This window comes from Chionomys nivalis, chromosome 9, assembly GCF_950005125.1.
Source record: "Chionomys nivalis chromosome 9, mChiNiv1.1, whole genome shotgun sequence".
Classification (NCBI taxonomy): Eukaryota; Metazoa; Chordata; class Mammalia; order Rodentia; family Cricetidae; genus Chionomys; species Chionomys nivalis.
The window spans coordinates 23344052-23411839 of record NC_080094.1 but is presented as its reverse complement, the minus strand read 5'-3'; the positions used below and the strand labels follow the sequence as shown (position 1 = coordinate 23411839).

The 67788-nt window shown below is 46.9% G+C and overlaps 1 protein-coding gene across 1 annotated transcript; it reads left to right on the top strand.

Annotated features, from left to right (window-relative positions):
• The first annotated feature begins 15178 nt into the window (after window positions 1–15178).
• On the top strand, window positions 15179–55393 carry Chmp4b (charged multivesicular body protein 4B). Its single transcript, XM_057780916.1, has 5 exons — window positions 15179–15527; window positions 51131–51308; window positions 52806–52920; window positions 54141–54267; window positions 55153–55393. Exons 1-5 carry the CDS (start codon window positions 15338–15340, stop codon window positions 55215–55217), a joined length of 675 nt encoding a protein of 224 aa, XP_057636899.1. The 5' UTR covers window positions 15179–15337; the 3' UTR covers window positions 55218–55393.
• The last annotated feature ends 12395 nt before the right edge of the window (window positions 55394–67788 follow it).

Genomic DNA, 67788 nt, shown 5'->3' with positions numbered 1-67788 from the left:
GAGAGCTCTGGTGGAAAGACAAGGGAAGGCAATGAGGGAAGTATGTGTGAAGTCTGGGCTGGAGAACGGCCAGGGTGACCGGATATTGGGAGGAGTACATGGAAGGTGACAGCTGTCTTCATACTATGGACACTGCTCATGTCACACTGCCGCAGTCATCAGGTGTGTGCTACTGCTTCCCTGAGTTTAGAGTTGAGGAAGCAGAGGCACAGAGAGGCACAGCCCCTTGCCCAAGCTCACACAGCCTGCAAGTGGCAGAGCGGAGAGTGAAGCTTTGCTTCCTCATGCTCCCAGCCATCTGTTGAGCTATGAGCTGGTGATGAGAGAGCTTGGGTAGACGGAATTTGGCTTTTATTCTCTATCTATCAGAGGAGTCCTGAGAGGTAGAGAGCCTGTTTTTAGACTGGAGCGGGATCATTCAGGGAAATGTTGACACACCTGCGTTCACACTCAGCTAGAGCTCTGTTCCCAGCAGCACTCGCGTGTTCACGTGTTTTCCATAAATCACTCACTTGCCATAGGCTTGCCATTGTTTGAAGCACTCAAGTTAGGCACTGAATCCAGTTTGGCAGCTGCGATAAGGCAGTGGGGGCTTCAGGGGTTACCAGGCCAAAGCCACGGAGCAGGTAAGTGGCAGAGACAGATCACAGAATAAGGCAGATTTGACATGGGACTGTGTGAGGGAAAGTGGACACCACTGGAGTTGGTTGACACATGTATTCCTAGGTTAGCAGGTGGAGACTGAGCCCCGGAGGAAAGAAAGCCCTTCATCAGGGGTCACAGAGAAGTGGTAGCGGAGGATCCAAAGCACCTTGAAGAGCCCCCAGGTTGTTGGACAATGTAGTGTTAAGAGGCTGAGCATCCGGGACCCGCCCTAATGGAGAAAGAACACAAACTGGAGTCAGGTAGGGTATGCTTGAATCCCAGCACCGTGCTTTCTAGACCATGGTGAATGCTTCTGAATCTCAACTTTAATTGGATTAGTTTATGGTTTCAGAGGCTTAGTTTATTATCACCATGGTAGGAGATGGCAGTGTGCAGACAGACATGGTGCTGGAGAAGGAGTTTGAGAGTTCTGTCTTGATCAGCAGGCAGCAGAAGCGACAGTGACACTGGGTGTAGCTTGAGCACATGAGACCTCAAAACCCGCCCCATAGTGACACACTTCCTCCAAGGCCACACCTCCTAATAGTGCCACTCTCTCTGGGCCAAGCATTCAATCGCGAGTCTGTGTGGGGTATTCCCATCCAAACCACCACAGTATGCTACCTGATGAGGTGTTGTGCCCAGATTTCCACCCGTAGGTTTCCACCAGAAACCAGAGAAGTCCAGACTGCAATAAGTCAGGTTTATTTTAGTGTAATATGGGCTAGCCCGAGACTCATCTCCACACTCAATGCAGCGAGGCAGGGAGGAGCTCGAATCCCTCTGTGGGGTCAGCTTTTTAAAGGCAAAAACGACAAGCCCTTCAGGACCATCAGGGGGCTCGGCACGGGTGCAAGGTCCTTGCTCTTTCCCATCCTGTTATGTCAGCTTGTTCTTTGTTTTCAGAGCAAGGTCACCATATCCCTGAGTCAGGACATCTCCACCAGGTGGCCAGGCATCCTTGTGCTTTGGAATTTCCCGAGTGGGGGTGGGCATGCTATCTTTTCTAGGAACATGAAGCTAGTCTGGGGTTTTGATTTTAAAACACCCTGCTAGGAAATTCCTTCTCATTCCTTTAAGAATAAGGGATGAGGGTCTCACGGAGGCTGATGCTGTAATTCAGGGGGATAAAATAGGTAAACTGGAGAACAAAGATTGGTAACTGCTGGGTGGAATCCAGTTAACAGACAGGCATTCACCATGTTAGAAAAAAGAAAAAAGCAGACATTCTCAAATAGTGGTACTGAGGCTGGAGGTACAGCTGTATAGTAGAACATTTGTCTCACACAAATAGAGTCCTGCGTTCAATCCTCACCACTGCCAAAGAAAGTAAATAAAGGTAAATAAATGAATAAAGACCAGAGGGGTGGTGATGTACACATCTGGAGGCTGAGGCAGAAGTATCACAAGTTCAAGGTCAAACTTGAACTACTGCTGAGTAAGTTCAAATTCTGCCTGAGCTGCCGTGGCAAGACCACGTTTCAAACAGGCTTGATGTGAATGGCACATGCACACTCATGCACGTACACTCAGTTAAAAAAGAGAGGAAGAACCACTACGAGGCTTGACTGGTAGTAGAACAGTGCTGAACTAATGAGATGGGTTTATACAAATTTTCCCTTCTTCAGTTGCAATTAAAAATGCAATTTTCTCCGGGTGGTGGTGGCACATGCCTTTAATCCCAGCACTCAGGAGGCATAGGCAGGAGGATCTCTGTGAGTTCAAGGCCAGCCTGGTCTACAAGAGCTAGTTCCAGGACAATTAGGACTGCTACATAGAGAAACCCTGTCTCGAAAAAAAAATGCAATTTTCTTTCTTTCTTAGACTTATTTATTATGTATATAGCATTCTGCCGGCATGTATGCCTGCACACCAGAAGAGGGCACCAGATTTCATCACAGATGGTTGTGAGCCACCATGTGGTTGCTGGGAATTGAACTCAGAACCTCTGGAAGAGCAGCCAGTACTCTTAACCTCTGAGCCATCTCTCCAGCCCCCAAGGGGTCTGTCTCTTAAAGGGACAGGGTACCCAGGTGACAGACTAGGCCAGCAGATCATAACATTCCCATTTCTTTCTTATAATAAAATGGTGGGAAGTTAGGCACAACAGGTTAAAGGAACTGGGATGGCGGATTCTCAAGACTGCTTCCTGCTTATTTGTGGGTGTCATCTTTGGGGAGAACCTGAGAAAGCTGTGTACTGGTCACATCCTGAGGAAGCTGGTTGCTTTACTCCTGCCCAGGATTTGTGGTATGGAACTGTCCCGTGTCTCTTCGGGACTCAAATGCTATGGTAAAAATAAAACAGTGCCATTCCCTAAGTAGCTGCAGTGGGCCACGAGACCACAGTGGGTGGGGGGCCATGAAGGCAGCCAGTCCCAGGCTACTAGGCATGCCATTCAGAGAAAGTGGGTATTTATTTAGTGGATTATAGAGGGGAAAGGGAAAGAGGAGAAAGGGGAAGAGCAGAGAGAGAGAAACAGAGAGAGAAAGAAAAACAGAGGGAGAGAGAGAGGAGGAGGAAGAGGAGAAGTGGGGAGAAGGGAGAGAGGTAGAAACTGCCTCTTCAGGAGAGAAGCAGAAAGGAAGGGACTCAGGCTGGAAGCCAAAGGAAGATCTGTTGCCTCAGCACACGGGGTAGGGAGTGGACAGGCTTGTCTCTTAAAGGGATAGAACAGACCGTTACACTTACTTTCCTAAAACATTAAAAAAAAAAAAAAAAAAAGCTGGGGTGTTGGTGGTGCACACCTTTAATGCCAGCACTCGGGAGGCAGAGGCAGGTAAATGAATTCGAGGCCAGCCTGCTCTACAAGAGCTAGTTCCAGGACAGGCTCCAAAGCTACAGAGAAAAAAAAAGAAAAGAAAAGAAAAAAAAAAAGAAAAAGAAACATACAAAATATATAAATCTCAGCATTTGAGAAGCAGTGTATGTACTAATCTCTGTGAGTTTGAGGCCAGTCTCATCTGTAAAACAAGTTCCAGGACTGTTAACACAGATAAACCCTGTCTCAAAAAGCAAAACAAAATAAGAACAACAAAAACATATATATATATATATATATATATATATATATATATATATATATATATTGCGTTTGAGACGCAGTGCATCTACTCATCTCTGTGAGTTTGAAGCCACCCGAGTCTACATAATGAGTTCTAGGTCAGCCAGGGCCACACAGTAGGATTTATTTTTATTGTTAATGTGCCCATGTATGAGTGTACACGTGGGTGTGTGTATGCCAGGTGTGTGGAGAGGTCAGAGGACGTCTTTGGGGAGTCAATCACTTCCACTGCTTAGGACTCAGGGATGGATTTAGGATGGCAAGAGTATCAGCCAGCACATTTCCTACTGAGCAATCTTGACAGTCCCAAGTATCTTTATGTTTCAATTCATTTCTTTCTTTTCTCTTTTTCTGCCTCTCCTTTTCTCCTACCCTCCCCTCCTCCTGCCTGGAACATCTGGAACTCAGAGTCATTCAGGTCCACTTGAACTGCCAGCAATGCAGCTGACTTGGCTTCCCCAGGGGAAGACTGTAGTTTTGAGCCACCACACCCTGGTAGCCTCAGTTTCAGTTTCTTTCTTCCTTCTTCTCTGTGTAGCAGCTCTGGCTCTCACTCACTTTGTAGACTCACAGAGACCCACCTGCCCTGTCTCCTGCCACCATGCCCAGCTAGCCTGTTTCTTTAGCAGCAAATTTAGAGGATGGACTTGAGCATCTACTTAGTGCCAATCTTTGTGCTTTGTACCTCATTTACGTGGCATTGAGTTTAGTTCCGCCAAGATTTTTATTTTGGAGCTGGAGAGACAGCTCAGTGGTTAAGAGCACTTGCTCTTGTTGAGAACTTCAGTTTGGTTCTCAGCACCCACACCCATCACAACTATTTCTGACTTTAGTTCTAGAGGATCCACATGGTGCACATGCACACATAGGCCAACACTTATGCACATAACCTCCTTTTAAATATAAGACTTTTGTTGCTGTTGTTTTGAGACAGAGTCTCTCTATATGGCCCTGGCTATCCTGGAATTTCCTATGTAGACCAGCCTGGACTCAAATTCACAGAGATCTCTGCCTCCCAAGTGGTGAGATTAAAGGCATAGTGCCACCATGCCCAGCTAAAATTATCTTATTTATAATATATATATTATTCAGTTTTATTTATGTGTCTGTGTGTGTGCCATGCATGTATTGGTGCTCTTGGAGGCCAGAAGAGGGACTCAGATCCCCTGGAACTGAAGTTACTGGTAACCGTGAGCCACCTTACATGGGTGCTGGGATCTGAACTCAGGTCCTTGTGCTTGCATAGCAAGCATTAAATCAGCAGAACCATCTCTTCCTCCTTTTGTTTATTTGAGAAAGGGTCTCCTAGATGTTCAAGATGTAGCATAAGCTAGCCTTGACCTTGCTATGTAGCTTCAGATAACCTTGAACCTCATCTTACTGCCTCTACTTTCTAAGTGCTGTGCATTTCTTTGAGGTTTGTTGTCCTCATTAGAAACAAAAGCTCTATGACGATTAGTGGGTTGGCCTAAAAGCCTCAGTTGGGATGCGAAACTTGGGACAGGAAAGTTGACTTGCCTGTGGGATGTCACTAGGCACCCCTTCTCCCCCCAAAAAACAGCAAACTTCTGAATAACATACCAACCTCCGTTATTATTTATCACTTCAAGTGTGCAGAAAAATTCATGTTAATTCACCAATCAGGAATAAGATCACTACCACAGTTTAAAGCCACATTTGAAGCAAGCTTTAATTAAATATTGGCAGGTGGATGGGCTCTGGCCAGGTCCACACCTAGATTTCTGGGAAATGGTCCCAAGTCACCAGTTTAAGAAGGAAAACCCATAACTCATTTCATTTCCCATCAGGTCCAATCAGGGGCAAGCATACTTCCTGACATATTTCCTGCCTGTGAACCTCCTGTCCACATGCAATCAAACACTTCTGGTGCAAATGGGTGAAACATGATGTGGGATTCCCCTCTGTATGCTATGTATACTATTGGTGAATAAAGAAACTGCCTGAGCCTGTTGATACGGCAGAATTTAGGTGGGTGGGGAAAACTAAATGGAATGTTGGGAGAAAGGATGCAAAGTCAGAGAGAAGCCATGGAGCCACCAGATATAGACGCTGGGAACTTTACCTGGTAAGCCACAGCCATGTCACAATATACAGATTAATAGAAATGGGTTAAATTAATATAAGAGTTAGCTAGAGCTAATGGGCCAAGCAGTGATTTAACTAATACAGTTTCTGTGTGATTATTTCGGGTCTAAGCTAGCCGGGTGGCCAGGAACCAAACAAGTGGCCCCCTCCTTCCAACACAAATTTGCTTAGGGGAGTGAAAATATGTGACTTGTGATCTCCCATAAACAATGGCCTCCAGCATTTCAGGAACTATCTGTTCTTGGGCAAAGGGCTTGCAGATCAGAGACATTTTTGTTTCAAGGATCTCTTAGGCATAGTAATTAAAACTTAAAAAGTAACTTTGGCTTTCACACTGACCTGCAGATGGAATCTTCCATTCCCAAAGTTCCCTTTCCCACCTAATAAAACCCCCAAGCCTCCACTGCTGCAGAGACCACTAGGAGTTTACTATCAGCTGTTTCAGCTAAAGAACAATTCTGTGTAGAGGTTTGTACTGAGTCTTTCTCTGTCTCACCATTCAACTCCCAAATAATGACACGGAGACTTACTAAGTATGATGTTATGATTTTTTAAAAATGCTGCAAGATCCTCGGCGGCAGTAGGTAGCAGAAATGCTGTAGGTCCCCAAATGGTGGTAGCAGGCAATGTGGTGGCAGGCAACAGGCCCTGGGAGCAGCCAGTCCCAGGCAGAGATGGCTGCCAGTCCCTGAGTGGTGGCTGGTCCGAGGCAGGGAGACACATGGTGGGCAGGCAGGAGACAGGGCCATGGATAGACACATTATACAGAATAGAATTGGATATTTATTAGTTAAATTATAAAATGGGAAAGAGGGAGAAGCGGGGAGAGAAGGAGAAGAGGACAGAGTGAGAGAGAAAGGAGAAGGGGGAGAGGGAAAAGGGACTACAAGAGAAGCCAAGATGGTGGGGGGGGCTACAGGGAGTGGGCGTGGCTTGTCTCTTAAAGTGACGGAACAATCATAACATATGAAAGCTTGGCCTTCGCTTAGGCTTATCCCACTAGCTCTTATAACTTAAATTAACCCATTTATATTAATCTACATTTTGCCTCGTGACTTTTTACCTTTCTTTCATTTGGTATGTCTGACTCACTCCATGTCTCATTAGCATCTGACACTCACCTAGATTCATCTCCTACTTCCTTTCTCTCTGCCCAGAAGTACTGCCTATACCTCCTGCCTAACTATTGGCTGTTCAGCTCTTTATTACACCAACCACAGCAATACACCTTCACATGGTGTACAAATATCCCACACCAGAGGTCAGTCTCTGATTCCATGCCACCTCTATCAATCCCATTCTAACAAAGGCAAAGACTTTTGCTCATAGACATATATATATATATATATATATATATATATATGTATACACACACACACACACACACATACTGTGCCTAAAACTACCCAGGAATTCTTCAATCAACATATTGGAATGGACAGCACACTATAAAAGAACCTGACGCAGGGCTGGAGAGACGGCTCAGAGGTTAAGAGCACAGGCTCTGTTCTTCCTGAGTTCAATTTCCAGCACCCATATGGTGGCTCACAACCATTTATAATGAGATCTGGTGCCCTCTTCTGATGTGCAGGTGTACATGGAGGCAGAACATTGTATACATAATAAATAAATCAATCTAAAAAAAAATAAGAACATGATGCAAGTTGCATCCTCTCCTCTCACCACAGGCATCTAAGAATAACTTTCCCCAGGTAGATTCTGCTTTGTGGGCTTAGCCGCAGTCTGAGAGAGGACATTTCAATGGTCTGAAGGTTGAGCAGAGACAATCTGGGAAAATGACTGAAGCAACAGCTTGCAAGTCTCGGTTGACTGAGCAGGTCCCTAGGAAAACAGGTTGGACCAGTTCTGCTCCCACACCCCCATGCCCCACCCTGCAGGGAAGAAGGGAGGCCTCCAGCGCAGGAACTCCCAACCCCCACAACTTCAGGTCTGTCCTCCTCCACGTTCCCTGGACAGCTGGAAATCACAGACGCTGGCAGGGTCTGCACGCAGGGTTAAGGGTCTGACATTCTCTCAGGATATCTGGGGCACATTTAAGAGCCCCCGTCCTGAGACAAGTGACCAAAGACCAAAGGTCTTGTCCCTGTAGAGTCACAACACGTACACTGTGCTCGGGAGGAAAGGGCCCTTACAAGGTCTCCCGGGGCAAGGATCCCCATCATCCCTACCTCTGTCCTTCCATTAACTCAGCAAATGCTGTTCAGTTTTTCAGCCCAAGAAGCCTCTCTGCTGATGCAATAATCCAAATCAGAGCAAACCAAACCAAATTAGAAGAATCCCAGGTTTAAAGGATGCCAGTGCTCCTCCTGGGTGACCCTCTAGGAAAACGCGGAGAGGGGAAAAGGAGAACTGAGGAGACCACGTGTTTGTTCTCTGGGGGCCAGTTTAAATAGCCTGTGGGAGTGGTCTTGACCCTCCCTGGGGAGGAGTCACTATTTGGCAGCCTTTCCCAGAGGTGGAGTCTGGATTGAGGCATCTCCCAGGGGAGGGGGCTTGAAGTGGAGCTTTCCACCCAGCATTCCAAAGTGGATGCCAGGAGCTGAGGTGAAGCCCCACCCAAACGTCTCAGATTTTTTTGGATAAGGATGTTAGGGCTGAGGTGATGCTTCCAACCAAACAAATACTTTCCTAGCTTTGAAGATAGCATCACGAACACCATGATTTGTATGATCCTTTGTGGAGATAAAAGATGAACACAGTAAATACAACAATTATGTGGTTTGTTGTTAAGCAGAAAAGAATAAAAGGGGAAGTGTGGAGTGAGGGAGTGAGTGCTTGCAGGAAGAGGGCAGAGCAGGGAGGATCGGCCAGCATTATCAGAGATGCTTAAAAAGACTTTGGTGCTCTCTCTCCCTCTGTGTGTGTGAGAGAGAGTTTGAGTCTCTAGTGCAGCCTGGCCTACATAGATATAACCATACATATAAATGACTTTTTATTATGTGTCTCTATGTGCCTGTGGAGGACAAAAGAGGGCCTCACATCACTGGGAATCATAGGTGGTTGTGTACCTCTGGTCATGGGTTTTGGGAACCAGACTCTGGTCCTTCGCAAGAACAGCAAGGGTTCTTTCTAACCACTGGGCCACCTCTCTAGACCTTTTTAGGATTGTTTTGTTCTATTGAGGATTCATCTAGGACTTGTACATGTGAGGCATTCATTCTTCCAATGAGCTACACCCCAACCTAAAAAGCTGTCTGGTTTTGAGATGTAGTCTCACATAATCCAGGCTGACCTTGAACTCAATTATATAGATAAGACTCAATCTTTAATCCCAGCACTCGGGAGGCAGAGGCAGGCAGATCTCTGTGAGTTCAAGATCAGCCTGGTCTACAGAGCTAGTTCCAGGACAGGCTCCAAAGCCACAGAGAAACCCTGTCTCGAAAAACCAAAAAAAAAAAAAAAAAAAAAAAAAAAAAAAAAGACTCAAGACTGGGTTTGAATGCTGGATCCTCGTGCCTCTACCTCCTGAGTGCTAGGATTAGAGATATATATCACCTTGCTTAGTTTTTATTTTGTTTATCTTTTTAGGCTTCCTTTGGTTACCACCTAAAGAATGAAAGGGGTAAGGATGAAGAGGGGACAGCCCATGGGGAGGGGTACTAGCTTCCTGTTGCTGCTATAACAAATGACTATAAACACAGTGGCTCACAGCAATATAACTTTTTTGTATAGTTTAAGAGGTCAGAAGTCTGATACGTCTATTGCTAAGGTCAAAGCTGTGTTTATTCCAAGGGCTTTAGGGGAAAACAAATCTATCCATTGACTTTTCTGTGTTAGAAAAAAAACTACATTTGTGTATGTGTGTGTGTGTGTGTGTGTGAGAGAGAGAGAGAGAGAGAGAGGGAGAGAGAGAGAGAGAGAGAGAGAGAGAGAGAGATCTCAGGTCTTGGCAGCAAGTTCCTTTTCCTATTGAGCCACCCCACCAGTGCTTTTCTGGGATTCTAAAGTCTGTGTTTCTTGGCTTGGCCTTTCTTTACTTTCAAAGCCAGAAGGAGCATCTTGTATTTCGGTCTTTCTTCATGTAATTACATCATGTCCAACTGGATAATCCAGAATATTCTCTTCCTCTCAAAGAACTTTTTTTTTCTGAGAGTATGTATACATTTATTGAACTTGAGAATGAGAGCATAGAATACATCCACAGGACAGGAGTGGACTCAAGCAGGCTGCTTAAGAACTCCGTTTGAATCCATAGGTCATCATTAAAAAGGGAGAATTTATTAAAAGGGCGGACCAATCTTCTAGTAATTATAGGGAATGATTTCCTATGTTTGCTGGAAGAGTTTCTATAACCTCAAGATGGTCCCCAAAGTCCAAGAGCTGGCCTTTCTTGGTTGTTGGGCTCTGGAGCTGAGTCACTGTACTTCACAGTCATTCCTTTGTGGTCTTCTTCCTGCACTGCTCCCTGAGACACATGATTTGGAGAGTATCAAACTGTTATGGGAGGCTGAAGGGCAGGAGCTGTCATCTTTGGTAACTGCTTCCAGGTGGTGAGCTCTCTAGTCCCTGTGACCCTGTAGGGTACACTATGGTGGGCTCTCTAGTCCCTGTGACCCTGTAGGGTACACTATGGTGGGCTCTCTAGTCCCTGTGACCCTGTAGGGTACACTATGGTGGGCTCTTAGTCCCTGTGACCCTGTAGGGTACACTATGGTGGGCTCTCTAGTCCCTGTGACCCTGTAGGGTACACTATGGTGGGCTCTCTAGTCCCTGTGACCCTGTAGGGTACACTATGGTGGGCTCTCTAGTCCCTGTGACCCTGTAGGGTACACTATGGTGGGCTCTCTAGTCCCTGTGACCCTGTAGGGTACACTATGGTGGGCTCTCTAGTCCCTGTGACCCTGTAGGGTACACTATGGTGGGCTCTCTAGTCCCTGTGACCCTGTAGGGTACACTATGGTGGGCTCTCTAGTCCCTGTGACCCTGTAGGGTACACTATGGTGGGCTCTCTAGTCTCTGTGACCCTGTAGGGTACACTATGGTGGACTCTCTAGTCCCTGTGACCCTGTAGGGTACACTATGGTGGGCTCTCTAGTCCCTGTGACCCTGTAGGGTACACTATCATGGGCACCAAAGACTACACTACATTTTTAAGGACTCATCACTATTTTGAGTTCTTACATGTCTTTTATGTGAATTAGGATAAGCATTTTATCACATTGTTCACATGCAGAAGGCTTGGTGCTGGTTTAAGTTCTTTCATGCATTTGAAGAAAACAGGGATAAAGGAATGAGGTGTTGTTGACATTTATAGGGGTTTTCCCCAGCATGAATGGACTGACGCTTCTTATAGGAACTCTGCCGGCTGAAGGATCTGTCACACTGCACACACTCATACAGTTTCTCTCCAGTATGTCTTCTTTCATGTAATCGAAGGTAAGAGTGATGCCTAAAAGTTTTACCACATTCTTTACATTCATAGGGTTTCTCTCCAGTATGTCTTCTTTCATGAAATTAAGGTAACTCTGATGTGTAAATGCTTCACCACAATGTTTACATTCATAGGGTTTTTCTCCCGTGAGTTCTTTCATGTAACTGTATGGAAGAAGGGTATCTAAAAGCTTTCTCACACAGCTTACACTCAAAGGGCTTTTCACCTGTGTGCGCTCTTTCATGCATTTAAAGTAAAGAGGGGTAAAGGAAGGATTTACCACACTCTTTATACAATTATAAAATGTTTCTCCATGCATTATTTTATGTCTATGATAGGAACTCTGAGACTTGAAAACTATATCACACTGTTTACATTCATAGTGTTTTTCTCCAGTGTGAACTTTTTCATGTAATTGCAGGTGAGTAAGTCTGCTAAAGGCTGTACCAGTCTTTACATTCATAAAGTTTTCCTCCAGTGTGAATTCTTTCATGTGACTGAAGGGCATGGAGACATCTAAAGGCCGTACTACACTGTTGACACTTAGATGGTCTTTCTTCAATATGAATTTTCTGATGTCTTTGAAGAGAATTGGAAGAACTCAAAGTTTTATCTCACTGGTTACATTCATAACATTTCCGTACAGTCTGACTTCCTTCACACTCCTTGTAGTCATAATCTCCAGTATAAGTTAGTGATATAGTCCATAGGATTTTAAACACACCTCACACTCAGGTCCACTCGAAGTCTGGGTTTCCGTGTATCCTTCAATACTTGTAAGAAAATTGGAGTCCTGTGGCTTCTGTTCACCGTTTTCATGTTCGTACTGTGTATACTCAGAATGAGATATGAGTGCCAATGGCAGTGAAGTTCCTGCAGGTCTCCAGCATCGCACCTCCATAGAGACAATTCTGGCAAGGATCCAGCAAATCCCACTCTTCCTGGGTGAAGTTCACAGCCAGATCCTCAAAGCTCACCAGATCCTGATCCGGCCTACAGAGTCCAATATAATGGCAGTCTCTGTGACAGAGAGGCTCGATCCACACAGACTAGAAGCCTCAAGAGCTTCAGTCTGGTACCTAAGGCCCGGAGCACACCTGAACAGCTTCTGGTCTTCAATCCACACCGGCAAATCCAAAAAGCTGGGTTCCAATGTCAGTGAAGGATGGTGTTGTAAATCAGCACTAAAATGACCTTGGCAGGTTGGAACCAAGGGAACCCATGCAAGGTGAGAAACAGACATGCCTTGCAGCAGCCCTGACCTGGAGAGTGAGAAACAGACAGAGAGCCCTCACCTGGAGGGTTTCTTTATTGGGTGGGGAAGTGACAGAGAGGAGAGAGAAAAGGAGCGCGGGGGGGGGGGGGGGGATACAGAGATGCCGAAGATAGAGTCAGAGAGACAGAAAGAGAGAGACAGAGAGAGGGACAAAGAGGGGGGAGGGAGGAGGGACAGAGGGAAATGGCAGGGGCTGGGAAGAGGGAAGGAGAGAGAAGAAAAGGAAGAAGAGAGAAAAAAGGTAGGGTTCCACCTTTTAAAGGGAGAGGCACTGTGCCTGCACACAGAGACCACACTGCAAGCCAGGGTACTGCCTGCATACTAGGCATGCGTGCAGGGGGAAGCACTCGGTCTCCAAGGGGTGGGAATGCTAACAGATAGGGCATAGGTATCTTTGGAAAGCCATTGTGTGGGGGCTCCAGGGGGGCTGCTATAGTCCAAGCAAGAGATGACAGTGACCTGAACTGGAGTGACAGCAGTGAAGAGAGTGACAAATGCTGGGGTCCTGGCTAAACTCTGAGGGTTGAGCCAGCAGGCTGGTCTAAGGCGATGGACATGTGTTAATTCCACAGATCAAGAATAAGAGCTCTCTCTACCACAGTTTAAAGCCAGATCTGAAGCAAGCTTTAGTTAAATGCTGGCCAGATGGTTGGACTCTGGCCAGTTCCATACCTAGGTTCCTAAGAAATGGTCCATGTTAGTTTGCAGCCAATAAGGTCCAGTCAGGGGCAAGCATACATCCTGATGTATTTCCTGCCTGTGAACCTCCCGCCCACATGTGATTAAGCACATCTGGTGCAGATGGGAGCAAACATGTGGCTTGTTATGTCCCATAACACTATTTCAGGAATTATCTGTCCTTGAGCAACAGGCTTGCAGATCAGAGACATTTTCTTTCATGGATCTCATAGGCATAGTAATTTAAACATAAAATGTAACTTTGGCTCTCAAACATGGGCCTTCCTTCCGTCTACCTTGGACTTGGAAGCAGCCCCTCTCCTCATTGAGAGAGAGTGGGTGTCTCTCGGTAAAGGTCCAGGGGTTGATGACAAGTCATCACTGGGGCCTGTATGTACCCTCCAATGTGTTGTCACTTGGCTTACCCAGACTCGCTGAACCCACCACTGTCTCAAGAAGCGGCACATCTCCTCACGCCCCTCAGCTTGGGTCTATCTTATCCCCATTGCTGAATTTGCACAGATTTCACTATGTAGCCCCGTATGACCTAGAACTGGGTATGTAGACCAGGCTGGCCTCAAACTCACAGAGATCCACCTGTCTCTGCCTCCTGAGTGCAGGGATTGAAGATGTAAGAAGCATTATTTTAGGTGTAAAAGAAAAAGATTTGTAGGAACGGAGGATTTAGGTCAGTGGGAAAGTTCTTTCTCAGGACAGGAAGGGTCCTGGGTTCAATCCCTAGCACTGGAAAAGGGGGAGGGGATATCCCGCATGGCATGGTGGTTCGTGTCTCTAATTCCAGCACTTGAGAGAGTTTGGGGCCTAACTTCTTTCATTCAAGGTAACACATGTTGTGCTTATTGTTTTTACGTATCTTCAACACTTTTTTGTTTTTGTTTTGTTTTGAAGACAGGGATTTTTCTGTGTAGCCCTGGCTGTCCTGGAACTCATAGAGATCTGTTTGCCTCTGCTTCCCAAGTGCTAGGATTAAGGATGTGCACCGCCACCACCGCCTGACTGGTTTTAACATTTGTTTGTTTTATTTTGCTATAGTTTTCTGAGACAGAGTTTTTATAGCAGCCCTGGGACCAGCCGCTAGGCAGCTCAGGGTTCAGAGGGAAGCCATACCACTGGCGAAGCTAAGACCTTTCTATCTGAGACAGTTAATAAAAAGACGCTCCCACATTCTCTGAGGTTTTTCTTCATTCATCGGCCTCTTCTGATGGACTCTGGGCTGTTTTTGGCTGCCCCAGGGAACAGCGCTGTTTTACTATTCCCATAACACCTGAGACAATTTCACATTTACAGTTGTGGAAAGGAAGAAGTACCTGCTCAAGCGAGTATTCAAGGCTGACTTGAAGTTTTGGAGTTGAATCCACTGTCAAGGTGGCTAGGGTCATAGGTTTTGGAAAGCCTGTGAGGTGAATGAAGGGTTGAAAGACCGCCCACCCAAATAAAGAACTAACTGGACTGGTAAATTAGTTAGTTGGTCAGTTTCCAGATCTTCATTCACTTACCTATAAAATAGGAATAGCAGGCACAGACCTTTAATTCCAGAACTCCAAGAGCAGAGACAAGATCAAGATTCAAGGCTAGCTTCCGCTATGTTAGGAGTTCAAGGCCAGCTTAGGCTACGTGTGAAAACCTGACTCCAAAACAGGAACAGCATTACCTACCATAAACTGCTTATGAGAATCAAATGTGATCATGTGCTTTGGGGGCTGGGAATGAAGCCTAGGCCTCTACCACTACGAAACTCTCCTTTTGTAATAGCTGTTTCTCTCCCTGTTCTTCCGCCTCTACGAAACACATGCCAAGGAGACTACGTTTTCCAGCATGCCACCTCGTCCTTTGACCTCGGCGAGACTAAAAAGGTGCGCCGTCGTACGCCACGAGCCGGAAGACTCGGACTCCCGGCATGCAGCGCACGGTGCTCCCTTAGACTTGAGGGGCTGCGGGCGCGTGATGTTCTGGGAGCTGTAGTCAGCGGCGCGTTGCCCTGACGCCAGCCCGGCCCGGGCGTGGGGGCCTGTGGGAGGTTGCGCGGCCGGGCCCAGCTGCGGGGCGGAGGTGGAGGCGAGGCCTGCGGCTGCGGGGAGCGGCGGGGCCGGGAGCGGGCGCCGGAGCTGAGCCGAGCCGGAGCAGGCGCCGGAGGCCGGCGCTGCGAGCAGCAACCATGTCGGTCTTGGGGAAGCTGTTCGGGGCTGGAGGGGGTAAGGGGAGCAAGGGCGGCCCGACCCCCCAGGAGGCCATCCAGCGGCTTCGGGACACGGAGGAGATGCTTAGCAAGAAGCAGGAGTTCCTAGAGAAGAAGATCGAACAGGAGCTGACGGCTGCCAAGAAGCACGGCACCAAAAACAAGCGCGGTGAGGCGGCCCCGACCCCATCCGACTCTCCACTGCCTCTGCTAAGGCTCCCCGGGCCCGGACTCCACTTTGTCTGACTCGTTTCGGGGAGGGGGGGCTGTCTCCTTCAACCCTGGAACTCTTCGGCTAGACTGCTTTTGGTGCCTCTCCCGGGCAGGGACCCCTTTCCACCAGACTCCTGTGTCTCCTTGAGCCGGCTCTCTTCCCCCATCGGGCTCCTTCAAACTCTTCCCTACCGTATCAGGCCTCTCCTGACCCAGATCTCACAGCACGTTAACTCCGTGCTCAGTCTGTTCCACTGTCTTACTGTGTTCTCTCTCCGGCCTCACCCCCACCCTGGTTCATTTCGTTTCCGCACCCTATCATTTATGTGTCTCGGTCCACCTCTGCCCTCCTCCGAGCCCTGGAGTCTGGTCTGGAGTCTGAGCTAGCTGCCTTTGGCCTCTGACTCAGGAGCCTTCTTGAAAAGCCTCCTTTTTGGAGAGAAAAGAGGATTGGGGAGTGAGGAGACCCTCTGGTACCCACTCTGTTCACTTGTTGAGTGAAGCTGGACAAGTTTGAGACCTCATTTTCCGCAGCACTAGGTAGGATCTGGCCTCTGTGAGGCCCAAGATGTCGCTACCCAGTGGTTCTCTTTTGCTTTCCTCATACCCAGGCCTTTTCGGAGCTTCCGCATTGTAAGCCTGACCCTTGTGACTCACCACTACTTTCCTGCCCCTCCTGAATCAGAAAGAAGGCGGATTCTGCCTCAATTGGCCCAGTTCAGCCCTGTTGTGATTGCTACTTTCTTCCTGTTGTGAGTCTGTCTAGAAAAGTGCCTTGTGGTTCTCTCACGGAAATGAATGTGAGAACGCTTTAGTGACGGTAAAGAATGTCAAAACGTTCCGCTTTTTTCTTGGGGTGTGTGTGGGGGTGTGTTTCAAGATAGGGTTTCTCTGTTAACAGCACTCGCTTTGTGGATCAGGCTAGTCTCGAACTCACCGAGGTTCACCTGCCTGAGCTCTGGTTAAAGAAAGGCATGTGTCACCACTGCCAGGCAGATGCTCTTGTTTTTTTTTTTTGTTTGTTTGTTTTTTTTTTTTTTTTTTTTTTTTTTGGTCACAGCAGTGTGACCATGAATCATAGCGTGGCAGTTCTTCCTTTGAAGGTGGGCCAAAGGTGAGAGGGTGTTTAGGAGTCATACAGCAAGTGTTTAACCTAAAAAGTTTTCAGGGAAGTTTGTTCTGGGATTGGGAACTAGTGGGTTTGTCCTTCCGGAAGGATATCTAATACCTAGCACATAGTAGGGGCTTAACTAACATTGTGAACATCTGCTTGATATTTTCTCATGATATGATTGATGGTCTGTCCTGAGGATGCTCCTCACTGATAGCAACCATTCTGGAACTTCTGAGCACCCAGTGCATCCAGTCAGATTCATAGAGGGAAACCAAAAAGCCCCCACTTTAAAGAGAGAGACTGGTTGTGCCCTTCCCTGTAGGCCTGTAACCCAGCATCTGGGAGGCAGAGGCAGGAGGGTCAAGGTCGTCCTTGTTTATGGAGCAGTTTGATGACCAGCCTGGCCGCCCAGAGAGACCCTGTCTCTAAAAGAGATAGCTAGACTGGGCTAGACACTAAGGGAAGAAAGTAACCCTTTTGGAGATGTCAGTGGTGAGCATTCAACAAGAAAAAGTTGGTTCACAGTGAGCGGGAAGGGTGCTGTTTGGGTAGGATGGTCTTTAGAAAGTTATAGTTGGAACCGAGTTTTTTTGAAGGAACCACCTTTGGGGAACTTTTTCCTGCTGGGAGGACAGCACAGGGATGGCTGGAAAGTTGGCAAGATTTAAGAAATTGAAAGATCTTTGTCTCTGGAACATAGTGATTGAGGGAAGACTGGAGTAAATAAAAGGTGGGGATGGGCCTTGAATGGCTGACAGAGTTTGGATTCTGAGTGGATGGAAAGCTTTTGAAGGGTGTTATTCTGAAGCAAGTCCTAATCATTGGTAAGAGTGTTAAGCATCTGGCTGCTCTCTCTCTCTTGGGGGGTGTGCAGTCCATCTGTGGACTGGACACCAGTTGTAGTTGTGGAGACGGAGCCAGGGCTGTGCTCCTTGATCAGTTCTTTTCTCTGACAACTCTCCCTTAATCAGGGTCCTCTTTCCACGGTGGTAATTAGTCCTGGTTTTTGCCAGTCTGCATGTTTGAGAGCTGGCCTCTGCACAGTGGAGTAGAGGATCCATGTTTGAGAGCTGGCCTCTGTACAGTGGAGTGGAGGATGCATGTTTGAGAGCTGGCCTCTGTACAGTGGAGTGGAGGATGCATGTTTGAGAGCTGGCTTCTGCACAGTGGAGTGGAGGATGCATGTTTGAGAGCTGGCCTCTGCACAGTGGAGTGGAGGATGCATGTTTGAGAGCTGGCCTCTGCACAGTGGAGTGGAGGATGCATGTTTGAGAGCTGGCCTCTGCACAGTGGAGTGGAGGATGCATGTTTGAGAGCTGGCCTCTGCACAGTGGAGTGGAGGATGCATGTTTGAGAGCTGGCCTCTGCACAGTGGAGTGGAGGATGCATGTTTGAGAGCTGGCCTCTGCACAGTGGAGTGGAGGATGCATGTTTGAGAGCTGGCTTCTGCACAGTGGAGTGGAGGAGAGTGTCCGTGTGCATCCCCCCCATCCCACAGGATGCCGAGCACAGCAGCTGCCATATGGTAAGAGATCAATAGCTCAGAGCTCCTGGTCGAGGGCTAGCTTAGTTTCTGCAGTTGTAGAGGTGACTGAATGGGCTCTCAGGATGCTTGTAGAGAGAAAGCAGACACGTGGAAAGCGACCTCAGCCGTAATAACTTTGTTCAAAGTGGTGTCTGTCTCTTTGAGTTTGCCTGTGAGGGTACAGGCTTCTCTTTTTATTGTCCTAAGGTCTCATAGTTGTGTGTTCTTGTCCTAGGACCTAACCCACTTCCTCAGATGCTGCTGTGGGTTTTACTACCACCACATGTGTGCCATTTATTTACTGACCCAGGACTGCGTTTGGACTCTGAGCAGCAGAGCTGAGAAAACACGGCCTGTCTTCCTGGGAGAATCCAGGATTGGAAATGTGGGGCTGGGCAGGGCCAGGAGTAATTCTAGAAGTCAGTGGTGAAGTGTGTCTAAAGGATTGAGGTTATAGGAGGTGGGGGAGGTTCTTGTCTGGAGGGAGCGAAGGGAGGAGGAGGCTTTGTGGAGGAAGGAGAATGAGGTGGGTCACCAAGGGTTTAGTGTGTTGAGGAGCAGCAAGAATGCCTCCCAGCAGGAGTCTGAGATAGGACACTATAGCATGAATTCGAATTGTTCTTAATAATAAAAACCCAGAGTCAGATATAGGGGTTGATGCTGAAAGTTCAGAGAAGCAGAGTGGCCAGACACTAGTTCTTACCTCTACCAATGCTCAGACCAAAGGGGCCATCCTGTCTTTATGACTCCTCACACTGCATGCTTGCTCAGATTGAGTGCCTCAGACTGCATTGAGCTCCTGTCTCCTCCTGCTTTATATTCCTCTCTCTGCCCAGCCATATTCCTTTCTGTCTCCACCTCCCTCATGCTGGGATTAAAGGTGTGTGACTCCCAAGTGCTGGGATTAAAGGTGTGAGCCACCACTGCCTGGCTCTGTTTCTCTTGGATCGATTGTCTTCTGTCTCTTGAGTACTGGGATTAAAGGTGTGTGCTACCACTTCATGGCCTCTATGGCTAACTAGTGGCTCGCCTCTGCACTCTGATCTCCAGGCAAGTTTTATTTGTTAGATTACAAACAAAATGTCACTGCAGGATACGCTGTATGTAATCTTGGAGAGTGGCTTCTAGCCTTTGGACCTTGCCTTGGATATGTAGAGAAGCCGTTGGTGCTTCTTTATAGTAGAAGATCTTATCCATTTGGGTTTTGAAAGGACATTCTGAGCAGCAGCATAAACAGAGGTATGTAAACTGACCAGGGAGGAACTGAGGCAGGAGTAAGGTATAAGATTAGGAGGCAGAGTGCCTTTAATCCCAGCACTTGGGAGGCAGAGGCAGGCAGATCTCTGTGAGTTCGAGACCAGCCTGGTCTACAAGAGCTAGTTCCAGGACAACTAGGGCTACATAGAGAAACCCTGTCTAGAAAAAAAAAACAAAAACAAAAAAGGGGGTGCTGGTAAAAGAAGGGAAGAACAGGAAGAAACAAGAGGAGAGACTGAGACATGATCATCTTTCTTGGAGAACTAACAAAGTGCTACCTACGCAGGTGCCCAGGAAGTTTGGGAGGTTCTTGTTGGTAGGCCTCAACTTGAGGCTGGTTTTTGTTATAAACCATATAAATCTGATCAGTGGTAACTATCAGATAAGTGCCTTCTATCCTGTTCTTTCATACATCTTAGGTGATCCTCACCTTAGCCAGGTAGGAGTATTTCACAAGTGAAGATAAACTTAGGTCTCCTGGATGGCAGGGTCTGTGTCTTGGTCAGGTCTGTATTCTTAGTACTGAGCAGGGGAACTAGGACCAGAGAACATGAGAATGAATATATGACCAAAGGAAGGGAAAAGGAACTGGGAAAAACATGCGACCCGAATTTTGTTCTTATCTATGGAGCCACTGCCTGGGATCCAGTGCAAAAAATGAGTTCTCTCTCCAGCCCCTTTACCTTAGAATGAAACTGTTATTGTTGCCATGATCATTCCTATTATTATTATGTGGGGGCACTCAGGGCACAGCAGACGTGAGTGGTTAGCAGACAACCTTCAGGAACTGGTTTTCTGACTCTACTTCTGTGGCTCAAACTCAGCAATCAGACTTGTATAGCTAGCACCATCTGAGCCATCTTGCCAGCTCCTTGTTTTAATATTTTTTTAAGTGGAGTGTGGGCAATGAGGGGATGGGACTTGCTGTGTATAGCCCAGGCTACCCTTGAACTTGTGACTCTTTGCCTCAGCCTCCTTAGTGCAGGAATTCTGAGTTACGGGTGTTTATCATCGCATCTTTATTTTTTTAGTGTCTCTTTGTGTAGGACAGTTTGATGGAGTTGGTTCTCTCCTTCCACCATGTGGTTAGGGTTGGGGTAAACCCAGGTAGTCATGTTTCTAGGCCAGTGCCCTTTTACCTGTTGAGCCGACTTAGTGCCCCAGTTTCCTGTCTTTTTCTGGCGTGGCGGCTAATTAAGGACACATCTACTTTAGGTAGTTCAGATCTTCTCTTCTTATTTTAATCAAGACGAAAGGAGCTTGTCGGAAGGACCTATTTTAGTCACACAGTTGTGTAAGATTATGCGATGGAGACTGGTGGTCACATCCTGTGTTGGTACATTTGTATAGATACATGGAAGCAAGTCAATCCATAGACTGTTAGGTTCTGCTGAGAATGTTGGACCAATGTAAAGGCCAGGATCTTACGGGAAACACATCTTCATTAAGTTCTGCTCATTGCTGACATCAGGGTAGCATCCTCATGTTTAATAAAGTCACTAATTCATTAGCATATGGAAAGGTGTCTTACTAAATCACATGGATAGTGAATGTGGCCTTTTGGTTCTTGATATCATCTGAAAACCATAGTATCTTAATAGGGTGTGTGCCAACTGGACTGTCTATCCCAGAGACCCTTGGATGGAAAACTTGAAACTCACCCAGGAACTAAGCAGTGGGAATTTCCCTTGATGACATTTTAGCTTCTTGTTTTAGGACATAGTTTTATTTCTTTTTTAAGACAGATGGAGTATCAGAGAGGCCCTATGTGTTTGACTGTTCAAACATACTGCTGTCTTTGATTCAAATGAAAATATCTTTTTTTGGTAAGAAGATTACATGCTCATGTGTGCATGTTTGTGTGTGAACATTTATATATGTGGAGGCCAGAGGTCAACCTTGAGTGTCATTCCTCAGGAGTTACCTGTCTTGTTTTATGAGACAGGGTCTTCCACTTGGACCTGGCTGGCTGGCCTGTCAACCTCAAGGGTCTTCTCTTTCCACCTCTGCAGTGATGGAGTTACATATATACATCACCCTTCCCAGCTTCCCCTGGCTGCGTGATTTCCCCAGCCTGTGTGTGTGTGTGTGTGTGTGTGTGTGTGTGTGTGTGTGAGAGAGAGAGAGAGAGAGAGAGAGAGAGAGAGAGAGAGAGAGAGAGAGATGAGTGGGGGGCATCCTTGTCTATCTCTGCCTCCTGAGTAGTGCTGGTACTAAAAGTGTGTGCCACCATGAATTGTTTTACAAGAGAAAGAGAACTATAATGGTCTCCACCTGTGATCCCAGCACTTGGGTGGAGTGAGACTTTTGTTTCTTTGTTTTTTGTTTCTTACAAACAGGGTTTCTCTGTAGACCAGGCTGGCTTTGAACTCACAGAGATCCACCTTCCTGGCATGAGCCACCATCACCTGGCGAGACTCTGCTTTAAAAAAAAAAAAAAAAAAAAAAAAAAGGAGTAGAACTGAGACAGAATGTTCAGAAACAACTTTAGTGCCGTGTGTGTGTCCAGGTCTTTGATCCCCACACTCAGACTGAAACAGGATTTCCATGAGTTTGAAGCCAGCCCGGACTACAGAGCCAGTTCCAGGCAGCCTGGATTAAACCAACAGATGCTTTAGATGAGTCATTGAGGATGGATGATTATATAGGTTAGTCATTGAGGTTGGATGATCATATACGTTAGTCATTGAGGATGGATGGATGATTATATTTGGAAGGAAAATCTGAGCACAGCAAGAAGCTGTCTTAACTGGATATGGCACTGGCCAGCATCTAAGGCAGTGGGCTCAAGTCAGCAGGCCTTTATTGTGCTCCTTCTAGGAGGAGGTCCACGCAGTGGTACAGGTGGACAGTTCCATTTCCATGCAGCTTTCCCTCCTGTTATCAGTGCCTTGAAGCTTACTCACCCTGAATCCCATCTCCCTTTGTGAGAGGAATGCTGTGACTTCCTTTACAGGCTCTGCAGGAGACAAGCCAGCACGTATGCAGTACTGAGCAGGGCTAGCACATGGAGGGGTATGTTTCCTTCCTTGGTTTTCCACTCACAGTCATGAGCCCTTCAGTCTTCGGTAAGGACTCTGCCTTCTCCCTCCTGTGGGTATTCCTAACTCAGCAAGGACAGGGCACACAAGTGACAGTGATGAAGCGTCAGAGAGGTGACTCTTCCCTGGACTTGACTGCTTCGTTTTATCCTGGGCCCAGGTTCCCTTTGAGAGAGAGAGAGAGAGAGAGAGAGAGAGAGAGAGAGAGCGCACGATTAACTCCCATTGACCTGCCCCAGCCCCCTCCTGACAGCATTTGCATTAGGACCTCTGGCCTGTGTTATAGTTTAGTCTGTCCTAGACAGCTCTGCCTGTGAGATTACTTTCCTACCTAGGCTGAGAGCTGTCTTCCTGAAGGCTTAAGTTGGATCAGTTAGGATGGTCCCCTGTGGGGAAGCAGCCTGGGCTGAAGTCGGAGCTTGGGGTCTAATACCAGACAACTGTGGACTGGAAAACGGACAGGTTTGGCATCGTCCTGCTGCAGAGGACAGATCTGAACTCGCCAAGTCTGCACTTCTCTAAGACAGACAGATGTTTCTGTTTCTTCTGTTACCCTTTGTGGATGTTCACCATTCAATGGTGGGTGCTGAATACTCAGAATATTCTGGCATGGGTCTGAACAACATAGCTCAGAACGTTCAGGGTCCTGCCATTTGCTTAGGGATTTAGTACAAACTCTTGAGCCAGGTAATTCCCCTATCACCAAGCCAGATCTTCTTCTCCTCAAAAAACAGTTGTATTTGTGTGTGTGGGGGGGCCCGCCCGCGTTTGTGTGCCAGCTCGCGCGCATGCTGAGCATATGTTGTATCATTGAACTAAATCCCTAACTTCCTTTCAGCCCTTTAAGGAGTCTTAGCTGAAGGTTAAATGATTGAAATTAACATGAGTACCTGACTGGCTTGATTCTCCCATAGCTGGTATTTCTAGATTTACCTCCTCCCTCTTCCTTATAGGGCAAAGGAAAGCTGTACATCTGGTTGGTTGTGATGTTTAGATCAAAAGATTAGTGATATGGTTAGTGGAAAAGGTGCTAGGTTTGCAGTCAAAAGACCTAAGTTCACAGTCTGCCTCTGCCTCTTGGTACTCTGGAATCTATCTTTATTTATTTATTCATTCATTCATTTATTCATTTATTTATGGGTTTTTGAGACAGTTTCTCTGTAGCTTTGGAGCCTGTCCTGGAACTAGCTCTTATAGACCAGGCTGGTCTTGAACTCAACAGAGGTCCGCCTGCCTCTGCCTCCCGAGTGCTGGGATTAAAGGTGTGCGCCACCACTGCCTGGTTTGATACTCTGGAATCTTGCCCAAGTTTCCATATTTTTATGGAATACAGTATTTGCTATACATTCTCGGTGTTTGATGTGACCTGTGATAACATCTGGGGGGATTGTTAGAAATGAATACACAACAGGGTGGTGGAGGTGCATGCATTTAATCCCAGCATTTAGGAGACAGAGGCAGGCGGATCACTGTGAGTTGAGGCCAGCCTGGTCTACAGAATGAGTTCCAGGACAGCTAGGACTGTTGTACAGAGGAACCCTGTCTTGAAAAAGAAAAAAAATTGCAGACATAGAGGCCACATCTTGACTACCTAAGCAGAACTGTTATGGAATTCCTATGTAGTTTGTATGTTCCTTGAAGTTTGAGGCGTGTGCATGTGTGCATGTGTACACACACATGTACATCTACCACGATGCTTGTGTAGAGGTCAGAGGACAACTTTTGGGAGTCATTTTTCCCTCTGCGTTGAGGCTCGATCTCCCTTGTTCTGTGCTGCCCTGGGTTCTTGCATACTGCAGGCTGGCAGGCTTGTGAGCTTCTGCTTATTGTGTTGTCTCTGGGTGCTCCGGGATTACAGATGTTTGCTACCACATCTGGCTTTTTTTTTTTTTGTGAGTCCTAGGGATTAGAACTGAAGTGGCTGTTCTTGCATGGCAAACATCTTTACCCATGAACTATCTAGCTGGCCTTGTGGAGTTTTTTGTTGTTGTTTTTGAGACAGGGTCATACTTTGTAGCATAGGCTGACCTTAAATTGGTGATTCTTCTGTTTTAGCCTTCTAAGTGCTGAGATTTCTGGTTTGTACCACTGTGTCTGAAAAGTTTGAGGGATTTTAAAACCAATTTGGATAGTATATAACCTTGGGCCGGGCGGTGGTGGCGCAGGCCTTTAATCCCAGCACTTGGGAGGCAGAGGCAGGTGAATCTCTGTGAGTTCGAGACCAGCCTGGTCTACAAGAGCTAGTTCCAGGACAGGCTCCAAAGCCACAGAGAAACCCTGTCTTGAAAAACCAAAAAAAAAAAAAAAAAAAAAAAAAAAGTATATAACCTTGGGGGAGATTTGTGACTGCACTCTTGTAACTCAGCTGGCCTTGAACTTTGCCTCCATCTCCCAAATATTGGGGTGATAGGCATGTACCACCATGGCCCAGTGACACTCCAAGTCTTTTTGGTCTAATTACTTCATAGGTAGACATGTGTTTAATTTCAAGGACTGTCTGTTTTTAAGTACTGAAGGACCAAACCTCATAACTTATGTTAGCCAAGGACCCCACCACTGAGCCACACTCTTACCCCTCTGATAGTTGGGTTTTTCTTTGGGCTGCCCACCAGATCCCAAATAAAGACACAGAGACTTATTAATTATGAATGCTTGACTTTAGCTCAGGCTTGTCCCAGTAGCTCTTTTAACTTAATTTAACCTATTTTTACTCATCTACAGTTTGCCTCAGGGCTTTTACTCTTCTTTTATTCTATATTCCTAGTTCCTTGCTTTCTCCACTTTTGGGTGGCTGGCCCACCAGGCATCTCCCTGGCATCTTTTCTTTTCTTTCTCCTTAAGCCTAAATTCCTTTTCCTACTTACTCTCCCTGCCCAGAATTCCTGCCTATACCTCCTCCCTTGTAGAAGTTAGTTTGATTTGGGAAATAACCAGGCTAGCTGAAAGATAAAACAATTATATTTTTATTTATTATAAAGGGAAAACTCATGGAACAGAAATGAGAAGTCCAAGCTCAGCTGTGCTGTGAGGGAATTACACAGAGAGGGGGCATCAGGGCCTTGAGCTATAAAGCCACACTCTAACTTGGTCCCACCTCTTAAAGATAATTGGTTGGCAAAGATTCCCCATCACTTCCCCCTTTTGTCTAAACAAGAGCAATCTAAAACCAATACAAAACTATATACAATAGGAACAGATATCATGTATATAATTACAACCAACATAAACAATATTAATCAAGGAACACATGATAAATCTTTTAATAAACATTCTATTCCAAAGACTCTAAGTCCTGCATTGGAAATGGGCTGGGCTAAATCATGAGAGGAAAAGAACTATGACTATCTAATCTTCAACCCCATCGTAGGCCTGAGAAGGGAGATAATATTACTTTAGTAGGCAGGAAGTACAGTCAAGCAGCTTCCAAAGTGAGGAGTATATGACGGAGACAATTGGTTACCTGAGCAATCACCCAAAGTCTCATTTGCAATGTTGAAGCAACCAACTTTGGCTAAGGCCTGGCATAACTGACAGACCATTTTCAGAGGCAGGAAATTTTCCAGAACCGTCTTACCCTGTCTTGTCAAGGTTTGGCAATCCTTTTCCTTTGTCCTGCTTATTCAGTCCGGGTATACCATGTGCTTTGTCAGTGGTTGAGGCATGGGCAGTTCCTTGCCCAAAGGCCAATTGTGCCAAGAAGAAAACAAACTCTGAGTAGAGTGTCTTCAGTGCTCAACATTCTCTCAGGAATAGATTGGTGCTGTCAGGAGCAATCATGTCTCATGTCAACAGAACCCTAAGTTATTTAAATGCCATGTTCTACAGATCCTTAAAGTGGTTGAAGATTACCTATCTAGGCAGAATGTAATCTCTGTGTATCTAAAGGACCTAATTAATCTGACTGTATGTATAACAAACATGAACAACTATTGACCTATAATATTTAATACCTGTATAACTTAAAACTAAGACTTCATGTCAGACTATTAAATAATCTGTAAACAGATGTGCAGCAAATGAGGACAGTGACTTTAAAATGTAAACAGTGTATAAGTATCTTGATCAGAGGTAAGAATAATATATAATGCAATATGAAAATATATCCTAAAAGTTGTGTCAGTATACAAATGTCCTAAACAGAGGTAGAAACATGCATGTATACAATCTGACAGAATAACTTTACATAGGTGTACAAATATTGTAAACAGAAATAACAAATATAATTTGAACTTGTATCAGTATACAAAAAAATTAATGTAAATTATTCATAAATAATAGCTTACAAGTATTTACTCTAATACCCACTATTATTATTGGTGTGAATAAAGATAATTGGTTGGCAAAGATTCCCCATCACTCTATCACTATTGGCCAAATGCAATACATCTTTACATAGTTAAATATTCCCCTACATGAACAAATACAACACATCTTTATAGAGTTAAACAAATGCAATGCATCTTTGCATAGTTAAACAAATATTCCACAACACCTGTTTGTTTGTTTGTTTGTTTGTTTTTGAACTCCTGGTCCTTCTGCCTCTGCTTCTGGGGTGCTGGGAAGACATCCACCTGATTTATGGGTGATGCAGAGTAAACCTGGGGCTTGTGCACTACGAAAACAGTTCACTGAGTACATGCCTAGCCCAAAAGGTATTGTTTTTCTTTCTTTCTCCCCCTCTTCAGTGCTAGGTATTAAAACTCAGGGTCTCACATGCTAGCAGAGCCCTCTAAACTGTAACCCCAGCCTTAACTGTTCTTCCAAAGAGAGTTTCACTACTTCTGACTAGATTGACCTTGAAGTTGTGGCCCCAAACTCCAGAAGACCTGGGATTACAGATCTGTACCACTAGGTTCTGCTCAAGTGATGATCTTAAAGAGAAGGCACTGGGAACTGGCTACACTCTTCTAATGATGAGGAAGCATGCTTTAGTGGGAGAAGTATGCTGATACTGTCCTAGTTGCTAGGCAAATTTTTTTTTTTTTGGTTTTTCAAGACAGGGTTTCCCTGTGGTTTTGGAGCCTGTCCTAGAACTAGCTCTTGTAGACCAGGAGTAGATTGCAAACTCCTCAGGAGCAATGGCCTGACCACTGCCTGCAATTTGCCTAGCAACTGCCAGGCAGTGGTGGCACATGCCTTTAGTCCAGCACTTGAGAGGCAGGAGCAGGCAGTTCTCTCAGTTCGAGGACAGCCAGAGCAGAGCTGTTACACAAAGAAATCCTGTCTCAAAAAAACAAAATAAAAAACCCAAACAACCCCCCCCCCAAAAAAAAAGCAGAAGTACTTGGTAATGCATTGGCAGGAGCTAGAATAGAGGTGAGGGGAGAATCCTTGAGATTTATGTTTTATTGGATAGTTATTATGGAGACTGATAGAATTTTAGGCAGAAAGGAACATTGAAGTATTTGAATTTACTTGGAATTAATATATTTATATATATATATATACACACACACACATACATATACATACACACATACATACATACATACACTAAGGGCTTATTTTTATATATATGGGTGTTTTGCCTGCATGTATGTCTGTGCAGTGCTCATGGAAACTCTAAGAGGGAATTAGATCCTCTAAAACTGGAGTTTCGATGATTGTGAGCCATTGTGTGAGTACTGAGAGCTGAACCCAGGTCCTCTGCAACAGGTGCACTCAATTACTGCGTCATCTCTCCAGCCCCAGTGAAAAAAAAGTTTTTAGAAAGAAAAACATGCTGTGCTTTGGTGTGTGTGTGTGTGTGTGTGTGTGTGTGTGTGTGTGTGTGTATGCAGCTCTGGCTGTCATGGATTAAAGGTGTGCACCACCACTGCTCAGTTTATGTGCTGTGCTTTTTAAAAGCTATCTGAATCAGGAGCACCAGTGTTGGAGGGGATGTAAAAATGGATTGATGTTTATCTCTGTTTAGTAATAAAATAATTAACACTGGGATCTCTTTTAAGGTATTGTTTGTTCTGATGATTAATTTGCTTCATTGATTCAATTAGATCAATTAATAAGTTGTTTTGCTTCCTGTAAAAGGAAGTAGAAACAAAGAACCCTAGGAATGGATTCTTGATTATCTTCATAAGCAAGAAATGTGAATTCTTTGTAATCCTAATGAGATCCAATAGTTACAAACATGAAAATAGGATTTGTTTCTCTGTGGCCCTGCTGCTCTTCCTGATCAGCCCATAGAGGAACATCTCTTTAGATAGGCTGCCTGATCATAGGACTTAGAGATGATGGCTGGAAAGGCTGACATTTAAAAAAGAAGTTGTTTTCTCTGTGTGCGTCTGGCTGGCTGCCTGCCACAAGTGCAGTGCCTCTGGAGGCCAGGAGAGGGAGGAGTCAGATGCCCTGGTGCAGGAGTTACAGGCACCTGTGATCTGAAATGGGTGCTGGGAGCTGAACTGGGGTCCTCTGGTAGAGAAGAAAGTGCTCTTAACCACGGAGCTCTCCAGACCCAGGGCTAACTTTTAAAATCAATATGATTGCTAATCACACACTCTCTCTCTTCCTTTTTTCCTTCCTTCTTTTTTGTTTGTTTGCTTTTTTGAGACTAGGTTTCTTTTTGTAGCCCTGGCTGACTTGGAACTTTGCTCTGTAGAGCAGGCTTGCATTGAACTCACAGAGAACTGCCTGTTGCTGCCTCTGAGTGAGCAATTTCACATTGCTAATTTCTTAATTTTTTTCTCGCGTGGACCCATTTAGACTCTCTGGAGCATTTTCCCCATTAGAATTTGCAGATAGGTAGCTCATTGTCACTATTGCTTGACAATTCTGGAGTTAGATGGTCTGGACATTCATGTCTTAGGAGTCAATTGGTATCAGTCTGCCTGCTGTTCAGCTTGTTGCTCCTAGGGAAAATGCCATGTACTTTACAGATTTGGTCACTTTTTCGGCCTTTTCAGCAACCCCATGCATTGCATGGTGTCTCCCATTTTAGAGATGAGAAGCTGAGGCTTGGGTTACATGAACCACTGGGGCCACACAAATCACCCCAGAGCTAGGAGTTGGGGCTGTTTATTTCTACTTTCCACCCAGTTCCCAAACATTTTGAGCACACTGTGAAACTGTCTGCAAGGGCCATCTGGGACACAGTTGTTAGTCTATAGAGGCATCCAGCTAGCTCTCAAACAAGTGTACTGCCATTGGTATTCAGTCACAGTGTGGCAAGAGACGGAAGACTTCAGACTGGGAGAGTCAGACGGTGGCAGGAGCGCACATTTGTGGGGGTGTTTCTGAGCTGGGTCTTGATAGATGAGTGGGGTGCGGAAGAAACTAAAGAGTAGGACCATTCCAGGTAGAGATTGTGGAAGGCCTGGTGCAGAGATTAGCATGTGCCGTGTGTTTTGTGGAAGAGGGGAGGGTGAGGAGAGTTAGGCTGCAGGCTGCCTCAGAAAGGACTTTCTACCTAAACTGCAGCACTCGGAAGGGCTTCGGGACAGGGTGGGTAGAGGAGCTGCTTGCTGTCTTTAAGGGAAGTCCTAGCTGCCACCACTCTTGCTCTTGTTACTTTGCCCTGGTTTTCCTTGTGCTGAACAGAGGAAGGATAGCACTCCCCACCCCAGCCCCTTGCACACACTCTGAGCACGCGGAAGGTAAGCGGGGCAGTCCTCGCAGCATAAACCGCCTTGATCCACCCTCGTTTAACTGGCAGGCTCACTGATTGCCTGGCTGATTCACCCGATTAACTTTGACTTTTAGAATTATTTCATATCTAGGGCTAGAGAGAGCACTTAGTGTTCAAGAGCACTTGCTGTTCAATATCATCCAAGGCCAGTTCCCAACACCCACTTTGGAAGTTCACAACCTCCTGTAACTCCACCTACAGGGGAATCTAAAACTTCTGGCGCTTCACCAATGTACATGTACACACAATTAAAAACAGTAAAAATAAGCCAGGTGTGCGCCTTTAATCCCAGCACTTGGGAAAGAGAGGCAGGCAGATCTCTGTGAATTCAAGGCCAGTCTGGTCTACACAGCAAGTTCCAGGGCAGTCAGGGTACATAGAGAGACCCTGTATTAAAGTGGGGGAGGGGGAGCTGTGTGTGGTGGCGGCATGCCTTTAATCCTAGCCCTTAGAAGGCAGAGGCAGATGGATTTCTTAGTTCAAGGTTAGCCTTGTCTCCAGAGTGAATTCCAGGACAAGCCAGGGCTACACAGAGAAACCCTGTCTCAAAAACAAACAAACAAAGTGTGTGTGGGGGTATTTGCTGGAGAGATGGCTCAGCAGTTAAGAGTACTGGCTGCTCTTCAGAGGACTTGGTTTCAATTCCCAGTGCCCATATGGCAGCTAACAACCATCTGTAATTCCAGTTCCAGGGAATATAACACTCTCCCACAGATATATGCGTGCAGGCAAAACACAAGTGCACATTAAATAAATAAATCATTAAAAATGTTTTTTAAAATTATACATTTTATTTTGCATATGTGTTTTTGCCTATCTGTATATATGTAACTATGTGCACTGTGTGTATACCTGGTGCTCATAGAGGCCAGAAGAGAATGTTGGATCTCTTGGAATTGGTGTTACAGGTGGTTGTGAGTTGCTTTGTGGGTACTTGGAGTTGAATCTGAGTCCTCTGCCGGAACAGCAAGTGCTCTTAACCATTAAGTCATCTTTCTAGCCCTTTAAAAATTATTTAATCTTCCTTGTATGCTTTTTTTTTGATCCAAGGCAGAGGCAATTAGTTCTCTTGGATGACAATGACCTCTGTTTCTACAACCATACATTTCCAATTAAGCCAGACTTTTATCTCACTCACAAAATATCTGGGTGCCTAGCCACCTAGCTTTCCTGTCTGAGTGATCCCTCAAGACACTGCACTCAGGTTCTGGTGTAATACTGTGTATTTTAGGGCAAGCACCTTCTCACCTTTAGGTCTTTGCTTTCTCAGCAGTAAGAGGAAGATAGACAACGTGGGTACCGAGACTCCTTCATGCGCTGCCGTTCTCAGAGTCAACAAGTGCCACATTACTGTGGCCTCCAGAGAACCACGTGTGACTCCAAGTAGTTTGGCTGCGTAAAAAGATGAAGTATGTCAGCCTTTATTCTGTTGGCTGACAGCTTGGTCAGCATAACCCTGCTCATTATAAAGTCTCGGGCAGCCACAGGCTGTTTTGTAGGAGGTGCTGAGGTTTTTCCGTTTTGATTCCCTAGTTGAGAGGCTGGGGCTGGCTAATGCCTTTCAGCTGCTCCCCTGAGCCTGGATCGGGCAACAGCACAGATTCAGGAGGGCGTTTCTCCTGGCTCCCAAGCTTTCTTGGGATCCATAACAGCACAGATTTAGGAGGGCATTTCTCCTGGCTCCCAAGCTTTCTTGGAATCCATAACGGGCTAGCCATTTGGTGAATCAAATACAGATTTCTTTTTGTTCTGAGCAGCCTCAGGTTTTACTGAACAAAAAACTTAACAGTGACCAATTAAACCCTAGGGATACATCCCTTGGCAGGATTTTACTTCCTGGTGACCTACCTGTGAAGTCGTCAGGCATAGAGGACTTGTCTCCTATGTAAGGATAATGGAGGAAGGAATCAGTTGTTAAGAGTTGCCCTACCTTGAGTGTTTTTAATTAAATATGCTCTACTGTCGGGTGGTGATTGAGACCCACCCCATCTCTTCTGGGATGCTGGGGGTGTCAGGAAAAGCAACAAACTTCTCCAAAGGCCTCAAGTGTTCAGTGTAAGCCTCTTAATATGGAAAACATTTACCCTCTGCTTCTAAACTAGGACCTTTAAAACCTCAAGTTCCAGTAGTGCCCGTCCTAGTGGCTCCTTTTTATTGACTTGCACAGTACATTGTTGTCTCCTAAGAAACTCTGGGAAGCCAGAGAACTCAGGGGCTCATTTTTGTCACATAGGAGGTGTCCCAGGCCTAAAGAGGCTAGCTGACTTGTTAACAGTGACCCAGCTCACTGCAGACAAAACAGGAATGGAGTCCGTCCGTGGTGCTTGTTCCAATGAGTTCTCCTGTCGTGATGCTTTTTGACAGACAGACTAGCACCATGGCTCAGTGTTGCCAATCCTGCCAGGATGGTTTCTAAAATACCGTTGCCATGTAGAAAGCCAGCATGGAAGAGATGGAATGAACAGTTGCTATTCTGGGGTTTGTTTTCTTTGGAGTTCTAAGTGGCTGTAGGTGGTTTGGCCGGATGGCATGGCCTGGGTGGGGATCACAAACCTCAGGGTTGCTGCTCCTGCATTTCTGCTGGTGACAAGACTAAGAAGACATTGGCTTTCACTCTGAGCAGTTCCTCCTGTGAGGATCAGACCAACCCCCTTCAACCCACGTAGGATTTGGGAGGATTTAGAGACCTCAGGAAAAGTTGGCATAGCAGTGTGTAGGGGTTCCTTCTTTAATTTTTTAAAACGATTTGCTTATTTTTATTTCATGTACATTGGTATTTTGCCTGCATGGATGTCTGTATGAGGGTCCCAGGTCCTCTTCCCCTGGAACTGGAGTTACAGACAGTTGTGAGCTGCCATGTGGGTGCTGGGAATTGAACCCAGGTCCTCTGGAAGATCAGCCAGTGCTCTTAACAGCTGAGCCATCTCTCCAGCTCTGACTCTGTGTGTGTGTGTGTGTGTGTGTGTGTGTGTGTGTGTGTGCTACTTGAAATGTATGTAAAACAGATGAGTCTGAAGAGTATAGCTTAATTAGTCTTTACCAATATATAATTCTGTAAACTCCCTTCTCTCTTTAAGCTATCTAAAGTGTGACACACACACAGTGTGCCAAGTGCATATAGTGCCTGTGGAGGCCAAAAAGGGCTTTGGATTCACCGGAGGAGTCAGTGCTCGTAATGGCTGAGCCATTTCTTCATCTTCCCGGCTGGTTCTTTGTACTCTCATGCTCTATGGAGAGGTGCAGGTTCTGCCTCAGAGCTGTGCCTTCCTCCCTGGGAGGTAGACAGTCACAGAAACAAGCAGTCCCTCTTCGTCTTTGGCCCCAGACTCCTCTGAGTCTGCCGGGTGTGCGACTGCACATCTGAGATGGTTTTGGCTTGAACACCTCTGCTTTCTTCTGTTGGAGTTTAAAACATGAGACTTTCTTTTTCTTAAGTGAAAACAGACCCAAGAGCAAGCAAGTTTTCCGATCCATCTTCTTGAAGTACAGTGGAAGTTTTAACTGCTGGAAGGTGTGTGGAAGGGCATGTCCAAATTAGGTTCCTAGTGACCCACTTTTATGAAGGTTCCTAAGGTGGAGTCGGTGTGCAGAGGCAGCACCCTGGGATGTCTGAATGCTGCAGCCTTATCATGCACACGTGTAGACGGTAGATAGGGAAGAAGGCAGGCCATGACTCAGTCTGGCTGAATATTGCTCAGATAGATTCTAATGAGTCCCTGTCTCTTAGAAATAAAAACGACCAGGGCTTATCTGAGTTTATCCCCTTTTTACAGATAAGAGAGTGAACACTTGTGGCCAGAACCAGATGTTGAGTCATGGATGGAAGAGGGTGGTAGCGAGAAGGGGGTGGATGGTATGGCAAGAGTACCCCTCTACTCCCAGAGTTTGGAGCCAGGAATAGCCAAGGGCTTAGGAGGTAGGGCAGGCAAGGAAGGTACTAACTGTAAGTTATCTGAGGGGCAGGCCCAGGGAGCCATGGATATACCATGCCAGATTAAAGATTGTGAGTGGCTGGAGGATTTTCATGGCTCATCTTCTAGTATTAGTCAGCTCTGACTGCCTTAGCAGAATACTGTATACCAGGTAGCTTAGCAGAAGAGTGGCTTTCCCACAGTTCTGAGATTAGAAGTCCAGGATGAGGGTTCTGGGCAATGGTCTTCTTCTTGGCTGTTAATGGCCTCTCTGTCCTCACATGGCCTTTCCTTGGCCATTGCCCATACCTGGTGTGTGTGTGGTGGTGGGGCGGGGCGAGGGAGAGCTGGAGTGGCATGGGGAGGGGAAGTCTTGACAGCTAGCCCATTCTCCAGCCTCCCTAATTACCTCTTAAAGGCCCCATCTCCAAATACTGGCACATCAGAGGTTAGGGCTTCAGCCTGTGAGTGGGGAGACAATGAGCCCACAGCACTCGTTTTTACTTCTGATCGACTGCTTTGATCTTGGGAGGTGGGGTGTTTTTCTCTTGCAGGCAGCCTGCTTGCTTGCTTGCTTGCTTTCTCTCTCTCTCTCTCTCTCTCTCTCTCTCTCTTTGGGTGTGCATGTGCGTGTATGTGGAGCTCATGTTCTCATCATGGCCGTATGGAAGTCTGTGGTTGACACCGACTGTCTCCTGGATCACTTCCCAGCTTATATTTTGAGGCAGCACGTCTTCACTGAAGCTGGAAACACCATTTGGCTAATCCTGGCTGGTCATTTTGCTCTGGGAGTTCCTTTTCCACTTCCCTTTGGGACCACGAGTGTGCTGGCACCCTCACCTGCCTTTTTACAGGAGTGCGGATCTCACTCCTGTCTTCATGCTGTGTCAAGTGCTTCACCCTCTGCAATCACCCCAATACCTCGCTCTCCTTTTAAATATCTCTAGACTGTCCTTTAAATCTTTTGTTTTTGTTTTGTTCTTTGTTTGTTTGTTTGAGGCAGAGTTTCTCTATAACAGTCCTGGCTGTTCTGGAGCTCACAGAGATCCGCCTGCCTCTGCCTCCCAAGTGCTGGGATTAATGGCGTGTGCCACCACTGCCTGGCCTTTAATCTTTTACAATTATATTTATTTTATGTATGTGTGTACATATGTACACAGGCACATGCCGTAGTAGTACAATGTGAAGGTCAGAGGACAGCTTAGGAGTCAGTTCTGTCTTCTTTTGTGTAGGTCCTGTAGATGGAACTCAGGTCATTAGTCTTCTTCATTTACTGAGCTATCTCATCTCCTCCCTCTTGCTTTTGAGACAATGTTTAACAGCTCAGGCTGACTTGAACTCACTATATAACTGGGGATGTCCTTGAACTTGTGATTGTCCCACCTCTGTACCTTCTGAGATTATACCCATATTGCTGGGATTACAGATGTGCACTACAACACCTAATGTATGGGATTCAGAAGCTAGAACCTAGTACTCCATGTGTGTTAAACGAGCATTCTGTCATCTAAACTATATCCTCACACTCTTTCTTGTCTTACCTAGAACCCCTGGTGACCCGCCCATCCTTGCCTCCTGCTGCTGCTAAGATTGTTCTCAGTCAGGAACCCTTCCTAAACCGCTTTCTGCTCTGCGTTCTTATTATGCTTCCAGTCGATGACCAAGCACTGCTGTGTCTTGCTGAAGGGAGCAGAGATTATTTTCATCCAGTATTTCAATTTCTCATAATTCCGTGCAGTTCGGAGTTTGTCCTCCAGCTTTGTTACTCTCGTGTGCATGGCGTGTCTTGTCTGCTGTGAAGGGAAGACGGGCGATAGGCTCATGACCAGCCTGTTGTTGGGCTCAGTGCTGGAGGTTGACCTCAGGGCTTTGCAGATGCTGGCCAGGTGCTTTCCAGCCTCAGCCTTGGAATGTAGCTAACAATGAACGTGAACTTCTCATCCTCTTGCCTCTAGACTAGGATTATAAGCATGTGCCACCATGACTGAGTTTTGCAGTGCTGGGAATGGAACCCAGGGCTTTGCAAATGCTGGGCAAATACTCTGTCACCTGAGCTGCATCACCAGTGTCCTGTTCTGTGTTTTAATTGTAGTAAAATGTATATAACACAAAAATTACTGTTTTAATGATTAGTAAATGTACAGCCTTGTGATATTAAGTACACTTACACTGTTAAACTGTTCTGTGTTTACTCCTTTTAATTTTTTTTATGTACGCTGGCATTTTGCCTGCATGCATATTTGTGTGAGGGTGTCAGATCCTCTAGAACTGAAGTTACAGACAGCTGTGAGCTGTCTTGTGGGTGCCGGGGATTGAACCTGGATCCTCTGGAAGAGCAGTCAGTGCTATTATCTCTCCAGCCCCTGTGTTTACTCTTAGTAAACCTGTTCTTATATTTGGTTCCTCCCTGCCATTAAGATGAGCTGTTTCTCAAAACGGACCAGATAGTGAAGGGCTTTGGAGTCAGAGTAACTGAGCTGGAATTAGGCTTCATAACTTGCTGCATGCAATTGTTTTGGTTTTCTTTTGAGGTGGGGGCTGAGTACGTCAGGCAGACTTGGAACTCCCTGAGGATGACCTTGACCAGGAGCGTCTCTTGCTTCATCTCCTGAGATCTGGGATTGGGAGCGAGCAGCAGCCCCGGGCCTGCTGTGCTTTAGAGGTGCTGGCATTAGTTATGCTCAGCAAAGGACTTTATTGGCTCACAGGCCTGTGGGAAAGGGCAGGGTGGGTCTGGACTCCTTCTGCCAGTCACCTCCATTCTCTTGGCCCCCTCCTCCTAGCGTAGTCATGGCAGCTGGCCAGTATGGTTTATAGTTTTCTTCCTGGAAGAGAAATTTCTCCTACCTCCTTTTCTCTCCCATCGGAGTTAGAAAACTCACTCAAGAGGATTTTGATTGGCTCCTGGGGTCATGTGTTCACGAGAAGCCAATCACTACAAACCAGAGCATGTCAAGTCTGTGGATAACAAGCCTGCCTCACCCTGTGATAGGGAAGCAGTCTGTTTGCCAAGGCTTGGGCATAAAGGGACCGTCCTTAGGAAAATAGTTGTCATCTCATCTCTTCTGTTTCCCGGTCTGGCCTATTGCCCTGTTCAGGTGTTCTTTCCCAGCCCGAGCAGGGCTTGCAGGGGAGGCAGCAGACCCTGGCTTCTGCTCCCAAGACCCACTTGTTCATCTGCTACCTATCAGGATCTGCTGAGCACCCTGCCCAGGGCTTGAACTTCCTGTGCAAGAATGTTTGTCTCCGATCTCTTGCTGTGTCCCAAGGATCCTGAGAAATTGGGATGCATTCTAGTTAAGCTGCATGCAGAGCAAAGGGAGACATGCATTAGGGTTCCAGGACTCTGAGGTTCTCTGCCCTGTTTTTGTATGGGCCAAGCAAAGGCTGCCTTTTCCCAGAAGAGAGCCTTTTTTTGCCCGGTTTCCCTGCTCCCGTTTGGACAGGGGAATGATACGGCTTTGCAGCCCTCTCCCTGTGGCCGACTGACTCGGGAAGGCCGGTCTGCTTTGGTCTCTTGCTCCACTTCTGACAGTTGCACACACTGGGAGCGTTTTCTCTTGCTCCACTTCTGACAGTTGCGCATAATGGGAGCGTTTTGACAGTTGCGCACACTGGGAGCGTTCTGACAGCTGCGCACACTGGGAGCGTTTTCTGCTGACATTCCTCTTTCCTCACTTCCACATAAATGTCCCCAGCCCCCAGCTCTCTGTTGTCACCTCAGTTGCCGGGGCACTCATGCTTGCTCAGGCAGAAGGGGGCTTTTTTTGGCATGGATTCAATTGGAAGCAGAAGAAGAAAAGCCAGTTGGAAAAGAAACTGCATCCCAGCCTGGGAACGGAAATCAAGCGCAGGCAGTTTCTTTCTGTCTCAGCCTAGACTGGTCACCCAGGCTAAGGGCGTCTAGCCCAGGGCCTGACTGGTAGGGGAGGAGAGCATCATGCTTTCTTCTCTGGTCAGGACCGGCCACACAGCCCAGCACAGAGCAGAGGTTGCAGCCCTCAGCGCACTGCCATTCCCTCTGGAAGACACTGGCTGTCTCTTTTTTGCTTGTATTTTTTTCTGTTTAGAAAGTTGTATAAATGGTAACAGCTTGGGAAGTACCTTGCGTGTCTACCCACTCTTTGTTTCCCCCGAGATTCCCAGGTATAGACCTAGAGGTGGGGGCTCTGAGATACCGACAAGCCTGAGCATTGTGATATACATACCCAGAAATGGTAACAGTTAGGAATAGTTACCTTTGGATCCTATGCTCTTAGTTTTGTTTATTTGTTTATGTGTTGTAGTCCTAGTGGTCAGAGGGCAGGATGATCACAAATCCCAGCCCAGCCTGGCCTTCATAGTAAGGCTATGTTCAAACAGAACTAAACTAAACAAAAAATTACCACAACTCCCTGGGTCACATCTTTATTAAATGGATTTAGAAAATATGAATTTAAATGTCAGGTGTTGTTTTGAATTTAGAAGCCCACAGTCCTACAGAAAGATGTGAGGATGCTTTTCCCCTCAAGACCCATCTTGTCTTCTCTGAGTCACTGGTCTGAGAAATGTCAGTCATCTACTCCCCTGGCTCCCCATCTAGCCCCCGGGTTCCCTCCCCTTTCCTCCCTGCTGTGTGTTCAGATAGGTGGGGCAATACAGGCCCATGGAGTCATCCTCCGTGTGTGTCTCAGGTTCAAGCAATCCCTTCTCTCCAGCCCCTCCCCATTGAGTCCCCGCTCCCCGCTCTCCCGCAGCAGTGGTCCCTCTGCCCTGTAATCTGTTTCCATTGCTGTCCTGTTGTGAATCTTTTGGTAGCTTCCCATTAGCCCTGGATAAAGTCCCCCAGCAGCTCCTTAACAGACTCGCTCTGTAGGCCAGGCTGGCCTCAGACTCACAGAGATCTGTCTGCCTCTGCCTCCTCAGTACTGGGATTAAAGGTGTGTGCCACCACCGCCCAGTTTTAATTTTATTTTTTTTTAAATTGCATTCTAGCTGAGCGGTGGTGGCTCACACCTTTAATCCCAGTATTTGGGAGGCAGAGGCAGGTGGATCTCCGTGAGTTTGAGGCCAGCCTGGTCTACAGAGCTAGTTCCAGGACAGGCTCCAAAGCTACAGGGAAACCCTGACTCGAAACCACCTCCACCCCCCCCCCAAAAATGCATTATTCTCTTTATCTATTGTGTGGGGGGGTCAGAGGACAACTTGTGGCTCAATTCCTTCTTTTCCCAATGTGGGTCCCGGGGTGTTGAACTGGCAGTAGACATCACTACACACTACCATATCTCTCCCATGTACATTTGTGGGGGTGTGTGTTGCTTTTTTGAGATAGGTTTCTCATATAGCCCTAGCTGTCATAGAACTCATTATGTAGACCAGGCTGGCCAAGAACTCAGAGATCTGCCTTTCTCTGCCTCCTGAGTGCTGGGATTACGTGCTCCCTATGTATGCTTTAAACTCTATCATCTTGTTGTTGCTCATCAAGATTTAAATAACTAAAGGCCATACATGATTACCTATGCATTTGTCCTTTGTGATGCTTTTCGTTGTATACCTTTCTGTTTTCATGTGCTGATTCACAGGGTATGTGTAACGAGGAATTTTTTTTTTTTTAAAGTTTTTCTGTTTCTGATGAACTCTTTATTTTACTCTTGTTTTTGAGAAATTTTGCTGTGGGACTTTTTCCTTTCTTTCTTTTTTTCTTTTTTTTTAAGAGTTTGGCTTGAGATAGAAACCCTCCGACCTTAGCTTCCTAAGGCCTGGGTTACAATCATGCCCCACAATCCACAATGCACAGCTGGTTCTGGTACTTCAGTTTTTTTTGATTAAAATTATTATGAGTGTGTGTGCATGCAAATGTACACGTGTGTACTGTATGCTTGTGAGTGCTGGTGCCCACGTGATACAGTGCACATGTGGAGATGAGAGGACGTTTTCCAGGAGTTGTTCTCTTCTCTCCGTTGTAGGTTCCCGGTCACTTTAAAGACACTGCCCCAGTGAACTGTGGGTAGAGCCCAGTGGTAGAGCTCCAGCGCTACAATAACTGAAATCGTTGTCCCGCTGGCATCTTCTCAGGACAGGGCCTCTTGTAGCCCAAGCTGGTCTTGAACTCCCGTACATAGTTGAGGATGATCTTGAATTTCTTTCTTTAAAAAAAATTTATTACAAGCTGGGCGGTGGCAGCACACACCTTTAATCCCAGCACTCAGGAGGCAGTGGCAGGCGGATCTCTGTGAGTTTGAGGTCAGCCTGGTCTATAGAGTGAGTTCCAGGACAGGCTCCAAAGCTACAGAGAAACCCTGTCTCAACAAAACAAAACAAAAAACAAACAAACAACACCCCCCAAAATCTGCATTTTTTTTTTTTTTATGTGCAGATATTCCATGGAAATCAGAGAACAACTTGTAGAAGAAGATTCTCTATGTACTCCATCAAACTCAGGTTACCAGGCTTGGTGGCAAGTTCCCATATCCCACTGAGCCATCTCTTAGCCCTGACCTTGAACGTCTGGTCTTTTTGCCTCCACATCCTGAATGCTGGGATCACAGGCGTGTGCCACTGTACATAGTTTATGTCTGATGGTTGGACCCAGGCGTTGGCCAAGGTTTCTGTCCTGCCCTGTCCCATTGCCGTTCAGTCCCAAAGAAACACACAGAGATCTACATTAGTTATAAACTGTTTGCCCTATTAGCTCAGGCTTCTTATTAACTTCTATAACTTATAATTCTTGTCTGTGTTAGCCATGTGGCTTGATACCTTTTATCAATGAGGCATTCTCATCTTGCTTCCTTTGTGTCTTGATGATGACTGCAGACTCAGCCTTTCCTCTTCCCAGAATTCTCCTGTTCTGGTTGCCCCACCTCTACTTCCTGCCTGGCTACTGGCCAATCAGCGTTTTATTAAAACACAAGTGACAGGATAACAGACCATTGTCCCACAGCACCCAGGGTTGTGTGTATACTGGACAAGCACATTTACCAGCTTAGGAGCCCCTGTGTGGTTACTGAGTCAGGGTCTCACTCTGTAGCTGAGGCTGGCCTCAGCCTCCAGTGCTGAGGTTATAGAGTGGGCAGCTCGTTAGTATTGTTCTCTGTGAGGAATCTCTGGTTAATGTTTTCCTTCTAGCTGCTTTGAGAATTTTCTTTTTATCTCTCTTCTGAGCACTTTCGTTGCGTTCTGAGATAGAGGTGCGTGTCTGTGTCTATCTGTCTTAGGGGTTCATTGTACTTAGTTCACAATTTTTTGAAAAGTTTTTTACCTAATACCAGGTTTGTTTCTTTTGGTTTATTTGTGCTGTTGTGTATTCATATTTGCCAGTCTCTCCCCTGCAGTATGAATCCTCAGTTAGTCCTCTCTAATTTAAATCTCTAATGGCTCAGTTTGGTTAAAAATACCTCCTGTCACCATATTTTGGATATAGAGCATAGTTAAACCTGGTTTGGTTTTTTTTGTTTGTTTGTTTGTTTGTTTTTGTTTTTCAAGACAGGGTTTCTCTGTGGTTTTGGAGCCTGTCCTGGAACTAGCGCTTGTAGACCAGGCTGGTCTCGAACTCACAGAGATCTGCCTGTCTCAGCCTTCCAAGTGCTAGGATTACAGGTACTCCCAGTTTGTAACAGTTCTAAATGTCTTAGTGTCCTGGCTGGGGCTGTGGGATATTACTCAGTTGTCAAAGTGAGTTCGAGACTAGCCTGGTCTACAAAGCTAGTTCCAAGACAGCCAGGGCTACACATAGAAACCCAGTCTCAAAAACAAAACAAAACAAAACAAAACAAAACAAAACAAAAACAACACGAAAATTCCCACAGTGGGTGTATGAATGGCTGGACTTGGAGTTCAAGGTAATCAGTCATTGGCTACTTGAGGACCTCTTAAACTTAAGAAGAAATGACTGGGGTTGGAGATATAGCCTGGTGCTAAAACTTGTATTTCTGTATGCGGTATTAGGTTCAGTACCAGCACGGAGGGGGGTGGGGGGGGTGGCAGGGGACAAAGAAAGAGATGACTGTGAGGCAGGGGAGCTGGGCTCTAGTACCCTTGAGCAGCGGAGAAGTTTAGAGAGGGTGGCAATATTAGAAGTATAAGGAAATGGCAGGAGGGTTCTGACTTCACTTTTCCCGAGTGACATATGTGGCCAGCATTAAATCTGGGTGCTGACTTCCTCTGCCCAGCTGGAATAGTTGAGTTAGAGACCAGCAAGAGTCTCTGATCTTTCTGACACAGGTTGTGAAACCAGTCAAGAAGAGAGAGGCTGCTAGTATACACAGAATAGAATAACGTGATTATGTGATGTGCTCAGGAAGTGGCACGTGTGGGCGTTAATTACATTTCAGGAGATACACATCCATCAGGAGAGTTTTACCTTTGTGTTTTAGTCTGTTATTGGAAATCTCAAAATTCTGTGCACTCCTATATTGTTTAAGTTGGAGGAAGACTAAAGGGAAAATACCTGTTCCCTATTCCCATGCTTTTCCTGGGGAGGCCGAGGCCATGAGATGTGAGAGTCTTACTTGTGACATAATCTGATGATGATCTAGTTGGAACTAGATTTCATATAGAGAACCACAAGGTGTATATTGCAGGTGCTGTCAGGACCCAAGTGTCTCTCAGAAAGTAGAGAGAGTGCTGTCCATTCAGAACACCACACCTAAGTTCTTGTCTGTTGTCTTTAATGCTGTGACTTCAAGCAAGGTGTTGAGCTTGTTCAGTTAGATGTAGCCTCCCCTGCCATAATTCCTTTTGGCTTCCTCCAGAGGTGAGCTGGATGCCAGCGCTGTCCATAGCAGACAGGCTGTAGTAGGCTCTGTGGTGACCTGGAAAGTACATCCTGCCTCCTCGAAAGCTGTGTAATCCCGGTGTGTATAAGGTTGCAAGGCAAGGAGGATCAAGAACTCAAGGCCAGCCTGGACCACAGTAGTGAGGCCACCTCTCAAGACAATGAGAGATAAATAGGTAGGTAGGTAGGGATGCTGTCAAAGGGATGCTGTCTGCTACTTAGCTCCAGCACGTTGGTGCCGGGCCGCGAGTGGACTCTGTGTTGTCAGATAGTCAGCATTTGCAGAGGAAGCCCCAAATGTTGACTTGGTGGTAAAGTATATAAATAAAATGTTTACCTATCAAGACCTTTTGTTTGTTTTTAAATTTAATTTTATTTTTTGAGACAGGGTCTCATATTACCCAGGCTGGTGTTAAGCTTACAGTGTAGTTGAGAGTGACCTTGAACTTCTGGTTCTCCTACCTCTACCTCTCAAATGCTGGGATTGCAAGTTTGTTGTTATACTAAGCATTTGTTTTTATGAATCTGTTTTCCTTCCTTGAGACTGGATCTCACTTTTGAAGTCCACACTGGCCTCCGGCTCACAATCTTCCTGCTTCAGCCTCACGAGTGCTAGGATGATAGCCTTGTGTCACCGCTTGTGGCTAAGGTACAGTTTAATTAAGACAAGTTTTGATAAAGACATGAAATAGCCAGGACTTAAGTGTGGGCTATAACTGGTTCTCAGTTTGAACTTCTGAGGGCCGTTTAAGTGGAATTTAGCCTGTCTGGTACACAGAAAAGGGCTTTGACTTTAGATCGATCCTCAATAGCCAGGGATAGGCTACCTCTTTCCCTTCCTAGCCTGAATTATCACCAGGGTTACTTTCTGGTTATTTCCTGTGTTTGGGAAGTGAACCCCATTGGGATCAGGGATGTGGCTCAGTGGAGAGCACTTACCTAGCACATACATGACCCTAATCCAAAAACAACAGCAAAAATCCCCACCTCTTCCTGCCCAGACAGAACCCCAATGCAGCAGAGCCATTATGGGGTGAGGGAACAGAGGGTACTAAGAGGCAACAATAAGATATAGTCGGGTTGGGCATCCTCTGCCTTCACGCTTTCACAGGGTTCTGTGAGGAGTCTAGGAGCTGCAGAGCTAGCACTTGGGAAGCCATCTTCCTTTCCTTGGTACAGAGCCCCTCCTTGTGAGCCCGGTTCTAACCTATGTGGAGAGGCGCTGAGGAAGTGATTTTTATCATATATGTTTTTAAAAACAATTTAAAATCTACCGAGAAATAATATTTTTGTCTAGTCAGAGAATTTACTGCTGCTTGTTGTCATGTTTGCCAGTTTGGTAGTTTCTGGACAGACTTAGCCTCCCCTGATGCTTCTGGTGCCAGACTACTAGCTTGCAAAGGTGGGGTAGAGCAATAGGCTCGAGCGGAAGCAGGTCCGTACCTGCTGCTCTGCACAGAGAGTGGGCTCTGTGCAGACAGGCAGCCTGATTTTGATCCTCTGCTTGCTCCCTGTCCTTTTAAAATGTTACACTGGTGTGTGTTAGTGTGTGTGCACTCACATACCACAGTGTGCAGTAGGGGTCAGGGGACAACTTGTAGGAATTGCTTCTCCTTTTACCATGTGGGTTTCAGAGATTGAACTACTGCCATCAAGCTCAGTAGCAAGTATCTTTACCTGTTGAGACATCTCAGCAGCTGTGCCCCTCCACCCCCCACCCTTGAGGCAAAGTATCCCGTATCCCAGGAGGCCTCAAAGAACTGCCTCCACCGGGGCTTACAGGTCTCACCTGGTTTCTGTGCTTCTAGGGATAGAACCCAGGGCATTGTGTACACTGGGCACGAAACTATCCCTGCCCTTGTGTGACGTGGCAGGTGACAAACTCTTTGTTCCTCAGTGTCCTAATCTGTTAAGTCAGACAGTAATGATGCCTACTGCCCAAAAAGTGCCAGTCATGATGCCTGGAGAGCATGTTGGGCAAGGAAAGAAACAGAGGGGAAAGATGCAAGCAGAATGGAGCGAGTGCCCCACTTGTCCAGCCTTCTCTTCCCTTCTGCCCGTGCAGGAGTTAGTAACACTCTCACTGTGCACCTGACAAGGCGTATCCAGAGAGGTCTAATAACTTAACCTGTCTCTTGCTCATTATCAGGGCCAGAATTCTGGACCAGTCTTGATAGCAAACCCCCATGATCCTTTCCTCTATGCCCTAGTGCTGATTGACTTCAGCCAATGGCTGGGGACGACTAGGCTGGCATTGGCGTGGTAGAGGCTTTTGTGTGTGATATGCACATGGCTGTGGGTGTGTGTTGGCATCTGTCCACAGGCGTGTGGGGGCAGAGATCAGTGCCAGGTGTCTTCCTTAGTCATGTTCTACCTCATGCGTCTGGCTAGCCTTAGCCCCAGAGACCCACCCACCTATCTTCACTTCCTAGTACTGGATTACAGGTAACCGACTTTTTACGTGGTTGCCAGGATCAGAAAATGCTTGTTTTCCCCAAGCTGTTTTGTTTTGTTTTGTTTTTTGCTAGACAGGGATTCTCTATTTAGTCCTGACTGTCCTGGAACTCACTCTATAGACCAGGCTGGCCTCAAACTCAGAGATCACCTGCCTCTGCTTCCCAAGTGCTGGGATCAAAGGCAGGTGCCACCACTGCCTGGCCCTGCACTGTGTTTTGCAGATGTTGACATGTATATATCTGTGTGTATACATGCACACTATTTTGTTTTGTGTTTTAATCTTGGCACTGGTGATTATATTTTCCTATGAAAATAGACTGTTGGGAAGTTTTGCAGTGCCACATTCCAGTGACAGACATTTTCTGAGCATTTATCGTGTCGGACTCTGCTTGGCCTGTCACATGCATGCCTCATTCTGACCAGCACAAGAACCTCTTGAGATTGCTGTTGTCACAGTGAGGATTAGTGAGACTAGGAAATTGGCTCAGGGCGATAACAGTAGAGCTCGACTTAGTAGCTAGCCCCTAGACTTCCTAAACCGCTGTTAATAACATGTAGCCCAGCAGATCTAAGTTTGCTGGACCATGCAGCTGTCTCTCCCAGTTGTGCCTAGAACATGCTGTGTGCTGTCTCTGTGCCTCTGGGTGGCTCTGCATTCTGCGAGGTTGTTATTGTGGGCATATTTCTTTCATCTTTGTGTTACAAGATAAGAGGCTTCTTTTTCTCTAGAATCTTCCTCTTCAGAGAGTACTGTACGGCCTGTGTACTCCCTGTGTGTCTGCTGATGAAGTCAGCAGGGTTTCGGACTCCCATTTCCTGGTCATACACAAGTACTTATTTTACCATTGCTAAATGGAGTGCATTGGCTCCAGGCCACAGAGAGCAAATTAGGGAGCAGGGAGATACATCACAAGAATGAGGCTGCTTGGAAAAATGTGTCTATGCTTCTGGCCCGAATTCCCCAGCTATGTAGGAATAAATACAGTGATGTTGGGGTATCATTCCAAGGCTATTGCAGAATGAGGCTGGCTGGTCTACAGGTGATCCTAAAACAAAGCAACCTGTCTGGACTTTAAAGGTGTGTTTTTTGCTTCTGAGAACTTAAAAAAAATGTTATCACATTTATTTTAGATAGGGTGTGTGTGTGTGTGTGTGTGTGTGTGTGTATGTGTGTGTAAGAAACAATATCTTTCCTTTTACCCTGTGGATCCTGGGGATCTAACTTAGAAGAACATGCTTGCTGGCAAGTGCCCTTGCCTGCTGATCCGTCTCACTGGTCCTGGTTTCTGAGTATTTTGTGTTTACTCTAAAGCCCAAGCTGGTCCTGCTGTCTTCAGACAGAGCAGGAAAATGAAACTCCACCCTGACCCAGCCTTCTGGTTCTGTAGGCAGGATCACAACCCCTACGCAGAGAAAATACTCTTGACGTGGCGCTCTCTCTCTCCTTTTTTCCCTTCTGTTTTGTTTTCTTAGGACAGGGCCTCATTCTGTTGCCCTGGAATTACAAATGTGAGCCAGCTCTTTTTCTTCTGAGGACTTAGGAGAGCAAATTGTGTCATTTTTCAGTTCTTCCATGGATCAGCACAAATCTCAAAACAAGATTTGCAAAGGGCAGAGTTTAGGAAAGAAATGGCAGGAGCTGGAGAGATGGTTCCACAGCTGAGAATGTTGCTCTTGCAGAGGACCTAGAGCTCAGTTCCCAGAACTTATATTGGGTGGCTCAGACCACCTTCACCCTGGCTCCAAGGGATCCAGCACCCTCTTCTGGCTGTTAGCACCTACTGCGCTCCTGTCGTGCCTGCCCAAGCACGAGGGTTCTTCATAATCTCATGAATGCTGGAGGCATATGTTGTCTTTTGGGGGGAAATATCCTCTGGAGTGTGCTGGTGTTTGCTGTGTGGTTTATGCTGACTGTCCTCACTTGTGATGTTTTCAGTGGTGTAGCGTAGCTTTTGGAAGGACTGCAGACTCTGCCATCCACTTATGGGAGAGCTGGTTCCTGAGACCGCCTCTTCCATGCGGAGGCTCCCTGTGCTCAGGGAGTGTGCAGTCATGCTTTCTACAAGTCCACTGAGATGCTTTGGGCTGTTTCCACCTATACTGAATGTGGGGCACACACAGCACTTAGACCTCCCTTCTTCCAGGAGAATCTAGTTGACCTTGGCCTGAAAAGGAAGCCCTCCCTAGTTGTCCTGAACTGACACATTCACTGACACTGTTGTCACTGAGACGCCGTGTAGAAGGGGTTTCCAGTCCTGGGTGAATGTCTCCCCTACTAGTTGCTCTGCTTCTTGGGGTGTCTTCTGCGTGCTGCCTTTTAAATAGCTGTTAGGAGGGTCTAATGAAGCAAATGTCTGGAGACCAATGTTTATTTCAACATGGTTGCAGTTGCTTTTGCTTCAGCTTTCAGAGCCAATAAAGCTGGTTATTAGATTCTGTAATTGCTGCTGTAATTACTCTCTTGGAACTGGCAAAGGCGTAATTAAATATGGAGATTTCACAGACTTTTTCTCATCTAAAAACAACCTCTTAAACTTCAGTTAGCAGGGTTAAATTTCTGCTGTGAAAGCCAGTGTGTTTACAAATGACACTGAGTTCTGTGACTGAAGCTGGGTTTCTTTGGATACTTCCTTTTTGAAGAACAGCTAGCTGTTCTTAGCCTTGAAGCTGTTTCTTTAATATAACCATCCTGAATTTGGGACGGTTGGCAAGTCCTTACAGGCCAGTTTGCATTTATTTATGTAAATACTGGGTTTGGGCTCTGTGGACTTTGGCCACTTAGGAAAACAAGTCTGGTGGGATGTGTGGTTAGAGCTGGGTGTGGTGGCTCATACCTATAATCCTAGCACCTGGGAGGCTGAGGCAGGGTGATTGCTCAGAGTTCAGGGCCAGCCTGGCTTATACAGTGATTTCCAAGCCAGCCTGAGCTACGGTGTAAGAAAGGCCTTGCCTCAAACTCCCCATCCCCAGTGGACATCCAGGTGGGAAGAAGGGAGATTTACTTGGACAGTGTTCAGAAAGGAGTGTATCACTTGGCCTGTGGGAGCACCTGCTTCCCCTAAGTTATCCCCCACCACAGTGCCCCGCGTGGTAAGGTGCAGAAGTGAAAGGCTGTGAGACTTGTGCTCACATACCTTCCTGGAGGCCAGGTGCTGACCAAACAGCACTTTCAGGGTTACTGTTCTTGTGAAGCAGATTTTAGGGGTTTCTCAGAGTGTACTGCTTCTTTTTTGTTGTTGTTGTTGTTGTTGTTTTTTGATTTTTGTTGTTGTTGTTGGTTTGTTTCTTGTTTTTTGTTTTTTTTTTTTTGTTTGTTTGTTTGTTTTTTTGAGAAAGTTTCTCTGTGTAGTTTTGGAGCCTGTCCTGGAACTTGTTCTATAGACCAGGCAGGCTTCAAACACACAGAGGTCTGCCTGCCTCTGCCCCCCAAATGCTGGGATTAAAGGTGTGTGCTATCCTCTCCCCACACCCCAGCTGTACCCTTTCTTTTTAGAGATGTCAGGTAGTTGAATAATACAGGTTACAGGACTGAAGAGATTGCTCATTGGTTAGGAGCACCGACTGCTCTTTCAGAGGACCTGGGTTCAATTCCCAGCACCCACATGGCAGCTCACAACTGCCTATAACTCCAGTTCCAGGGAATCTGACACGAATGGCAAAACACCAATGTACATAAAATAAAAATAAATTAAAAAAGAAAAATATGATATGAAGTAGGAGGAAAAAAAACAAATTCGTAGTCCCTGCCAGGCACAAGCCTGGGAAATCCACTGCTTTCTGGGATGAACTTTATAAGCCAGCAGCAGGAGGATGACTGTGGAGACGAGGGTATATTCTGGGGACCTTCTGCTAGCTTCTGCATGCTTACCTTACAGTGAGGCGCTTGCAAAAGATTCTATTGTATGAACCAAGAGAAAGGCAAGGAGAGCTGTACCTTATCTGAAGACTCCTACATAGAATATATGCTCCTTCAGTTACACGGATAAGCTCATTATAAATGAACAGTGTAATTAAATAAGAAATGTGTCTATACCTTACATATCTGCCTTAAGTTGCTAGGATGGGAACATTTGTGTATGAAAACACATGGAGTCAGAGATTGAACTTGGCGTGTATTAACTGGCTGCAGACCTGTCCGATGTGTTAGATGTTGGTCTGCACGGATGGATAGTAGTTGGCTTTTCGTTTACTGGAGCTTGATTCCTTGCTTCCCTGGTGTATTGGCATTTACTTCCAAGGCATTTATTCTTGGAGGCTTTTATTTTTGTTTATGTACACATACACACACACGCATATACTTTAACATATATATTGTGTGTATGTATGTGTGTGTGTGTATATATATATGTAAAACAAAATATGTAATTCATTTTTTTCTCTTGTTTTTTGAGACAGGGTCACCCTGTATAGCCCTGGCTGGCCTTGAACTTGGAGATCTGTCTGCCTCTGAAAGGCATGCACTGTCATCACCCAGTATATTTATATATTATTTTAGAATTTATTTGGTTGATTGGTTTTGAGACAGGACCTCATAGTGTCGCTCTAGTTGGTTTGGAACTCTCTGTGGAACAGGCTGGCCTTGAACTTGTAGAGATCCGCCTGCCTCTGCCTCCCAGGTACAAGGGGTTAATGTAGTGGGCCACCATGCCTGGGATTTGGGGGATTTCAGAAGTAGAGGTTGATATCAGGGAATTTAGGATTTGGCATACAAGGAGTTACTGCTAACCAGAAAAAAATCATTAGAGAAAAAGATAAAGTGGTTCTAATATGTCAATAGGGGGATAATAACTTTAGTTTTAGCCAGGTGGTGATTGTGACCTGCGGCTTGCGTGGATGGCACTGATGCACACCTCCTGGATGAGGGAGCATGCGTGCACGTGCAGCTTCCCTGACCAGACCAGCCCAGCCCAACCCAGCCCAGTCCAGCTGCTCTTCTGCCTTTCTGAGACTGTAAGGGGAAGGAGCCTGCATTTGAGCAGGGAGATGTAGTTTGGTCCTAGCTTTGCCACGGATTCATCTTCTTGAAATGCTGGCCTTGATTGGCCCTCAGACAAAATGATCTCTCTCTACACAGGCTGAAAGCTAACAGAGCAAATGCCATTGATTTAACCACATGGTTAAACTCCAAATTTGTTCATGGCAGGAGCCCCGTCTTCAGTTGTGTTTATGTGTTTTCTGTTACAGAGAATGCTGTACTAGCCATCACTAGGCATGGGGTTTTCTTTCTGGTTTTGTTCAGTTAATTTCCAGACAGAAATCCCTGGCTCAGAGAGCCAGAAGCATCTTTGTGCTGTGCTCCATTCCCACTGTGTTTCAGAGCATAGCAGTTTGAGAGCTGTTGGATTTTTGTGACATAGCATTTTAACCAAACTGCTCTAGTACTTGTTACAGTCATTTATTATTTTTGTCATTTAGTTGGTGTGAAATGATACCGTAATGGTGCTTTATAATATTAGAGCCAGCAGGGTTTTTTCGGTGTGCTATCTGCTTTGCTAATGTGCTAGGCTGCTCTGTTTGTTAGCCCATTTGCTCCTCGCAGTGAATCTAGCAGGGAAGCTGAGCCACTCACCTGTGTCTGCGAGCCTGTGTCTGTGTGTGACCCCAGAATGCATCCTTGCTCTGGGAGCCTTTCCATACTTTGATTTTCGCAGCAGATGTGGTTGCCAGACTGTGTTCGCGTGCTTCTTCCCGGTCTGCATCATGAGGTGTGCAAACTTTAGCATTTTCTTAGAAAATGGAATGTGCTCCCGGGAGAAGATGCTATTAGCCCTCTTACAGAGGAGGCAGCAGCTGGGGTGCATGCAGTGCATTTGCGAGAAGGGCTTAGTGTCCTCTCATCACGCCATGCCAGACATGCTCAAAGCTTCTTTCTTCCCTCCAGCGGCCCTGCAGGCTCTGAAGCGCAAGAAGAGGTATGAGAAGCAGCTGGCGCAGATCGATGGCACCCTGTCCACCATCGAGTTCCAGCGGGAGGCCCTGGAGAATGCCAACACCAACACAGAGGTGCTCAAGAACATGGGCTATGCCGCCAAGGCCATGAAGGCTGCCCACGACAACATGTGCGTGCCACTGCTGGGCGGGGACATCTGGAGGGAGGATGCTGCTCAGGCTGTGACTTTATTGTGGTTGGCTCCCTCTTTGGATTCTGAGTGAATTGTGTCTTGATGCCTTTGTTTCCACAAGTGCTCAGGGATGGAAAGAGAAACTGTTTTATTGCTGTTGTTTTGCCTGGTTCTTAGTTCCAAATTGGGACAGTCCTTAGAGGTCTTCTCAGCTGCCCCTGTGTATCAGACTGTCCAGGAGATGGACGCTGCCTGTGCAGAGTGGGCATGGGATTGGGTCCTAGCATATCTGCTTCCTCCCAGGACTTTGAGGGACCTTTCTGCCTCTCCCTGCCCTCGGGCTATGGCTGCCCTCTGCTCTGCCCTCAGCAGTCCTTCCTTCCCTGTGGATGGATGGTTCTGTGCCAGTGACCTGAGAACCAGATGCTCAGCCTGGCTCCAGTTGTGAAGGCCAAGGGTCTTTCTGTGAAAACCCTCTATTTATTTTAGTTCTTTGACCCTTCGGCTGGCACTGAGGGGTACTTAGAGCACTTGCCGCTTTGGCTGCTCAGCCATGTTCTAGCTTGGGTTGGCAGAATGTTTGCTGCCTATAGCCTGCGTTGTATAGCAGCCATGTCCTTCATTTGCATACTGTCTGGAGCTGTTCTGTTGAGTGTTTAATAATCTATAAACTACATTAAAATGTTTATTAGTGGCCTGGAGAGATTTGCTACTGTTTGCTCTAGAGACAAGAGGTAGGGGCATTGCCCTCACATACATGAGGTGTGCTGTTGAGGCAAAGGCCGTCTCCCTTTACATCTGTGCTCCTGGACATTTAGCACAGTGGGTAGATAGTAGGTAGTGTTGTGTTCTGAAGTGCACAGACCATCCTGAACAACTGTGTGACATGCAGTGTATGAAGCACACACATTTGCTTTGCTTTCTTTTGGGCCCTCACAGATGTTTGAGTAGGGAAGGGCCAAACTATGTTTTGTGCTCTGTGATTTTTACCTCCTCCTTTTTTGATTTGCTTTGGGGCTTAAAGAAGAGTTAAAGTCCTGTGCTCTTAAGTCTGTTTACATATCTGGGGTTGGGGTGGGGGGTTCTATACTTCAACCGGTACTAAGCCTGCTTTTCTTTCCTGCTGGACTAAGGGGTGTCGAGGACTTCCATCTGCTTGATTCTGTGATTTCCACTTTCACATTTATTTTGAGTGTGTGTGCCCACGCCTGTGTGGATGTGACCGTCAGAGATAACTTTTGGGGAGTCAGTTCCTTCCTTCCAACTTTTTGTGGGTTCTGGGGCAAGAACTCTGGTCCCCAGCCTTGCACAATACACACATAACTGGCTGAGCTCTCACCAGCTCATGATTCTCAGCTTTGCTGGGATGGAGGAAGAGGAGGAAGGCCATGAGGAGGGTCACTGGGTGCTGAGAAGCAGATGCTGTGCAGCAGGGCTTCTGTTGCAAGCTCAGACCAGTTTGTGCTAATGTGATAATCTGTCATTTCATTTCAGGGACATTGATAAGGTGGATGAGTTGATGCAGGACATTGCTGACCAGCAGGAACTTGCAGAGGAGATTTCCACAGCTATTTCCAAACCTGTAGGCTTTGGGGAGGAGTTTGATGAGGTAAGTGGTTTTTTGAAGATCACATGAGTCTCTCAGGTGACAAACTTCAGGCTCAGATGTCAATATAGTATGTCAGTGCTGGTGTGTGCACCTCCTTAAAGTCTGGAGTCTGGGTTTTTTGTTTGTTTGTTTGGGGTTTTTTTTTTGTTGTTGTTGTTGTTGTTGTCGTTTTTAGAGACAGAATTTCTCAGTATAACAGTCCTGGTTGTCCTGGAACTCGCTCTGTAGACCAGTCTGGCCTTGAACTCACAGAGATCCGCCTGCCTCTGCCTCCCAAGTGCTGGGATTAAAGGTGTGCGCCCCCACCACCTGGATTTTTTTTTTTTTTTTATGCTTGGCATAGTGGCACATGCCTTTAATCCCAACACTTAAAAGGCAGAAGCTAACCTGGTTATGTAGAGAGTTCCAGGACATCCAGAGTGGCAGTGAGACCCTGTCTCAAAAAAGAAGAAGAAAAAGAAAACATAATTTTGATTAAATGCTTAGGGGTATTTTGCCTATATGTATATCTGTGCACCCCTTGCATGCCTTGTTCCCCTGGAGGCCAGAAGAGGCTGTGTGCACTCACTTGGTAGGTAGCAACTGTCTATAACACCAGTTCTAGGAGACCTGATGTTCTCTGTTGGGGGCACTGCGTGCACATGGTGCACAGACAGAAATGCAGGGAAAACACCCATACACTTAAAGTAAATCTCAAAACCAAAAGAAAACAAAAAATGAATGGTGCTGAGTTGGTGGTACAGACTTGTAACCTAGTAACTCGGGAGTTTGGGGCTCAAAATTTCAAAAGATAAAAGAGTCTGGTTATGTAGCTCGGTGGGAGAGCACTTGCCTAGCATATGCATGGTCTTGGGTTCAGGTCCCACTATTTCCCCCTGCAAAGGAAAGAAAGGATACAGCCCCTCCTCCCAAGAAGCCCACAGGCAGCTGGGCAGTGGTGGCGCATGCCTTTAATCCCAGCACTCGGGAGATAGAGGCAGGTGGATCTCTGTGAGTTTGAGGCTAGCCTCATCTACAAGAGCTAGTTCCAGGACAGGCTCCAAAGCCACAGAGAAACTCTGTCTCGAAAAACAAAAGCAAAAAAAGAAGAGAGAGAGAGAGAAAAGCTCACAGGCTAAACTCCGGATGCATATCTGCACCAGTGGCCTCTTCAGAAGGTTCGATGGGCATCAAGGGGAGGATTGTCTGCAGAGAGGGTCTCACCATGCTTCCTTTTGCAGGACGAACTCTTGGCAGAGTTGGAGGAACTTGAACAGGAGGAGCTAGACAAGAATTTGCTGGAGATCAGTGGTCCCGAAACAGTCCCACTACCAAATGTCCCCTCTGTGGCCCTACCATCCAAACCCGGTGAGTATGCCCACAGTCGGGACACACCCCGGCACCATGAGAAGGGGATGATCTCATGGTCAGTTGACTTCAGCTTGGGTTCTGAGCCAGAGAAGATGTGTTGTGCTGACCACGATGCCAGTGTCATTTGCGGAATAGGATTTCCTAACCTCAGCACTGCTATGTGGCCAGACAGTTCCAGGCTAGCACCCCTGACTTCTCCACTGCACACAGTTGTATCGACTACAATGTCTCCAGACATTGTTACATGTCCCCTGTGGGGTTGGGAGTGGGAATTAAGAGCCTCTGTTCTGTTCTAGAAGGATTTTTCTTACCACCAAATAAGGGAAAGTTCTAGGCACTGTGCAGGGAGGGGCGTGAGAACTTAAGTCTGGCTCCGTCTAGGACCCTGTGCTATGTGCTCTCAGGAAGGAATTGGCTCTGGCTAGTTTAGAGACCTTTGTAAACTATCATTTCCTTGCCTGCATTTTCTTCCTCTTACTCTCCTGAGTGCTCCACACAGAGCTCCTAGAAAGGCAAAACTGCCTGCTTGGAGTGGAGACAAGGGCCTGCCAGCAGGGTGTGAACAGGGTGTGACTGTCTCCCTCTGCTCCTCTGCTTAGCGGCTATCAGGCAGCCTAGCAAAGCATGGCTCCAGCACTCCAAATGGAGTCGATTTGACCAGTGCAATCTCTTCGGAGGGATGATCTTGCCCCTCTCCCTAACCCTGGGGAGCCTCATGTAAACAGCCCCTCCTGGTGTGGCTACCCCTGCCGAGGGCTGAGGGGAGTTGGGGCAGAAGATGTGCCTGCTTTCCTGAATTTGGGTGCAGCTTGTGGGCACGAAGAGGAGTGTGCTGTAGGCCTCAGCCAGCCTTCAAAAACCACCTTTTCTGTCTCCACACAGTCAAGAAGAAGGAGGAGGAAGACGACGACATGAAGGAATTGGAGAACTGGGCCGGATCCATGTAACTGGTCCAGCATAGGCTGGGCCCAGACAGACTCTGGTGGCCTGTGCGACGGGCAGGCGTGTGTGTGCGCAGGGCAGGCAGGACGCGGTGCAGGCAGCCTCCATCGCTCGATCTCACCCAAAGCAGTAGGCCGCATCACTGCTCTCTCGCATAGCATGGTCTGTGCCCAGGGGCGGGCGGGGGGAGGGGTGGGCGGGAGGGAGGTGCCTGCTGTTTATAATGTTGAATTTCTGTAAAATAAACTGTATTTGCAAATCCAACATTGAGCTTCTGGACTACGCTAACTCCACACTCCACTGCTGAATCCTCCATGGAAAGGATCGGCCGTTTGCAGTTGAAATGATCCGGAAATGTAGCCCGTGTCCTTAAGTCAGCTGGCTTGTCGCACATCTCTCTGTAAGACGTGTACGGTACTGGCAGAAAAGTCGTTTTTAAAGCCATAGATGGGCTTTTTCTTGTCCTTAGCTGTAATAGCACATCTGGTTTTGGTTTCCCCAAGAGCTGTGTTTCTGTGTATCACCCATGTACTGGCCCCCATGTTTACCACCCTGGCCCTTGTCACTCCTATCCCCTGGTCTTTTGGAGTTGTGACTCGGATCTGAAATGGATGTATTCTCTCTTGAGCAAATAAGATTGTCAGAATTAAATTCCAGCTATTCAGTTTTCTAACATAGCTCTAAGGTCTTCATTGCTGTTTGTGATAATTGATAGATAACTCATTGGAAACATGTGCATACATTTATATTCAGATGAAATTATGGTTTGCACTGTCTATTAAATATCTCGATTTAATTTTCACACTTGCTGTCGTGTCCAGTCAATCCCTCCCTCCCCGCGCCAGCCCTGGTCCCTGGGGTCACGGGAAGCATGAGGAGCTTGCAGAGAGAGAGCAGCTTTCTTCTTCCTAGAAACCTTGAGCTCTCACGGCCACTGAGCGGTGCCCCTGCTTAGCCTGGAGACCTCTGGGTCCACTCTCAGTGAGTTGGTTCTTGTGCAGCCGCAGAATCTTCCCTTCTTGCCTGCCAGCACCTAGGGCAGTGCCTGTGGGAGCTTCTGCCTGGTGGAAACCATGGTGCCCAGCCAGGCGGTGCCTTCCCATAATAGGGAAGTGTATCTATCGGGTGGTGACTGAGGGTACAAGTACTCCTTCGACTCTGCCCTTTTCTTTATTCTTGTGCCCTCTTTAGAGACCCTCTTCTCCAGCCAAGCAGATCTCCACAGTTGTCCCTCCTGCGTGTGCTTGAAGTCACCTCCTAGAGGCTTGAAGTCACCTCCACTTCCCTAGCTTCTCAACTCCCTGAGATGAAAACCAATCCGAGTCCACAATGGGATATTGTCACGCCCCCAGTGTGCGCAAAACAAGGTGCTTATGTCCCTGTCTTAAACACTAATCTATTTGCTGTGAAGAGACACATGGCGACTTTTAACTATTTGACTGGAGGCTTGCTTACAGTTTCATAGGGTGCGTCCACGGCCATGATGGCGGGGAGCGTGGCAGCAGGGAGGCATTGTGCTGGAGCGGTAGCTGAGAGCTTACATCTTATCCACAAGTTGGAGGCAGAGAGAGACTGGGCCTGGCATGGGCTTTTAAAACCTCAGGACCCACCCCCAGTGGCTCTCCTCCTCCAAGGCCATACCCCCTAAGCTTTCCCCAGACAGTTCCACCAACTAGGGGCCAAGCATTCGAACATATGAGCCAACGTGGGCTGTTGTCATCAAATCCCACAGTTCCCTAGATCTCATGTTCTCCTTTTTCCCCCTCCCATGGTTGGCACACTCAGAATTAGGACTTGATGACTGGGCTAAGAATTGGGAGGGATTGGGTTTGGCTAATGTCACAAGTTCTGTGCACCTCATAAAGACTTAGTGGTAGTACCCGCCAGGACCCCTCTGTTTGCCAACAGTAGTTGGCTCCCAGGCATCCTTTGGTGTGGGAATGCCAGCGTGGCCTGTCTTGAGTCTTACCCACTGCCTTGGACTTCTCTCCCTAGGACTGAGTAGAGCTTCCAGATCCCCTCAGTTCCGACAGGCACAGAGACCAGTCCTGGGCAGTGTCTCGGCTCATTTCTATAAAACATATATCTTGTGCCTAGATCTGTGAGGCACAGGGCTCGCCAATGCCCAAACACTTCTGTCCTTAGGAAGGTCTCAGACCTGGTGAGACATGACCATGCTGAATTCTTTGGATACAAGCAACATAAGACTTACAACATACAGACATGGCACTCACTTATTCTAAGTTTATACAAGTATTTTTTGAGCACCTACTTACTGTGTGCAGGCCCTAGGAGTATGTGCAACAGGTGTTTGCAGGCTGCTCTCAGGACGGGAAGTCTCAGTGGCGGTGTCGGAGTTCTGGGTTTGAAGCTGTGGCTCAACCACATTCTCAAGAGCAAAGCTCTATGCGGTGTGATGATACACAGCTAATTCCAGTACCAGGGAGGCTGAAGTTGGAAGGATCACAAGTTCAAGGCTAACTTATTATATGTGGTAGTGAGACTGTCTCAGAACCAAAACAGCCAAGTGTGGTATACTCAGGGTACAGGCAGGAGGATCTCTATGAGTTCAAGGCCAGCCTGATCTATGTAGGTAGTTCCAGGACAGGCTGGGCTGCGTAGAGAGACTGACCCTGTCTAAAAAGAAACAACAACACAAATGCTTTGCCTCCTGCTCTGCCTAGGCACATGGGCTGTTTCTTTAGACTGCTACCTCTGGTCTGTGAGCTGCCCTGGGTCACACCCCACTCACAGGGCAAACAATGGATGATCAGCATCTGACCTGGCTTTCACATCTTCCTGTGTTAACAAATCCCATAAGATTACACACAGACTATTTCTGTGACTCATGGGTCATGACTATTACATGGCTGGTTCCTACTACAAGGGAGTCTGGGAGATGTGATGTATACAACGGAGACCACTAGCATCCCCCTAAGGCTGGAGATGGACTTTCTGGTCCCCAAGTATCTTTACTGTCTGCCCCTTCAAAACCTAGACAAGCTGACGCGGAGTGGCTCATGTCTTATCTCAGCCCTGGAAGGCAGAGACGGGTGGATTTCTGAGTTCAAAGCCGGCCTGCCTGGTCTATGTAGACAAAACTGGGCTTCTGTTACCAGGAAGAAGCGTCTGGTTGCCAAGCAGGTGGTGGCAGCAGGGTCTCCCACGGAGACAACAAAAATCATCAGCCACACAGCTAGTATGGACTTAAAATGTTTTAAAGGTCATTTTATATATACAAGTGTTTTGCTTATGTGTATGTCTATACATCATGTGTGCCAAGTGCCTGAGAAGGGCAAAGGAGGGTGTCAGAGTTCCTGGAACTGGAGTTACGGAAGGTTATGGGCTACAGGTGGGTGCTGGGAATCAAACCTGGGTTAGTACTGTCTTCCCAGCCTGTGGAAGCAGATGGAATCAGACACTCACAAATCCCAAAGTCACCTCCAGATTCTCTTCCTAAAAAGCCTCAGAATAGCTGAGCATTTAATCTTATGAGGCATAGGTGGAGGATGTCCATTGGAGGCCAGGCCACCCTTGTCTACAGGTTCCAGACCAGCCAGGGCTGCAGAGTGAGACCCTGTCAAAAACAAAAAAGTCCCAGAACAGGGTGGGGATCTGAGACTTCAGTTCAGCAAAGTTTTTGGTAACTCTCGGGACCTACACTTAGAGCCAGCAGGCTTAAATCCTCAGAAAAGCATTTGTGTGGGGGGCTGGAGAGATGGCTCAGCGGTTAAGAGCATTGCCTGCTCTTCCAAAGGTCCTGAGTTCAATTCCCAGCAACCACATAGTGGCTCACAACCATCTGTAATGAGGTCTGGTGCCCTCTTCTGGCCTTCAGGCATACACACAGAAAGAATATTGTATACATAATAAATAAATATTTAAAAAAAAAAAAAAGAAAAGAAAAGCATTTGTGGCTACTCTATGACCTGGCTCCATGTTCAGAGATCCTAGCCACTGTTACCCAGAATTCCTGGAATGGGAGTTCTAGTAGGTCCTTGGCCTCCAACTCCTGGGCACAGCCCTCTTCTCTCCCTTGCCCCTCTCTCTGGGGTGTGTGGGTGTGCGTTTCTGCTAAGATCAAAACCCAGCACCTTGTCCACTACAAGTCCAACCCTACAAATACATTTTTGTTATTTTTGTTTTATTTTTAGAGACAAAGTTTCTCTGTGTAGCCCTCCTGGCTGTCCTGGGAACTTGCTTGGTAGGCCAGGCTGGCCTTGAACTCAGAGATCTCCCTGCCTCTGCCTCAAGTACTGGGATTAAAGGTGTGTACCACCACCACACATACAAATGTATGTTGAATGTCTCTCTGCCATCTATTATGAAATCTGGTTTGTTGGGTGTTTGGTTTAATCTTAATACAAGCCACTCTGCTGGTGCAAAGAACTCCAATCAAACCAGATTAGACCAGATAAAAATGCCTGTGTTTAATAAATGCAGTACTCTCGGGTGGACTGAGAGCACGGCGGGAAGAAAAGCCCATGCGAACCCGAAACCACAAGTTCCTTTTTCCTGTGGGAGTGATTCTTACCCTCCCCTGAGGAGGGGTCAGCGCTTGGCAGGCTGGGAGTTGGAGTCTAGACCGGGGCAACTCCCAGGCCAGGTGCTTCCAATCATCCCAGACTTCTTGGATACAGGGGTGTTAGAGGGTTGGGATGACGCCCCCAACTTAATATTAGGAAGTTCAGAAAGGTCATTGCATCCAGGTTCTGAGTACTTCCTATGGTGAACACACTGGGAGAACCCACCCACCTCAGGAGCACTGGTGCCAAGGAGCACTGTCAGAGTGGAGGAGTGGGGAGGACTTGTGGGTAGGGAAAGGGAAGAGAGGAAGCCCCACCCTGAAGTATGAGCAGAAGCCTGGGGCTGCCCTGCTTCTGAGCAATGACAGAGTCAATAAAGTTGCAGTAAATATTTGTTAAATTAACTATCGATGAGGAAACCAGGGTGTTTCAAGCCTCAGCCAGCACTAAGACATAGTCTCCGCATCCTTCTGCCCATCCAGGCCTCAGCCAATATGTCTTCTGGGTCCAACTAACAAAAATAGCTTCCTTCCTTCCTGCCAAGTTGCATCCTGGCCTTGTTGGTCCCTTTCTCAGTGGTGTGTTCTCTAGCTCAGTACCACAGGCCCAAAGGTTTCAGTTTTCAGTAGAAACAGCAGCTCCACAGGGCCTTCATTTCATTCAACCCCCACGGACCATCTCAGAACTATTTGTCTGTTTTACAGCTGGGCAAGCCCGGGCACAGAAGTGTTAAGGAGATTTGCCTAAGGTCACAGGGCATTAAGCAAGGAGACATAGATCCAACCTCTGTCCTCATACCCTGTAGATGCAAGTTTCTGTGCTGCCTGGTCCCACAGCTCTTCATTCCCAAATAAACACACAGAAGCTTATATTAGTTATAAACTGTTTTGGCCTATTGCTCAGGCTTATTACTAACTAGCTCTTACCAACTTAAATTCTCCCATAATTCTTGTCTATGTTTAGCCACATGGTTTGGTACCTCTTCTCAGTAAGGCATTCTTATCTTCCTCTGCATCTGGCTGACAACTGTGTCTCTGCCTTTCCTCTTCCCAGAATTCTCCTAGTCTGGTCACCCCACCTATACTTCCTGCCTGGCTACTGGCCAATCAGCATTTTATTAAACCAATATGAGTGACAAATCTTTACAGTGTACAAGAGCATTATCCCACAGCAATGCCCTTCCCTGTCACTATGGTGAGGCAGGGGCAACTTCACAAAGGCATATAACTGTCTCAGAAGGTGCCAGCCATGAATGTGACCAAATCCTGGTGTTCAAAGACCAAGAAATGAGGGCTGCTGCTCATTTCTGCTTGCTACTGAGAGCCAAAAACGTTATAAGCAAGAGAAGCCAGAATCATCTAGAGAGACATGAAATGGAGCAGTGGGATCCGAGCCAGGCAATAGTTAGGCTCCAGTGCCCTTCCATAGCGGCTGTAACACTGGGACTCTAAGGCTGGGCCCTCCCTGAACCTGAGACCTTTTTCTCTTTTCTCCCCAGACACTAATGTTTGTTTCTTCCTTTCCCTTTCCAGCTTAGATGGCCCTCTAGGGACACTTGGCTCCTTCATAGAAAGAGTGGACAAACCACCAAAGTATTTAATGATGCTGTTTTGCTTCTCTATTGCTGCACAGAAAAAGTCACCCTGAAATGTGTGTACATGTATGTGTGTGTACGTGTGTGTATGCATGTGTGTGTGTGCGTGCACGTGTGTGTGTGCGCGCGCGTGCACGCACATATGGGGCATACTTGCCATGGTTCGTGATTCATGTTTGGAAATCAGGATGACTTTGTGTGTCGATCCTTGCCTCCCCTGCTGTTTGAGAGAGAGTCTTTGTTGGTCAGCATATGAGCTTCAGGGGATTCTCCTGTCTCTACTTCCCACCTCGCTGTAGTAGCCAGCCGACCTTTTCATGTGGGTTCTGGGGATTCAACTCTAGGTTTTCATGCTTATGTGGCAAGTACTTTACCCACCAAGCCTGAAACTTCAGCTGTGAAAAGCAGTCATTATTATACTCAGAGTGTGGGGGTCAGAATGCAGCAGGGCCAGACAGATTCCATCTACCTGATCCACAGTAGCCAGGACCTCCCTTGGGAAGCTCTCAGCGGAGGCTGCATCTCCTTCAGTCTAAGGCTGTGAGTGGTAGCCTGTGCTAGCTGGGACGTCGTGGGGGTTGGCAGGGGCACTGTGACCCAGCCTTGGAAGCGCTGGCTCGTGAACTCACTCAGGTCCAGGAGGTGGGAACTAGATGCAATCTCTGACAGGGACATGGCTAGCTCTGCAGGAGGACGGAAGGCAGAAAATGACACCAAGATCTTTTTAAAGAAACAGTATATGGCAGCTTACTGACTGACTGACTGACTCTGTGTGTGCGTATGTGTGTGTGTGTGTGTTTTCCTGGGCTCTGGACCCATGGTCTTGCCCATGCTAGGTAAATTACTGAGCTACACGCTACACACCCAACTTTTTACAGTGTTCATTAAGTTCCAGGTATGGTTTAATTCATCTGGCCTCTGAACCTGCATCAAAAGATTATTTTTGAATATATACCATATTCTGTATTTATAAATTCTATATACACCACTCTGCTAGATTGTATAGCAATATATATGTAACCGCCTGAAGTTTTTAAAAGCAGACACATAAGAAATATACACAATAAAGACTTGTAGCGCTTTCTCCCTATTCTCCAAAGGAGTAAAAGGATTTGGGTCTAACCTCTGCCTTCCACCTCCTCCACTGTCATCACTGCCCTTCTAAAACAGTGGTTCTCAACTTTCCTATTGCTGAGACCCTTTAATACAGTTCTTCATGTTGTGGTGACCCCCACCTGTAAAATTACTTCGTTACTACTTCATAATTGTAATTTTGCTACTGTTATGAATTGTAATGTAAATATCTGTGTTCTCTGATGGTCTTAGGCGACCCCGGAAAGGAGTAGCTCCTCACAGGAAACAGCTCTAAATCTTCCTCCCCACTCCCCCTACACACACACACACACACACACACACACACACACACACTCCCTTCCTTCTTCCTCAAGGCCTTGTTCAGGGTTAACTCAGGTCACACTCGGGGAGAGGGGAGATGTACACTGAGCACTTCCAAGGAACATTTCCAAACTATTGTATCTGCAGACTTTTTGGGAGTCGCTGGGACGCAGCGGTGTCACGTGGACCATCAGGGAAGGCAGTTCCTCCGAGGAGCGTCGTACGTGAGAGCAGCAGCGCTCCCGGCGGCCTGCAGGTGGCGCCATCACCCAGACAGTGAAGCAGTACTGGGCTCCCCCACACACCTCCACCCGCGCTGACCACAGATCACTGGGTGGGAGGGCCTGTGGGAGGAGGGTGTGTGTCACTAAGGGCCTCCTTGCACCCCTAGCCACCCCTTTTCTAATCTCACTCTTACACCCTCACCGTTGCCTGCTGTCGCAGAGATGTCCCCAACAGTAGAGGGAAGGATGTGTCATGTGCTCTCCTCCTACCAGAGGCTGGCGGGTAAGAACCTCAGAGGGACAGGCAGGCCATTGCAACAGGAGCAATGGTGATCACAAGACTTACTTTCCCTGGCCCACTTTGCATTGCAGGGGTCCTTGGAAGCCTACAGGAGGGGCTGTTGGGGCTACCTAGAAAGTTCTGCCAGCTTGGGCTACATAACCGTGTGAGACGCTGCCTAAAAAGCCAGAACGAGCTGGGCGATGGTTCATGCTTTGCCAGGAAGGTCAGGATGCATAGCAAGTTCGAGGCCAGCTTGGGTTACATGAGATGATGCCTCAAAAAACAAAGCAAATCAAACAAACAGGAAAAGAAAAAAAAAGCACTGAAAAAAATGCATGTAAAATTACACCAGCTTCAATTCTGCGCTCTACATGCTAGGCACTACTGGAACTAGGCTGAAAATTAAAAATACAAACACAGACAGACAGACAAGCGGAGCCACGGGGACATCCTTGAGACAAGAATGCCAAGAACGCCCACTTTATTGTGCTCAGGGGCAGCTTATATAGGGCTCTGGCCTCGCCCCTGCTCTCGGGATCTTTCAGCTGCAGACTCATCAGAACCCACTCCCCTGCCATCAGGGTCTGGAGCTCAGAGCAGCTGCAGGCTGCTCAGAGCAGAGGAAAACAAGTTGTTTACAAGAAATTCAGGGTCTGGTGGTCTGCAGTCCCCAACAAATGCACACAGAGAAGAAGGACTGGGGTGTAAATTAGTAAAGTGTTTGCCTAGCAAGCATCAAGACAGGAGTTCAGGCCAGGTGGGATCACCTTTAATCCCAGCAATCAGGAGGCAGATCTCTGAGAGTTCAAGGCCAGCCTGGTCTACAGAGTGAGTTCTAGGACAGCCAGAGCTGTGACACTGAGAAACCTTGTCTTGAAAAACAAAAACAAACAAAAATTTGCCATGGAAAGCTCTTGAGTAATAACTTCCAAAGTTGACCTCTAACCTTCACATACATGTACATGTGTTCACACAGGAGCATGGGCGTACACACACACACACACACACACACACACACACACTAGCCAGGGCTTGGCCTTTCAGCTTGGCTCTTGACTCTTCTACTCCGTATTTTGCGAACTCTCCACTCTTATGTCCTGACATGGCTTGCTCATCACTGTAGAAACTTTACATTTTCTTCTTCAATACCTGTTTCTCCTTCCAGACCACAAGTTCTGTGAGAGCAAGGGCCATGATACTCTGATGCTCTGTGAGCACCCTGTACTGCAGAACAGAACTGATTAGCGAGGAGAGCTGGAGCAGGACAGGAGGTTTGAATGACAGGGTCGTTTAGACAAATAACAGCTCCACGACCTGAAACAGTGTATCTGCGGCAGTCACTGGAGAGGCCGGGGACTGCAGCTCGGTCTCTGGATTCCACACAGTGCCTCTAGAACTGTGAAAGGCTGGGTGATGTTACTGTCACCAACATATTTGACCTTAGCCCCACTCCTGGCTGTGTTAATGATCTGGTTTATGTCCCTGTAAGGCAGATTCTCACTTCAGCTACCACACTGTAAATCCAGATGGCGTTTGTAGCTATTCCCTTACCCCCGCGTATGCGTGTACTTGTGTGCAGATCACTCTTGGCCACCCTGGGCTCTAGGGACAGTGGCCAGGCTGAGTCACGCAGAGGATTTGGTGTCCTGTGGGGAGCCCGGGACTCAGTTTCATCTGTCAGCCTGCTGTCACGCTGCGGTTGTCCTGTGCAACCCCCTTCATCGACCTCTGAACTCGCTTTCACAGCAGCCAGCGTGCTTTAGGCACGACCTGGGTGCCCAGCGTGATGTGGAGGGCATTCTCACTTGGCCCTTAGGGGCCGTTATCATGTTTCATCCTTCAGATGAAGAAAGAGAGTCACAAGGAGGAACGATCGGGTCAAGATTTCCAGTGTGGGGTCCAGACTTCCCACTCACCTACCCTGAGCACGGTGGGCGGCATGCCACAGAACAGCCCTCACATAATAGTGGAAGCAGAACCAGTCCCTGATCTGACGCTGTGGCCTGGTGTGTATTACAGTGGGGAGCAGCCCTGTCTTTCCTGGGCAGCAGGGCAGCAGGGCAGATGCAGGCAGGCCTGAGCTGGAGCTTCTCTCGTCTCTTATAAAGATGCTTGTCATTGACATCAGAGGTGACATCCTGAATGACGACACCTTAAAACCCTCAAATCCATCTGCAGAGAACCCTTATCCAGAAATGTCACAGTCACAGGGTCTGGCGGGGACATTGTTCTGGGGTAGCACCCTTCATCCACCCAAGGCTATTACAAATGTGGGTCCAGAGGACCCCTTGAGGGCTGCTCTGGCATCGTGACACCCTCTCTGCTGATTCTCCAGAACACTGTAAGGAAGGGATGTGTTCGGCAGCCCCTGCGCCCAGTGGCCCTCTCTGGCAAAGCGCTATCCCCAAACATATTTTGCTCTTAAACGGGCCAATTAAGAAGGCAAGTGTTTCCAAACAGGAGGATTTATTGGCACAGAGAGAGCCATCCCTCTAGCACAGGAGTGGGTGTGTGTGTGTAGCCATCTGGAGGGGCGATTTATCATTTTTATTTAGTTATAAGTTGTTGGATTGTTACTGGCAGGGTTTCATGAGGTCTGAGCAGGGATCCCTAGAAGTGGGTGTTGACAGAGGTTTTGTCCCACTGGGTCCTGCAGTCCCAAAGAAGCACACAGAGGTCTACATTAATTATAAACGGATTGGCCTAGTAGCTCAGGCTTCTTATTGACTCTTATAACTTATATTAGCCCATTATTCTTGTCTCTGTTAGCTACGTGGCTTGGTACCTTTTTTCGGCAAGGGAATCACATCTTGCTTGCTCTGTGTCTGCGTGACGACTGCAGATTGAAGCTTCCCTCTTCCCCGAATTCTTGTTGCCTTGCCTCTACTTCCTACCTGGTCGCCCTGCCCCACTTATACTTCCTGCCTGGCTAATACAAACGACAGGACAATGGTCTTTTAAGACCATTGTCCCACAGCAGGTGGGGACCACAGGCTGTATGCACCTGTGTGTATCAATCTGTCAGTCATGTGTACCTAATGTCTAAGTCCATGTGTGTGTATGTTTGTGTGTTTGCACACCCCCGTATTTCTTCTTCTCTGAGTGTGCACACATATACCTCTGTGTATGAAAGTACGTGTACATAGGATGTTTGCCTTTATGTATGTTTTAATGAGTATATATATGCATACATATGTCTATGTACACGTCACATGCCTATATGCACTCTTCTGTGCCTATGCATACACGTGCCTCTGTTATAAAAGGGCATAAATAGACAGTCATATGAGGGCTTGCATACATGCCTAGTTGATGTACATGTAATATGTGTGCACTCTTCTGTGTGGATTCAGGTACAGCATGGAGTGTGCTTGTGTGTTACACCCCCCAACACACCTTACCCAAGTTAAGTTCCCAGCAGCAGTGGGCTCCTTCACACACCCCCATCACCTCCTCTGTCATTGTCCTTTTGTTTCTCTTCCCTGTGTGTCCTTGTTTGTAGGGGTTGAATGGGAATGCTTGGTCCCCAGTTGGTAGAGCCATTTGGGAAGGCTTAGGAGGCGTGGCCTTGTTGGAGAAGGTTTGTCACTGGGAGCAGCTTCGAAAAGCCTATGGCCTTCCCAGTTAGCTCTCTCTGCTTCATGACTGTGGATCAATATGTAACTCTCCAGCTCCATGCCAATGTGGGCTGTTCTAGGACTATGTATACCTGCTGCCCCACCCCCACCTGCCACCATGATAGTCATGGACTCTAACCCTCTGATACCTTGATCCCCAAATTAAATGATTCCTTTCATAAATTGCCTTGGTCATGGTGTTCGGTCACAGCAATTCAAAAGTAAACTATGACATCATCTTGTCTTTGTTTGGACCAGGAGTCCTCAGGAGCAAGTCTCTTGAATGTCAGAAAAGGGCCTGACCTGATTTGGATCCTGTTTTGGTCTTGTTTTGCCTGTCACAAGGACTTGTCTTGGCAAAGAACTATGCTGTGCCGTTTTGAGTGAGGCAAGCGATCACGAGGCCACTCTTTGTTTCCCAGAAGCTGACTGAGGTGTAGCCATAGAAATTCTGGCATGTGCCATGGCTCCTGACTCGCAGCCTCTGCTTGCAGGGATGATGAGCACAGGTGCAGATCATGGCTCCCGTCCCAGGCGACCAGCCAGAGACGGCTACTCTGGGATTTTCCAGCCCGTGCTTTCCAAGACAAGCCAGAGAGCTCAAGGCTTTCGTATAGGTCAAACTGTGTGTGGTAGGGAGGGTCCTGGGACCACCCACTGCGGCCTCCCACACTCACTATCCTGGTGGATTTTCAACTCTGTGACTTCAGGAGTCTTTGTTAGGCTGGTGTCTTATGGCTGTACTTCCTGTGGGTCCCACCATCGGCCCTGCCGACTGGATTTTGAGCATCATCTTCTCTCCCTCGATAAGAACTAGCCGGATACCCAGTCGTGTTTACTTGGCTCACAGAATATTTTTCTCCAGGCTCTGTGGTCTGTCTCTGGGAACTCTGCGACAGCTTGCTTTGTACCCACTGGCTTCTGGTTTGTGAAAGGT

Excerpts from the sequence above, each read along its gene's own strand:
- Chmp4b (XM_057780916.1), top strand. The coding sequence starts at position 15,338 with ATGTCGGTCTTGGGGAAGCTGTTCGGGGCTGGAGGGGGTAAGGGGAGC. Across the intron at positions 52,921-54,140 it reads TTGGGGAGGAGTTTGATGAG|GACGAACTCTTGGCAGAGTT; the intron begins GTAAGTGGTTTT and ends TTCCTTTTGCAG. Across the intron at positions 54,268-55,152 it reads GGCCCTACCATCCAAACCCG|TCAAGAAGAAGGAGGAGGAA; the intron begins GTGAGTATGCCC and ends GTCTCCACACAG.